The sequence below is a fragment of the Pongo abelii genome, chromosome 9 (assembly GCF_028885655.2).
Source record: "Pongo abelii isolate AG06213 chromosome 9, NHGRI_mPonAbe1-v2.0_pri, whole genome shotgun sequence".
Taxonomy (NCBI): Eukaryota; Metazoa; Chordata; class Mammalia; order Primates; family Hominidae; genus Pongo; species Pongo abelii.
Genome location: NC_071994.2, coordinates 11,217,235 through 11,289,323, shown reverse-complemented (window position 1 = coordinate 11,289,323; position 72,089 = coordinate 11,217,235). Strand labels below are relative to the sequence as shown.

The following is a 72,089-nucleotide window of genomic DNA, read 5'->3' as shown; positions in this document are numbered from 1 at the left end:
AGAAATACCATTTGATCCAGCAATCCCATTACTGGGTATATACCCAAAGGACTGTAAATCATGCTGCTATAAAGACACATGCACACATATGTTTATTGTGGCACTATTCACAATAGCAAAGACTTGGGACCAACCTAAATGTCCAACAATGATAGACTGGATTAAGAAAATGTGGCACATATACACCATGGAATACTATGCAGCCATAAAAAATGATGAGTTCATGTCCTTTGTAGGGACATGGATGAAACTGGAAATCATCATTCTCAGCAAACTATTGCAAGGACAAAAAACCAAACACCACATGTTCTCACTCATAGGTGGGAACTGAACAACGAGAACACATGGACATAGGGAGGGGAACATCACACTCCAGGGACTGTTGTGGGGTGGGGGGAGGTGGGAGGGATAGCATTAGGAGATATACGTAATGCTAAATGATGAGTTAATGGGTGCAGTACACCAACATGGCACATGTATACATATGTAACAAACCTGCACATTGTGCACATGTACCCTAAAACTTAAAGTATAATAATAACAAAATTAAAAAATTTAAAAAAAAGAAAAATAATGTCTCCAAACAAACAAAACAACATACCAGTAATTGGCACTAAACGGATGGAGACATAAAATCCACCTGACAGGAAAATCAAGAGAACTGTTTTAGGGCCACTAATCAACCAACCAAAAAAATCATAGAGAAGACTCAAACAAACAAAATCAAAATTGAAAAAGGAGACAACAACTGAGACCACAGACATACAAAGAATCATTGGTGACTATTATGAACAACTATATGACAACAATTTGGAAACCTAAAAGTAATGGATAAATTACCAGACATATAAACCTACCAAGATTGAACCAAGAAAAAAACATAAAACCTCAACCAATTAATAACGAGTAACAAGAGTAAGGTCATAATAAAATTCTCCCTTCAAAGAAAATCCCAGGACCAGATAGATTCACTGATGAATTCTACCAAACATCAAAAGAACAACAAATATGAATTGAGTCTACTAAAATCCTTCAAAAAAATTAAACAGCAAGGAATACTTCCAAACTCATTCTAACATGCCAGCATTACCCTAACACCAAAACCAGGCAAGGACACATGAAAAAAGAAAATTAAAGGCCAGTATTATTAACATATGTGCAAAATCCTCAACAAAATACTAGCAAACCAAATTCATCAACACCTTAAAAGATCATTCACCATGATCAAGTGGGATTCCTCCCAGGAATACAAGGATAGTTCAACACATGCAAATCAATAAACATGATACATCACATTAACAGAACCAAGAATTAAATAGATTTAAATAAATGATAAAAAATATTTGATAAAATTCAACATCCTCTTATGATAAATATCCTCAACAAACTAAGTATAGAAGGAACATACCTCAAAATAATAAAGGCCATATGTCACAAACCCACAGCTAACATTATACTGAACAGGGAAAAATAGAAAGTGTTTCTTCTAAGATCTTGAACAAAACAAAACAAGGATGCCCACTTTTACCACTTTTATTTAACCTAATATCAAAAGTCCCAGCCAGAGCAATTAGGCAAGACAAACAAATAAAGGGCATCCAAATTGGAAAGGAAGAAGTCAAATTCTCTTGCTAGCATAAGATAACTTTTTCTGTGGGAGTTTAATCTTTTCACTGACAAGTAAGCTTTATTATATGTCAAATCAACATTTTAGAGTTTTTTTATTGACACATTATATTTTACATGTTTATTGGGTATATGTGAGTGTTTGTTACATGCATGGAATGAGTAATAATCAAGCCAGGGTAATTTGGGATATTCATCACCATGCATGTATGCATGTTTATCATTTTTAGGTGTTTTATCATTTCTAGTCTTCTAGTTACTTTGCAATATACATAATAGTATTGCTACATATGGTCACCCTAGTCTGCTATCAAACATTAGGATGATTTCTTCAATCTAACTGCATGTTTGTATCCATAAACAACCTCTCTCCACCTCCCTTTCCCAGTTCCTGATATCTATCCTATTCTTGATGTCCATGAGATCAAGATTTTAGCTCCCACATATGAGTGAGAACATGTGGTATTTATCTTTTTGTGCCTCCCTTATGTCACTTATCATAATAACACCCAGTTCCATCCATGTTGCTGGAAAAAGATTCCACTCTTTTTAATGGCTGAATAGTGTATGTGTATATATGTGTATGGGTATGTGTGCAGGTATGGGTACATATGGGTGTGGGTGTAGATGTGTATCCAGAAAACAAATAGTGCATATAAACACATACATGTGCATGCGTGCGTGTGCACACACACACACTCACACACACACACCATTTTTCTTGTCCAATCAGCCATTGATGAACACTTAGGTTGATTCCATATCTGTTCTATTGGGAATAGCATTGTGATAAAACTGTGAGTCAAATGTGTCCCTTTGAAACAATAATTTCTTTTCTTTTGGATAGATACCCTGTAGTGAGATTGCTGCATCATGTGGTAGTTCTAGATTTAGTTTTTCTGAGAAATATCTATACTGCTTTCCATAATGGTTGCACTAATTTACATTCCCACCATGTCTAAGAGTACCCTTTTCTCTGCACCCTCACCAGCATCTGGGTGTGCATGTGTCTGTGTGAGTGTGTGTGTCTGTCTTTTTAATAATAAACATTCTGTGGTGAGATAATATCTCATTGTGGTTTTGATTTACAATCTCTGATAATTAGTGTTGAGTATTTTTCATATACTATTTGTCATTTGTATGTCTTCTTTTGAAAAATATTGTTCATTTTTAGTGGGATTGTTTGGTTTTCTATAGTTGAATTGTTATTCTTGTATAGAATACATATTAGTCCCCTTTGGATGAGCACTTTGCAAATATTTTCTCCCATTCGAGTGATTTGCACTTCCCTTGTAATAGGTGATGTTGAGCAGATTTTCATATACCTATTAGCCATTTGTACATCTTTTTTAAGGTAAGATTTTATTTATTATGATGGGTGTGCTTGCCTGTTCATAAGTTCATTCTGGTCTGGAACATAGGAAGATAATGCTACCTGCATAGCTGCTGCACCATTCAGCCCATTTCTTTCCTTTGTTTTTAACTGGGTTAAGATAGAAAACCCTAGTTCACACAAACTAGTTGTTGTGAATGGTAGTAATAGCAGGACATTCTTTCTATTTAACAATGGAAAGTCTTCCTTTGCCTTAATCCAAAATGCTGATAAACTTAAGGTCTTATAATCATTCTTTAATGTATATGAAGAACTAAGCTGCAATAATTCATTCTCTTCTTCAGGCACCAAGTTTAGCTCAATTATTTATTCAGGGTTTTGAAAAGCAAATGGATATTTTACCCAACTGTTTTCCCTTAATGTTTCAAATTTTTCTTCTGGAAAGAAATGGTTAAAAGTTTGAGATAGGTCACTTCCAAGATGGCCTAATAGGAACAGCTCCAGTCTGCAGCTCCCAGGGAGATCGATGTAGAAGACAGGTGATTTCTGCATTTCCAACTGAGGTACCTGGTTCATCTCATTGGGACTGGTTGGACAGTGGGTGCAGCCCATGGAGGGTGAGCCAAAGCAGGGCAAGGTATCACCTCACCCAGGAAGTGCAAGGGGTTGGGGGATTTCCCTTTCCTAGCCAAGGGAAGCTGGGAGTGACTGTACCTGGAGGAATGGTACACTCCTGCCCAAATACTGCACTTTTCCCAGGGTCATCACAACCAGCAGACCAGGAGATTTTCTCCTGAGCCTGACTAGGCAGGTCCCACACCCATGGAGCCTTGCTCACTGCTAGCGCAGCAGTCTGAGATCAACCTGGGATGTTGGAGCTTGGCAGAGGGAGAGGCATCCACCACTGCTGAGGCTTGAGTAGGCAGTTCTATGCTCACAGTGTAAACAAAGCAACACGGAAGTTCAAACTGGGCAGAGCCCACCACAGCTCAGCAAGGCCTACTGCCTCTCTAGATTCCACCTCTGGGTGCAGGGCATATCTGAACAAAAGGCAGGAGACAGCTTCTGCAGACTTAAACCTCCCTGCCTAACAGCTCTGAAAACAGCAGTGGTTCTCACAGCATGGAGTTCAAGCTCTGATAATGGGCAGACTGCCTTCTCAAATGGATCCCTGACCCCAGAATTCCTGATGGGGAGACACCTCCCAGTAGGGGCCAACAGACACCTCATATAGGCAGCTGCCCCTCTGGGACAAAGCTTCCAGAGAAAGGATCAGGCAGCAATATTTGCTGTTCTGCAACCTCCACTGGAAATACCCAGGCAAACCTGGTAATACTCCAGGGTCTGGAGTGGACCTCTAGCAAACTCCAACAGACCTGCAGCTGAGGGTTCTGACTGTTAGAAGGAAAACTAACAAACAGAAAGGACATCCACACCAAAACCCCATCTGTATGTCACCATCATCAAAGACCAAAGGTAGATAAAACCACAAAGATGGGGAAAAGACAGAGCAGAAAAACTGGAAACTCTAAAAAGCAGAGCACCTCTCCCCCTACAAAGGAACGCAGCTCCTTGCTAGCAACAGAACAAAGCTGGATGGAGAGTGACTTTGACGAGTTGAGAGAAGAAAGCTTCAGATGATCAGACTTCTCCGAGCTAAAGGAGGAAGTTCAATCCCATTGCAAAAAAGCTAAAAACCTTGAAAAAAGATTAGGTGAATGGCTAACTGAATAACCAGCATAGAGAAGTCCCTAAATGACCAGATGGAGCTGAAAACCATGGCACAAGAACTATGTGATGAATGCGCAAGCTTCAGTAACTGATTTGATCAACTGGAAGAAAGGGTATCAGTGACTGAAGATCAAATGAAAGAAATGAAGTGAGAAGAGGAGTTTAGAGAAAAAAGAGTAAAAGAAAGGAACAAAGCCTCCAAGAAATATGGTACTATGTGAAAAGACCAAATCTACATCTGATTGGTGTACCTGAAAGTAACAAGCAGAATGGAACCAAGTTGGAAGACACTTTGCAGGATATTATCCAGGGGAACTTGCCCAACCTAGCAAGGCAGGCCAACATTCAAATTCAGGAAATACAGAGAATGCCACAAAGATACTCCTTGAGAACAGCAACTCCAAGACACATAATTGTCAGATTCACCAAAGTTGAAATGAAGGAAAAAATGTTGAGGGCAGCCAGAGAGAAAGGTTGGGTAACCCACAAAGGGAAGCCCATCAGACTAACAGCAGATCTCTTGGCAGAAACTCTAAAAGCCAGAAGAGAGTGGGGGCCAATATTCAACATTCTTAAAGAAAAGAATTTTCAACCCAAAATTTCACATACAGCCAAACTAAGCTTCATAAGTGAAGGAGAAATAAAATCCTTTACAGACAAGCAAATGCTGAGAGATTTTGTCACCACCAGGCCTGCCCTACAAGAACTCCTGAAGGAAGCACTAAACATGGAAAGGAACAACCAGTATCAGCCACTGCAAAAACATGCCAAAATGTAAAGACTGTCAATGCCAGGAAGAAGCTGCATCAACTAATGAGCAAAATAACCAGCTAACATCATAATGACAGGATCAAATTCACACATAGCAATATTAACTTTAAATGTAAGTGGGCTAAATGCTCCAATTAAAAGACACAGAATGGAAAACTGGATAAAAATTCAAGACCCATCAGTGTGCTGTACTCAGGAGACCCATCTCACATGCAGAGACACACATAGGCTCAAAATAAAGGGATGGAGGAAGATCTAACAAGCAAATGGAAAACAAAAAAAGGCAGGGGTTGCAATCCTAGTCTCTGATAAAACAGACTTTAAACCAACAAAGATCAAAAGAGACAAAGAAGGCCATTACATAATGGTAAAGGGATCAATTCAACAAGAAGAGCTAACTATCCTAAATATATATGCACCCAATACAGGAGCACCCAGATTCATAAAGCAAGTCCTTAAAGACTTACAAAGAGACTTAGACTCCCACACAATAATAATGGGAGACTTTAACACCCCACTGTCAACATTAGACAGATCAATGAGACAGAAACTTAACAACGATATCCAGGAATTGAACTCAGCTCTGCACCAAGTGGACCTAATAGACATCTACCGAACTTTCCACCCCAAATCAACAGAATATACATTCTTCTCAGCACTACATCATGCTTATTCCAAAACTGACCACATAGTTGGAACTAAAACACTCCTCAGCAAATGTAAAAGAACAGAAATTATAACAAACTGTTTCTCAGACCACAGTTCAATCAAACTAGAACTCAGGATTAAGAAATTCACTCAAAACCACTCAACTACATGGAAACTGAACAACCTGCTCCCGAATGACTACTGGGTACATAATGAAACGAAGGCAGAAATAAAGATGTTCTTTGAAACCAATGAGAACAAAGACACAACATACCAGAATCTCTGGGACACATTTAAAGCAGTGTAGAGGGAAATTTATAGCACTAAATGCCCACAAGAAACAGAAGGAAAGATCTAAAATTGACACCCTAATATCACAATTAAAAGAACTAGAAAAGCAAGAGCAAACACATTCAAAAGCTAGCAGAAGGCAATAAATAACTATGATCAGAGCAGAACTGAAGGAGATAGAGACACAAAAAACCCTTCAAAAAATCAATGAATCCAGGAGCTGGTTTTTTGAGAGGATCAACAAAATTGATAGACTGCTAGCAAGAATAATAAAGAAGAAAAGAGAGAAGAATCAAATAGATGCAATAAAAAATGATAAAGGGGATATCACCACCGATCCCACAGAAATACAAACTACCATCAGAAAATACTATAAATGCCTCTACACAAATAAACTAGAAAATCTAGAAGAAATGGTTAAATTCCTGGACACATACACCCTCCCCAGACTAAACCAGGAAGAAGTTGAATCCCTGAATAGACCAATAACAGTCTCTGAAATTGAGGCAATAATTAATAGCCTACCAACCAAAAAAGTCCAGGACCAGATGGATTCACAGCTGAATTCTACCAGAGGTACAAGGAGGAGCTGGTACCACTCCTTCTGAAACTATTCCAATCAAAAGAAAAAGAGGGAATCCTCCCTAATTCATTTTATGAGGCCAACATCATCCTGATACCAAAGCCTGGCAGAGACATACACACACAAAAATTTCAGGCCAATATTCTTGATGAACATCCATGTGAATATCCTCAATAAAATACTGGCAAACAGAATCCAGCAGCACATTAAAAAATTTATCCACCATGATCAAGTTGGCTTCATACCTGGGGTGCAAGGCTGCTTCAACATACACAAATCAATAAATGTAATCCATCATATAAACAAAACCAATGACAAAAACCACATGATTATCTCAATAGATGCAGAAAAGGCCTTCATAAAATTCAACACCCCTTCATGCTAAAAACACTCAATAAATTTGGTATTGATTAAACACATTTCAAAATAACAAGAGCTATTTATGACAAACCCACAGCCAATATCATACTGAATGGGCAAAAGCTGGAAGCATTCCCTTTGAAAACCGACACAAGACAAGGATGCTCTCTGTCACTACTCCTATTATTCAAAATAGTATTGGAAGCTCTGGCAGAGGCCATCAGGCAACAGATATAAATAAATGGTATTCAAATAGGAAAAGAGGAAGTCAGATTGTCTCTGTTTGCAGATGACATGATTGCATATTTAGAAAATCCCATTGTCTCAGCTCGAAAAACTCCTTAAGCTGAAAAACAACTTCAGCAAAGTCTCAGGATATGAAATCAATGTGCAAAAATCACAAGCATTCCTGTACACAAATAATAGACAAGCAGAGAGCCAAATCATGAGTGAACTCCCATTCACAATTGCTACAAAGTAAATAAAATACCTAGGAATACAACTTACAAGGGATATGAAGGACCTCTTCAAGGAGAACTACAAACCACTGCTCAAGGAAATAAGAGAGGACACAAACAAATGAAAAAACATTCCATGCTCATGGATGGGAAGAATCAGTATTGTGAAAATGGTCATACTACCCAAATAATTTATAAATTCAGTGCTATCCTCATCAAGCTACCATTGACTTTTTTCACAGAATTAGAAAAAACTACTTTAAAGTTCATATGGTACCAAAAAAGAGCCCGTATAACCAAGACAATCCTAAACAAAAAGAATGAAGCTGGAGGCATCACCCTACCTGACTTCAAACTATACTACAAGGCTAAAGTAACCAAAACAACATGGTACTGGTACTGAAACAGATATGTAGACCAATGGAACAGAACAGAGGCCTCAGAAATACCACCACACATCTACAACCATCTGATCTTTGACAAACCTGACAGAAAGAAGCAATGGGGAAAGATTCCCTATTCAATAAATGGTGCTGGGAAAACTGGCTAGCCATATGCAGAAAACAGAAACTGGACCCCTTTACACCTTATACAAAAATGAGCTCAAGATGGATTAAAGATTTAAATGTAAGAACTAAAACCATAAAAAACCCTAGAAGAAAACCTAGGCAATACCCTTCAGGACATAGGCATGGGCAAAGACTTCATGACTAAAACACCAAAAGCAATGGCAACAAAAGCCAAAATTGACAAATGGGATCTAATTAAACCAAAGAGCTTCTGCACAGCAAAAGAAATGATCATCAAAGTGAACAGGCAACCTACAGAATGGGAGAAAAATTTGCAATCTATCCATCTGACAAAGGGCTAATATCCTGAATCTACAAGGAACTTAAACAAATTTACAAGAAAAAAAAAAACCTCATCAAAAAGTGGGCGAAGGATATGAACAGGCACTTCACAAAAGAAAACACTTATGTGGCCAACAAACATATGAAAAAAATCCCATCATCACTGGTCATTAGAGAAATATGAATCAAAACCACAATGACATACCATCTCATGCCAGTTAGAATGGTGATCATTAAAATGTCAGGAAACAACAGATGCCAGAGAGGACTTGGAGAAATAGGAACACTCTTACACTGTTGGTGGGAGTGTAAATTAGTTCAACCATTGTGGAAGACAACGTGGCAATTCCTCAAGGATCTAGAACCAGAAATACCATTTGACCCAGCTATCCCATTACTGGGTATATACCCAAAGGATTATAAATCATTCTACTATAAAGACACATGTACATGTATGTTTATTGCAGCACTATTCACAATAACAAAGACTTGGAACCAACTCAAATGCCCATAAATGTTAGACTGGATAAAGAAAATGTGGCATATATACACCATGGAATACTATGCAGTCATAAAAAAGAATGAGTTCATGTCCTTTGCAGGGACATGGATGAAGCTGGAAACCATCATTCTCAGCAAACTAACACAGGAACACAAAACCAAACACGGCATGTTTTCACTCATAAGTGGGAGTTGAACAATGACAACATATGGGCATAGGGAGGGGAAAATCACACACCAGGGCCTGTCAAGGGGTGGGATACAAAGGGAGGCATAGCATTAGAAGAAATACCTAATGTAGATGATGGGTTGATGGGTGCAGCAAACCACCATAGCACATGTATGCCTATGAAACAAAACTGCACATTATGTACCTGTATCCCAGAACGTAAAGTATAATAAAAAATAAATATGTAAATAAATAACAAATAAATAAATAAGAGTAAAGTATCAATTTGGTGGTGAAGTATAATGATCATAAGTAGAAAAATTCGATTGTGGGAAGGAAGGTGGCCCGTTTTTCTTTCAGTTGCTTGTGGGCAGTAGAGGCGTTCTTCAAGCACCTAATTAATACTTTCATTCTTGTTATCATTCTGCATTAGGATGGCCAGTGACTTTTTTTTCATTTACTGGTGCATTATAATATTTTTTCAAATTAAATTTTATAAAAGAAAAAGAAACCAGTCTAAGAACTGATGATTATACTTTATGTCAGAAGGGAAATATTTGAAATTATGGAAAATCATATCGCCCAATTGTATTAGAGCTCCTTCAGGACAGGCATACTCATACCCCTTGAAAGGAAGCTCTTTCTATAATCCTCCTCTAAGCAACATAGCTATCAATAATTTTGGACAGTCATCTTATATAAAACAAGACCTAATTAATTTATTGAATTAAGTTCCCTGGACCAGGTTCCTAGACCAAGGTGATGCCTGAAACAAGGACAGATTATTCATATGTCATCAGGTGATTTACAGGACAAATTGGCACAAAAATCACTATGGAAAGAGGTATCCAACTGTACTCTTTCAGCTGCTCTTGTGAAAATCCAGGCTCATTCCCAAGCAGCATGCCTCTAAACATGTGAACTAGTCTATCTCCTATAACTTCCTGTTATATACATTCTGCCTAGTGTTACACTTTCATCTATCACTTCCATTTATGAATCTTGTAATCTGAGCTGGGAACTAAAACATATGAAAGAGGTTCTAGATTCCTACTTTTACCACTACCAACTCAAGCATCTAATATAATATAAGTCACGTGTTTGACAGCAGCAGTTGTGGAAACTAGTCACCAACCTAAATTATGTCATTCAAAGGTACCAGGGACCTTCAATAGGCACATTCAGAGAGCCCCTGAATGGACTTGTACTTTCCATGTTATAATCTGTGAAGGGAAATCAGTGGATGCCTTTTCAGCAAGAGATTCACATTTCTTTTGTTTGTTCCTCTCCAGTTTTTACAATCCTCCAATTACTGACACTATTCCTCTCAAATTTGCTATCTGACATTTGTCCTTGGATGTGGCACTGGTATTTCATTAACAGATACTAGGTCCAGGTGAAGATGAGACTGCTCACATGCACTTCCTTAAACATGGCTCTCAAGTACAGTTTCTCTCCATCTGTAAACCTGTGAACTAAACAGATAAGCTTTCTGTCCCCTACACATTACTCAGACAGTGGAGTGATGAGCATAGTATAACCAACACAGACATTTCTATTCAAAGAGATGTAATGCAAAGTACAGAGAAGTCATTGATCCAGAACAGTTCTGAAACCCAGATGGGCAAATGTTGTAGATTCCATGACTAAGACCCATCCATATCTTCCCCAAGAGTTGTTCTATATGACTCCTGGCTACATCCTCCCAGCTCTTTGTTCTGCCTTCTAAGTCATCCTTTCATTTTCATTAAAATTGACATATAGCTGAAGACATATAGTTTTCTCAGCCTGATTCTTATCAGTAATGTTTGAGGGTCCAATGGTCTATTTTCATTGCCTGCTCTCTCTGTCCATTTCTGTCCAAACTGGTGGTGTTTCTCCTGATATGATTCTATTAAAAATTTCCTGGGTCTCCTTTGAATCTTATTGGAGAGTCTGCTCATTAAATAAAAGACATCTAAAAATCTCCCCAAGTAAGCCCATCTCTTCATTATGCTTCTATCAAGAAACAATGCCCTTAAGCTTCTTAAAAGTGATGTTTTTATTGAAAGAATCTGTGAGTCATGACATCAAAATATTTAGAGAACCTTTTGAACTGAGTAATAATCTGGGGCATCATGTAAGATAGCTTTGATGTTTTAACAAAGGTTTTTTTAAATTTGTGTGGATACATAGTAGGTGTATATATTTATGGAGTACATAAGATGTTTTGATACAGGCATGAAATGTGTTATAATTACATCATGGAGAATGAGGTATTCATCCCCTCAAGCATTTATCCTTTGTGTTACAAGCAATTCAGTTGTACTCTTAGTTATTTTATGATGTACAATTAACTTATTATTGACTATAGTCACCCTGTTTGGCTATCAAATACTAGGTCTTATTCATTCATTCCATTTTTTGTACTCACTAACTATCCCTACCTCTCCCCAACCCCAGTCCTCCCACTACATTCCCCAGCCTCTGGTGACCTTCCTTCTGCTCTCTATCTCCATGAGTTCAATTGTTTTGATTTTTAGATCTCACAGATAAGTGGGAACATGTGATGCTTACCTTGCTGAGGCTTACTTCACTTAGCATAATGAACTCCAGTTCTGTTTAACAGTGGATTTTTTTAACATTCAACTCCCAACTTATTCATGTTTGACATTTCCTTCTTTTCTCTCTTTGCTTGATTTTACTCTAAACAGCAATATGAAATCAGGCTGTATTTTTAGCACTTTACCCAGAAATTTCTCAACAACACCCAGTTCATTAGGCATGTTTTCTGCTTTCCACATACCATATGGAAGAATATTGCTAAACATCTGCCATTCATAACAAGAAGTCCTTTCCTCCAGTTTCCATGTTTTTAACATTGCTTTAAATCTCACTCACAACTGCCTAAAAATCACATAATGCTTCCAAAAATATTTTCAAGGCTGTTCAAGCTTTATATAACTTTCTCAGCAAAATCTTTCTAGTTGCAGACCACTGCCCGCTTCCAAACCACTTTCACATGTACAGATGTTATTAGGATAGCACTCTGCTCCTAGTATCAAAAGATGTATGAATTACTTATCACTGCAAAACAAATCATCCCAATACCTAGCCACTTATACCACAAACATTTACCTCACACAGTTTCTGAGAGTCTAGCATCCTAAAGCAACTTAGCCAGATACCTCTGGTTCAAGATCTTTTATGATGTTGCAGTCAAGGTGTCAGCAGGGGTTGAATTTGTCTAAAGGACTGACTGGTGCTGGAGGATCTGCCTCAAGATGGCTCACTCTCTAGCTGCTGTTGGAAGAAGACTTCAATTCCTTGCCACAAAGGCCTGTCATCAGGGAATGTCCTCATGGTATGGCATCTTGCTTTCCAGGAATAAATAACCCAAGAGGCAGAGCCACCCTGCCTTCTTATGACTGTCTGCAAAGCCACATACCATCACTTCTGTTTTCTTCAGTTGCTCAGAAGTGAGTCACCACATCCAGCCCACACTCAAGTAGAAGAGAATTAAGCTCTAACTTTTAAAGACAGGATTATTAAACTGTAAGTGCATATATTTCTTTTCAAAACCACAAACTGTGTCACTGTTCAACTTCTACTTTTGCCCAATCCTGTGTTCCTTATATGCTTACAAATGTTGGTTCTAACAGCACCTGAAAAAAACCTTCCTGCATGTACATTTCTGCTTCAGACTCTCTTTCTCAGGGAGCCAACCCAAAGAAACCTATGGCAATGGCTAACAAAACACAGCAATGCTTTGGGCAAAATAGATGGGTTACCAACAAGAGTATTACTATTATATACAAAAAAAGAAGTCAGGAAGGATAATCAACAATTTAAGTGCAGATTGCCCGATAAAAAATTATGGTTTCTTTTTTAATTTCCACGTCAGAGCCGGGTCTCAGAACCCAAAACCACTGGATGAAGGAGAAGTTGTATCCCTAGAAGGAAGACTTCTGAAACACCAGAGTAATTGCATATTTAAATGATTCCTCCAGACCTTCCCAAAGAAATCTATGCCATTTACCTGCATGAGCGTGCACTGGAAACATTTTGAGGACTGCTGGGCACAGAGTTCATGGTGGCATAAATATTCAGGGACTCAAAGAGTCATCATGCTGCCATTTTAAAGCAGGATTTTTGGGAGTGACATAATAGAGTATCACAACCAAGGCCTCAAAGGAGTTATTCCCCCATTCCTTCCTGAATAGTGGGATTCATCATACTTGATGTCTTGCAGAACACCCACAGGTCCTTGACCTGTGGATAAGAACTACCAAGGTGGAAAAAGTCAAGTGGACACAAGAAAACTGTATCTCACTCCCTCCCAAAATAGTAAATCAAAAATAACAGTGTGTTCCTAGTGAATAACACCTTTTCTACCCTTAAAAGCTTAAAGTACACAGGGGTTGTAGTCTCCAGTATGTCTCCATCTAATTGTTTGCAGGGCCAGACTTAAGTCCATTTGAGTCTGGCCCTGAAAATAATTGACTGGTTGTCTTAGTCTGTTTAGTGTTGCTATAATAGAATATGTGAGGCTAAGTAATTTATAAAGAGAAGAGGTTTATTTAGCACCCAGTTATGTGGGTTAGGAAGTTAAGGGTCTTACCATGGCTTCTGGCAAGGGCTTTCATGCTGCGTCCTAATATGACAGAGAAGGACAAAGAGGAAATTCACATGTCTGAAGAAACAAAACCCAAGGGGCACCCTGACTTTGTAACAACCATCTCAGCTCCAGAGCTCCCCATAGCTTGGCCTTTGCTGTAACTGCATCACGGTTCAGCTTCACCTTCTGCCCAATCCTGTTCCTCCACCTTCCCCAGTAAATTTCATGCCCACAAACCTCAGACTCAGAGTCTGTTTCACAGGGAGCCTGGCCAGTAGATTCTGTATAATGTTGGACTGAAATGAAACTATAAAAACTGAAAACCCCAAAATATATATTTCCTATAGAGAAGGGGAAGATCTGTTAACAGGTTCTACCCATGTGTCTCACTACGAAACTTCTTTAAGGAATTCCAGCCATGAATCTAGACAGAAGGCCCAGCTGTTGTGCATTAGAGCATATTATGGGTCCTGTTGGAAGAAAAAGAGCAAGGAACTAAGATTTTGAGGTGTACCACCATCCTGTGCTGTCTCCATCCACCTGATGCCTTTACTTCCTTCACCACAATGATCACATGGCTCTGGAGAACTGGCCAATTACGTTATTTTGAAGCTTATGTCATGAGCCCTAAATCCAGCTGTACTGTTTTCTACTCCAGGATTTGATAGTCACTTAAACCAGGAAGTTCCTCACTTTGCTTAAGGTATTTTGTTGCTGTCCCTTGCAACTAAGAGAGTCCTAACACAGGTCTACTTGGTAGCCCTGGGAATACCTAGAGAGATTAGACTAATGAAGCCTCTAACAGGTTCATTTCTCATATTTGGAAATGGACCGATCACTAAAGCCACACACACCCTTTTCTTTCTATACTTTTCTTAATATCATACATCTGCCAGGCTCCTTGTGTTAAGAGTCTGGGTGTATGTTCTTGATGGACAAGCCCTGATGAGCCTTGCCCACACCCCTTCCCAAGCCCAGCCTTGTAGAGCAGTAGTCCTAAGTGTGAGCCCCCAAAACCCTGTTTAATCAATGATCTGTAGGCAGTTATCAGAGTGCTGTTCTCCTGTTGCCCTGTGAAGTGACAGGGCTTTGGGGAAGGTGCTCAGGGCTGCAGTGGACTCCACTCCACAGGGTACAGAGGTATGGAAGAACAGAGTCCTCGGCATCTGCATTTGAGCAAGACACAGAAATTTCTTGTTATATTTCCCTCAGCTGAGATGGTGGTAAAGTTTGCTGCCACTACAGTTGTATCAGACTGGGCTCCCTGAGACATTAAAGCTGCCCTCTTGATAGGTTTCACTATCCAGGCAAGTTCTGCCACAGCCACAAAGTTGGCAGTCTCTGTACTACATCAATACCAAAAGACTGATTAGCACTAAGGAGTTTCTGAGGTTCCACAGCTTTCTACTTCCTCCCTGGACTGAATTCTCACCCCAGCCCTCATAAAGAAGACATGCCTTCTTGCCTCCACTCTTGTAAGCAGACATTGAATGTGGGTAATCAAAACTCAGTGTCTATACCCTGCAGAGAACTACCATCCCAAGGGTGCCAACAATCAGTTTTGTAAGTTTATCCTACTCAGTGATATATGATACTACTCATCTGATAGTGGGATTATATGCAATTGACTCTGCCCCTGCTAGAGAGCCCTGTGGATGGCACAGCCCTTTGCCATGGCCCAAATTGTCTCTATTGTGATGCATCATTGCTCATGCATCACATTGTCCATTGTAAATCAGCACTTTATTTCAATTTCCTTGTTCTATAAATGTTCACTCAGTTAAAGCACTGCCAAAGCTGGTTGAAGGGGGAGTCTGTTGAAGAGGGCCACAAAGTCTGCAATAGTAGAAATAATGGAGATGAACACATAGCCACGGAGTGAGTGAATATCCTCATCGAGTTGTTTCTAAAATGTGCAAAACAGTGCCTGGCACAGTGGGAACACTTGAATGTCACCACGGTTGTCATTATTTTATTCCTACTGACTCTGTTGGCAAAGCATGTCAATGAAGGCTTCCAATCTAACAGGTGCCTCTCCAGCTTTCAATCAGAGCTGCTGCATTTATTTTATCCCTTTTTCACATTGGACAGCTCAGTGGTACACTCCAGAAGACGGGGTTCTGCTGCAAAAGAAAAATGTAGCTCTGGAAAATCAGTGGAGGCTACAATTCCTCATCTTTCCAACACAGAACCTACAGCCAACCCTGACCACAGCTCAGAGGTTCAGGCAAAGCTGGGGGCAGCCACGTTTCATCAGGACAAAAAGACAAGAAACCTGTGGCATCCATTTATTTGTTTTCAAAAGCCCTTCTTTTTGAAGCAAAGCTTCTTTTTGAAGTACCAAAAATTAATCATTTACAAAGCATCCCCCATATTTTTATAAACTCAGAAATTTTTTAACTTTGAAGTTGAAATTTAATATTTTTTAAACAAATGTAAAAATTGATCTTTTTATATTTCACCTAGAAAACTGAATAATCTGAATTACCACGAATGTTTTTTTCACTTTTATTTTTATTTTAAGTAAAAACTTTGCAATGGAAAACAAAATAGTACATAGAAATATTTTGTAAACTATAAGATAATTTGAAAACACTAATTACATGTTTTTGTTTTTTACTTCAAGTTCTGGGATACATGTGCTGAACGTGCAGGTTTGTTACATAGCTATACATGTGCCATGGTGGTTTGCTGCACCTATCAACCCGTCATCTAGGTTTTAAGCCCTGCATGAATTAGGTATTTGTCCTAATGTTCCCCCTCCCCTTTCTGCCCACCCCCAACAGGCCATGGTGTGTGAGGTTCTCCTCCCTGTGTCCATGTGTTCTCATTGTTCATCTCCCACTTATGAGAACATGCCATGTTTGGTTTTCTCTTCCTGTGTTAGCTTGCTGAGAATGATGGTTTCCAGCCTCATCCATGTCCCTGCAAAGGACATTAACTCATTCTTTTTTATGGCTGCATAGGATTCCATGGTGTATATTTACTACATTTTCTTTATCCAGTCTAACATTCATGGGCATTTGGGTTGGTTTCAAGTCTTTGCTGTTGTGAATAATGCTGCAATAAACATACATGTGCATGTGTCTTTATAGTAGACTGATTTATAAGTTTTTGGGTATATACTCAGTAATGGGATAGCTGGGTCAAATGGTATTTCTGGTTCTAGATCCTTGAGGAATTGCCACACTGTCCCCCAGTGGTCAAACTAATTTACACTCCCACAGTGTAAAAGCTTTCCTATTTCTCCACATCCTCGCCAGCATCTGTTGTTCCCAGACTTTTTAATGACCACCATTCTAACTGGCGTGAGATGGTATCTCACTGTGGTTTTGATTTTCATTTCTCTAATGACCAGTGATGATGAGCTTTATTTCATATGTTTGTTGGCCACATAAATGTCTTCTTTTGTGAAGTGTCTGTTCATATCCTTCGCCCACTTTTTGATGGAGTTGTTTGTTTTTTTCTTGTAGATGTGTTTAAGTTCCTTGTAGATTCAGGATATTAGCCCTTTGTCAGATGGATAGATTGCAAAAATTTTCTCCCATTCTGTAGGTTGCCTGTTCACTCTGATGATAGTTTCCTTTGCTGTGCAGAAGCTCTTTAGTTTAATTAGATCCCATTTGTCAATTTTAGAATTTTAGTTTTTGTTGCAATTGCTTTTTGTGTTGTAGTCATTAAGTCTTTCTCCATGCTTATGTCCTGAATGGTATTGCCTAGGTTTTCTTCTAGGGTTTTTATGGTTTTAGGTTTTAGGTTTAAATCTTTAATCCATCTTGAGTTAATTTTTGTATAAGGTGTAAGGAAGGAATCCAAGTTCAGTTTTTTGCATATGGTTAGCCAGCTTTCCCAGCACCAATTATTAAATAAGAAATCCTTTCCCCATTGCTTGTTTTTGTCAGGTTTGCTGAAGATCAGATAGTTTAGATGTGTGATGTTATTTCTGAGGCCTATGTTCTGTTCCATTGGCTTATATATCTGTTTTGATACCAGTACCATGCTATTTTGGTTACTGTAGCCTTGTATTATAGCTTGAAGTCAGGTAGTGTGATGCCTTCCACTTTGTTCTTTTTGCTTAGGATTGTCTTGGCTATGCAGCCTTTCTTTTTTTTTGGTTCCATATAAAATTTAAAGTAGTTCTTTCTAATTCTGTGAAGAAAGAGAATGGTAGCATGATGGGAATAGCATTGAATCTATAAATTACTTTAGGCAATATGGCTATTTTCATGATATTGATTCTTCCTATCCATGAGCAGGGAATGTTTTTCCATTGGTTTGTGTCCTCTCTTATTGAGGAGTGGTTTGTAGTTCTCCTTGAAAAGGTCCTTCACATCCCTTATAAGTTGTATTCCTAGGTATTTTATTTTCTCTGTAGCAATTGAGAATGGGAGTTCACTCATGATTTGCCTCTCTGTTCATCTATTATTGGTGTATAAGAATGCTTGTGATTTTTGCACATTGATTTTATATCCTGAGAGTTTGCTGAAGTTGTTTATCAGCTTAAGTTTTGGGACAGAGACAATGGGGTTTTCTAAATATACAATCATGTCATCTGCAAACAGAGAAAATTTGACTTCCTCTCTTCCTGTTTCAATACACTTTATTTCTTTCTCTTGCCTCATTTCCCTGGCCAGAAATTCCAATACTATGTTAAATAGGAGTGGTGAGAAGGGGTGTGTTTGCCTTGTGCCAGTTTTCAAAGGGAATGCTTCCAGCTTTTGCCCATTCAGTACAATATTGGCTGTGGGTTTGTCATAAATAGCTCTTATTATTTTGAGATATGTTCTATCAACACCTAGTTTATTGAGAGTTTTTAGCATGAACTGGTGTTGAATTTTATCGAAGGCCTTTTCTGCATCTACTGAGATAATCAGGTGGTGTTTGTCATTGGTTCTGTTTATGTGATGGATTACATTTATTGATTTGTGTATTTGAACCAGCCTTGCATCCCAGGGATGAAGCCAACTTGATCATGGTGAATAAGCTTTTTGATGTGCTGCTGGATTTGATTTGCCAGTCTTTTATTGAGGATTTTCACGTCAATGTTCATCAGGGATATTGGCTGTTCTGCAACCACCACTGCTGTTACCCCAGCAAACAGGGTCTGGAGTGGACCTCTAGCAAACTCCAACAGACCTGCAGCTGAGGGTCCTGTCTGTTAGAAGGAAAACTAACAAACAGAAAGGACATGCACACCAAAAACCCATCTGTACATCACCATCATCAAAGACCAAAAGTAGATAAAACCACAAAGATGGGGAAAAAACAGAGCAGAAAAACTAGAAACTCTAAAAAGCAGAATGCCTCTCCTCCTCCAAAGGAACGCAGTTCCTCACCAGCAATGGAACAAAGCTGGATGGAGAATGACTTTGATGAGTTGAGAGAAGAAGGCTTCAGATGATCAAACTACTCTGAGCTACAGGAGGAAATTCAAACCAAAGACAAAGAAGTTAAAAACTTTGAAAAAAATTTAGATGAATGTATAACTAGAATAACCAATGCAGAGAAGTGCTTAAAAGAGCTGATGGAGCTGAAAGCCAAGGCTCAATAACTACGTGAAGAATGTAGAAGCCTCAGGAGCCGATGCAATCAACTGGAAGAAAGGGTATCAGTGATGGAAGATGAAATAATGAAATAAAGTGAGAAGGGAAGTTTAGAGAAAAAAGAATAAAAAGAAATGAACAAAGCCTCCAAGAAATATCGGACTATGAGAAAAGACCAAATGTATGTCTGATTGGTGTACCTGAAAGTGACGGGGAGAATGGAACCAAGTTGGAAAACACTCTGCAGGATATTATCCAGGAGAACTTCCCCAATCTAGCAAGGCAGGCCAACATTCAGATTCAGGAAATACAGAGAACACCACAAAGATACTCCTCGAGAAGAGCAACTCCAAGACACATAATTGTCAGATTCACCAAAGTTGAAATGAAGGAAAAAATGTTAAGGGCAGCCAGAGGGAAAGGTCGGGTTACCCACAAAGGGAAGCCCATCAGACTAACAGCAGATCTCTTGGCAGAAACTCTAAAAGCCAGAAGAGAGTGGGGGCCAATATTCAACATTCTTAAAGAAAAGAATTTTCAACCCAGAATTGCATATCCAGCCAAACTAAGCTTCATAAGTGAAGGAGAAATAAAATCCTTTACAGACAAGCAAATGCTGAGAGATTTTGTCACCACCAGGCCTTCCCTAAAAGAGCTCCTGAAGGAAGCACTAAACATGGAAAGGAACAACCAGTATCAGCCACTGCAAAATCATGCCAAATTGTAAGGACCAATGAGGCTAGGAAGAAACTGCATCAACTAACGAGCAAAATAACCAGCTAACATCATAATGACAGGATCAAATTCACACATAACGATATTAACTTTAAATGTAAATGGACTAAATGCTCCAATTAAAAGACACAGACTGGCAAATTGGATAAAGACTCAAGACCCATCAGTGTGCTGTATTCAGGAAACCCATGTCACATGCAGAGACACACATAGGCTCAAAATAAAAGGATGGAGGAAGATCTACCAAGCAAATGGAAAACAAAAAAAGGCAGGGGTTGCAATCCTAGTCTCTGATAAAACAGACTTTAAACCAACAAAGATCAAAAGAGACAAAGAAGGCCATTACATAATGTTAAAGGGATCAATTCAACAAGAAGAGCTAACTATCTTAAATATATATGCACCCAATACAAGAGCAAACAGATTCATAAAGCAAGTCCTGAGTGACCTACAAAGAGACTTAGATTCCCATACTATAATAATGGGAGACTTTAACACCCCACTGTCAACATTAGACAGATCAATGAGACAGAAAGTAAACAAGGATACCCAGGAATTGAACTCAGCTCTGCACCAAGGGGACCTAATAGACATCTACAGGACTCTCCACCCCAAGTCAACAGAATATACATTTTTTTCAGCACCACACCACACCTATTCCAAAATTGACCACATAGGTGGAAATAAAACACTCCTAGCAAATGTAAAAGAACAGAAATTATAACAAATTGTCTCTCAGACCACAGTGCAATCAAACTAGAATTCAGGATTAAGAATCTCCCTCAAAACCGCTCAACTACATGGAAACTGAACAAGCTGCTCCTGAATGACTACTGGGTACATAAGGAAATGAAGGCAGAAATAAAGATGTTCTTTGAAACCAATGAGAACAAAGACACAACATACCAGAATCTCTGGGACACATTCAAAGCAGTGTGTAGAGGGAAATTTATAGCACTAAATGCCCACAAGAGAAAGCAGGAAACATCCAAAATTGACATCCTAACATCACAATTAAAAGAACTAGAAAAGCAAGAGTAAACACATTCAAAAGCTAGCAGAAGGCAAGAAATAACTAAAATCAGAGCAGAACTGAAGGAAATAGAGACACAAAAAACACTTCAAAAAATTAATGAATCCAGGACCTGGTTTTTTGAAAGGATCAACAAAATTGAAAGACCACTAGCAAGACTAATAAAGAAGAAAGGAGAGAATAATCAAATAGATGCAATAAAAAATGATAAAGGGGATATCACCACTGATCCCACAGAAATACAAACTACCATCAGAGAATACTACAAACACCTCTACACAAATAAACTAGAAAATCTAGAAGAAATGGATAAATTCCTCGACACATACACCCTCCCAAGACTAAACCAGGAAGAAGTTCAATCTCTGAATAGACCAATAACAGGCTCTGAAATTGTGGCAAAAATCAATAGCTTACCAACAAAAAAAGAGTCCAGGACCAGATGGATTCACAGCCTAATTCTACCAGAGGTACAAGGAGGAACTGGCACCATTCCTTCTGAAACTATTCCAATCAATAGAAAAAGAGGGAATCCTCCCTAACTCATTTTATGAGGTCAGCATCATCCTGATACCAAAGCTGGGCAGAGACACAACCAAAAAAGAGAATTTTAGATCAATATCCTTGCTGAACATTGATGCAACAATCCTCAATAAAATACTGGCAAGCCAAATCCAGCAGCACATCAAAAAGCTTATCCATCATGATCAAGAGGGCTTCATCCCTGGGATGCAAGGCTGGTTCAATATACACAAATCAATAAGTATAATCCGGCATATAACAGAACCAAAGACAAAAACCACATGATTATCTCAATAGAAGCAGAAAAGGCCTTTGACAAAATTCAACAACACTTCATGCTAAAAACTCTCAATAAATTAGGTATTGATGGGACGTATCTCAAAATAATAAGAGCTATCTATGACAAATCCACAGTCAATATCATACTGAATGGGCAAAAACTGGAAGCATTCCATTTGAAAACTGGCAGAAGACAGGGATGCCCTCTCTCACTACTCCCATTCAACATAATGTTGGAAGTTCTGGCCACGACAATTAGGCAGTAGAAGGAAATAAAGGGTATTCAATTAGGAAAAGAGGAATTCAAATTGTCTCTGTTTGCAGATGACATGATTGTATATCTAGAAAATCCCATCGTCTCAGCCCAAAATCTCCTTAAGCTGATAAGCAACTTCAGCAAAGTCTCAGGATACAAAATCAATGTACAAAAATCACAAGCATCGTTATACACCAATAACAGACAAACAGAGAGCCAAATCATGAGTGAACTCCCATTCACAATTGTTTCAAAGAGAATAAAATACATAGGAATCCAACTTACAAGGGATGTGAAGGACCTCTTCAAGGAGAACTACAAACCACTGCTCAAGGAAATCAAAGAGGATACAAACAAATGGAAGAACATTCCATGTTCACGAGTAGGAAGAATCAATGTCATGAAAATGGCCATACTGAGCATGGTAATTTACAGATTCAATGCCATCCCCATCAAGCTACCAATGACTTTCTTCACACAATTGGAAAAAACTACTTTAAAGTTCATATGGAACCAAAAAAGAGCCTGCATCACCAAGTCAATCCTAAGCCAAAAGAACGAAGCTGGAGGCATCACGCTACCTGACTTCAAACTATACTACAAGGCTACAGTCACCAAAACAGCATGGTACTGGTACCAAAACAGAGATATAGATCAATGGAACAGAACAGAGCCCTCAGAAATAATGCCACATGTCTACAACTATCTGATCTTTGACAAACCTGACAAAAACAAGAAATGGGGAAATGATTCCTTATTTAATAAATGGTGCTGGGAAAACTGGCTAGCTATATGTAGAAAGCTGAAACTGGATCCCCTCCTTACACCTTATACAAAAATTAATTCAAGATGGACTAAAGACTTAAACATTAGACCTAAAACCATAAAAACCCTAGAAGAAAACCTAGGCATTACCATTCAGGACATAGGCATGGGCAAGGACTTCATGTCTAAAACACCAAAAGCAATGGCAACAAAAGCCAAAATTGACAAATGGGATCTAATGAAACTAAAGAGCTTCTGCACAACAAAAGAAAATACCGTCAGAGGGAACAGGCAACCTACAAAATGGGAGAAAATTTTCACAACCTACTCATCTGACAAAGGGCTAATATCCACAATCTACAATGAACTCAAACAAATTTACAAGAAAAAAACAACCTCATCAAACAGTGGGTGAAGGATATGAACAGACAGTTCTCAAAAGAAGACATGTATGCAGCCAAAAAACACATGAAAAAATGCTCACCATCACGGGCCATCAGAGAAATGCAAATCAAAACCACAATGAGATACCATCTCACACCACTTAGAATGTCATTCATTAAAAAGTCAGGAAACAACAGGTGCTGGAGAGGATGTGGAGAAATAGGAACACTTTCACTGTTGGTGGGAATGCAAACTAGTTCAACCCTTGTGGAAGTCAGTGTGGAGATTCCTCAGGGATCTAGAACTAGAAATTCCATTTGACCTAGCCATCCCATTACTGGGTATATACCCAAAGGACTATAAATCATGCTGCTATAAAGACACATGCACACGTATGTTTATTGCAGCATTATTCACAATAGCGAAGACTTGGAACCAACCCAAATGTCCAACAATGATAGACTGGATTAAGAAAATGTGGCACTTATACACCATGGAATACTATGCAGCCATAAAAAAGGATGAGTTCATGTCCTTTGTAGGGACATGGATGAAATTGGAAATCATCATTCTCAGTAAACTATCGCAAGAACAAAAAACCAAACACCGCATATTCTCACTCATAGGTGGGAATTGAACAATGAGAACACATGGACACCGGAAGGGGAACATCACACTCTGGGGACTGTTGTGGGGTGGGGGGAGGTGGGAGGGATAGCATTAGGAGATATACCTAATGCTAGATGACGAGTTAGTGGGTGCAGTGCACCAGCATGGCACGTGTATACATATGTAACTAACCTGCACATTGTGCACATGTACCCTAAAACTTAAAGTATAATAATAATAAAAAAATAAATAAACAAAACAAACAAACAAAAACTGTCAGGCCTCTGAGCCCAAGCTAAGCCATCATATCCCCTGTGACCTGCAAGCACATATCCAGATGGCTGGTTCCTGCCTTAACTGATGACATTCCACCACAAAAGAAGTTAAAATGGCCTGTTCCTGCCTTAACTGATGACATTACCTTGTGAAATTCCTTCTCCTGGCTCATCCTGGCTCAAAAGCTCCCCTGCTGTGCACTTTGTGACCCTCCCCCACCCCTTCCAGCCAGAGAACAACCCCCCTACTTTGACTGTAATTTTCCTTTACCTACCCAAATCTTATAAAATGGCCCCACCCCTATCTCCCTTTGCTGACTCTCTTTTCAGACTCAGCCCACATGCACCCAGGTGAAATAAACAGCCTTGTTGCTCACACAAAGCCTGTTTGGTGGTCTCTTCACATGGATGCAAGTGAAAAAAACCCTCTTCAACTCACACATGACCTAAAACCTAAACGCCTTATTTTCTTCTGCAACACCCCTTGACCCCAATACAAACTCGACAGTGGTTCCAAATAGCCAGAAAATGGCACTTTCAATTTTTCCATCCTACAAAATCTAGATAATTCTTGTCATAAAATGGGCAAATGGTCTGAGGTGCCTGATGTCCAGGCATTCTTTTACACATCGGTCCCTCCCTAGTCTCTGTTCCCAATACAACTCATCCCAAATCTTGCTTCTTTCCCTCCCACCTGTCCCCTCAGTCCCAACCCAAAGTGTCACTGAGTCTTTCCAATCTTCCTTTTCTACAGACCCATCTGACCTCTCCCCTCCTCCCCAGGCTGCTCCTCACCAGTCTGAGCTAGGCCCCAATTCTTCCTCAGCCTCTGCTGCCCTACCCTATAATCCTTTTATCACCTCCCCTCCTCACACCTGGTCCAGCTTACAGTTTCATTCTGCAACTAGCCCTCCCCCACCTACCCAGCAATTTCCTCTTAAAAAGGTGGCTGGAGCTAAAGGCATAGTCAAGGTTAATGCTCCTTTTTCTTTATCCCAAATCAGACAGCATTTAGGCTGTTTTTCATCAAATATAAAAACCCAGCCCAGTTCATGGCTCATTTGGCAGCAACCCTGAGATGCTTTACAGCCCTAGACCCTAAAAGATCAAAAGGTCGTCTTATTCTCAATATATATTTTATTACCCAATCTGCTCCCAACATTAAATAAAAGTACAAAAACTAAATTCCGGCCCTCAAACCCCACAACAGGACTTAATTAACCTTACCTTCAAGGTGTATAATAATAAAGTAGAGGCAGCTAAGTAGCAATGTATTTCTAAGTTCCAATTCCTTGCCTCCACTGTGAGACAAACCCCAGCCATATCTCCAGTACACAAGAACTCCAAATGCCTGAACCGCAGCTGCCAGGGGTTCCTCCAGACCCTCCTCCCACAGGAGCTTGCTGCAAGTGCTGGAAATCTGCCCACTGGGTCAAGGAATGCCCACAGCCTGAGATTCCTCCAAAGCCATGTTCCATCTGTGAAGGACCCCACTGAAAATCAGACTGTTCAACTCACCTGGCAGCCACTTCCAGAGCCCCTGGAACTCTGGCCCAAGGTTCTCTGACTGACTCCTTCCCAGATCTTCTCAGCTTAGCAGCTGAAGACTGACACTGCCCAATCACCTCAGAAGCCTACAGGACCATCACAGATGTTCTAGGTTACTCTCAGAGTGGAGGGTAAGTCCGTCCCCTTCCTAATCGATACGGAGGCTACCCACTCCACATTACCTTCTTTTCAAGGGCCTGTTTCCCTTACCTCCATAACTTTTGTAGATATTGATGGCCAGGCTTCTAAGCCACTTAAAACTCCCCAACTCTTGTGCCAACTTAGAAAATACTCTTTTAAGCACTCCTTTTTAGTTATCCCCACCTGCCCAGTTCCCTTATTAGGCTGAGATATTTTAACTAAATTATCTGTTTCCCTGACTATTCCTGGGCTACAGCCACACCTCATTGCCACCTTTTCCCCCAGTTCAAAGCCTCCTTCGCATCCTCCCCTTGTATCTCCCCACCTTAATCCACAAGCATAGGATGTCTCTACTCCCTCCTTGGTGACCGATCATGCACCCCTTACCATCTCATTAAAACCTAATCACCCTTACCCTGCTCAATGCCAGCATCCCATCCCACAGCATGCTTTAAAAGGATTAAAGCCTGTTGTCACTCTCCTGCTACAGCATGGCATTTTAAGGCCTATGAACTCTCCTTACAATTCCCCCATTTTACCTGTCCTAAAACCAGACAAGCCTTACAAGTTAGTTCAGGATCTGCGCCTTATCAACCAAATTGTTTTGCCTATCCACCCCATGGTGCCAAACCCATATACTCTGCTATCCTCAATACCTCCCTCTACAACCCATTATTCTGTTCTGGATCTCAAACATACTTTCTTTACTATTCCTTTGCACCCTTCATCCCAGCCTCTCTTCGCTTTCACTTGGACTGACCCTGACACCCATCAGGCTCAGCAAATTACTGGGCTGTACTGCCACAAGGCTTCACAGACAGCCCCCATTACTTCAGTCAAGCCCAAATTTCTTCCTCATCTGTTACCTATCTCGGCATAATTATCATGAAAACACACATGCTCTCCCTGCTGATCATGTCTGACTAATCTCCCAAACCCCAATCCCTTCTACAAAACAACAACTCCTTTCCTTCCTAGGCATGGTTAGTGCAGTCAGAATTCTCACACAAGAGCCAGGACCATGCCCTGTAGCCTTTCTGTCCAAACAACTTGACCTTACTGTTTTAGCCTAGCCCTCATGTCTGTGTGCAGCAGCTGCCACTGCCTTAATATTTTTAGAGGCCCTAAAAATCACAAACTATGCTCAACTTACTCTCTATAGTTCTAATAACTTCTGAAATCTATTTTCTTCCTCATACCTGATGCATATGCTTTCTGCTCCCCAGCTCCTTCAGCTGTACTCACTCTTTGTTGAGTCTCCTACAATTACCATTGTTCCTGGCTGGGACTTCAATCTGGCCTCCCACATTATTCCGGATACCACACCTGACCCTCATGACTGTATCTCTCTGATCCACCTGACATTCACCCCATTTCCCCATATTTCCTTCTTCCCTATTCCTTACCCTGATCACATTTGGTTTATTGATGGTAGTTCCACCAGGCCTAATCGCCACACACCAGCAAAGGCAGGCTATGCTGTAGTAAAAGTCACCAGCCCGTCTCTTAGAACCTCTCATTTCCTTTCCATCATGGAAATCTATCCTCAAGGAAATAACTTCTCAGTGTTCCATCTGCTATTCTACTGCTCCTCAGGGATTATTCAGGCCCCCTCCCATCCCTACACATCAAGCTCAGGGATTTGCCCCCGCCCAGGACTGGCAACTCTTAACTCCCTCTTAGAGTGGATAGATGATCTTTGCTGGCAGGGGACCCTCCAATACTTTCACCCTGATGAAGTTATATTCTTTACTTTTATACTCACTCTTATTCCCATTCTTATGCCACCCTCTACCTCTCTCCAGCTGTCTCCACCACACTATCAACCTTACTCATTCTCTCCTAGCTGTTTCTAATCCCTCCTTAGTGAACAACTGCTGGCTTTGCATTTCCCTTTCTTCCAGTGCCTACACAACTGTCCTCACCTTACATGCAGACTGGGCAACATCTCCTGTCTCCCTACACTCTGAACTTCCTTTAACAGCCCTCACCTTTACCCTCCTGAAGAACTCATTTACTTTCTAGACAGGTCCAGCAAGACCTCCCCAGACATTTCACATCAGCAGGCTGCCGCCCTCCTCCACACTTACTTAAAAACATTTCTCCTTATATCAACTCTACTCCCCCCCATATTTAGACCTCTCACAACACAAATGATTCCTATGGCTGCTCCTTTATGTATCTCTCAGCAAAGACCCACTGGAATTCCCCTAGGTAACCTTTCACCTTCTCGATGTTCCTTTACTCTTCATCTCCAAAGCCCAACTACACACACCACTGAAACAATTGGAGCCTTCCAGCTCCATATTACAGACAAGCCCTCTATCAATACTGGCAAACTTAAAAACATTAGCAGTTATTATTGCTTAGGAAGACATTTACCCTGTATTTCACTCCATCCTTGGCTACCTTCCCCTTGCTTGTCAGACTCTCCTCCCAGGCCCTCTTCTTGTTTGCTTATACCCAGCCCCATAAATAATAGTGAAAGCTTGCTCATAGACACTCAACGCTTTCTCATACACCATGAAAACCGAACCTTCCCCTCTATGCAGTTACCCCATCAGTCCCCATTACAACCTCTGATGGCTACCACCCTAGCTCGATCCCTAGGAATCTAGGTAAAAGACACCCCTTTCAGCCCTCCTTCTCATGTTTTTACTTTGCGTCTCCAGTTTTGCCTCGCACAAGGTCTCTTCTTCCTCTGTGGATCCTCTACCTACATGTGTCTACCTGCTAATCAGACAGGCACATACACACTAGTTTTCCTTACTCCCAAAATTCAATTTGCAAATAGAACCAAAGAGTTCCCTGTTCCCCTCATGACACTGACACAACAAAAAAGAGTTATTCCATTAATTCCCTTGCTTGTTGGTTTAGGACTTTCTGCCTCCACTATTGCTCTTGGTACTGGAATAGCAGGCATTTCAACCTCTGTCACCACCTTCCTTCCATAGTCTGTCTAATGACTTCTCTGCTAGCATCACAGACATATCACAAACTTTATCAGTCCTCCAGGCCTAAGTTGACTCTTTAGCTGCAGTTGTCCCCCAAAACCACTGAGACCTTGACTTACTCACTACTGAAAAAGGAAGACTGTATATTCTTAAATGAAGAGTGTTGCTTTTACCTAAATCAATCTGGCCTGGTGTATGACAACATAAAAAAACTCAAGGATAGAGCCCAAAAACTTGCCAACCAAGCAAGTAATTATGCTGAACCCCCTTAGGCACTCTCTAATTAGATGTCCTAGGCCCTCCCAATTCTTAGTCCTTTAATACCTGTTTTTCTCCTTCTCTTATTCTATTTAATTTTTCAATTCATACAAAACCATATCCAGGCCATCACCAATAATTCTACACGACAAATGTTTCTTCTAACAACCCCACAATATCACCCCTTACTACAAAATCTTCCTTCAGCTTAATCTCTCACACTCTAGGTTCCCACGCCGCCCCTAATCCCGCTCGAAGCAGCCCTGAGAAACATCGCCCATTACCTCTCCATACCACCCCCAAAAATTTTCACCGCCCCAACACTTCAACACTATTATGTTTTATTTTTCTTATTAATATAAGAAGACAGGAATGTCAGGCCTCTGAGCCCAAGCTAAGCCATCATATCCCCTATGACCTGCACGTATACATCCAGATGGCCTAAAGTAACTGAAGAATCACAAAAGAAGTGATATTTAAATGGCCTGTTCCTGCCTTAAATGATGACATTCCACCACAAAAGAAGTTAAAATGGCCGGTCCTTGCCTTAACTGATGACATTACCTTGTGAAATTCCTTGTCCTGGCTCATCCTGGCTCAAAAAGCTCCCCCACTGAGCACCCTGTGACCCCCACTCCTGGCCGCCAAAGAACAACCCCCTTTGACTGTAATTTTCCTTTACCTACCCAAATCTTGTAAAACGGCCCCACCCCTATCTCCCTTCGCTGACTCTTTTCGGACTCAGCCCATCTGCACCCAGATGAAATAGCCTTGTTGCTCACACAAAGCCTGTTTGGTGGTCTCTTCACACGGATGCAGGTGAAACTCTATATCATTTTTTATTGTGTTTGATTATTCTCTCTTTTCTTCTTTATTAGTCTAGCTAGCAGTCTATTTCATTAATTTTTTCACAAAAAAAAAAAAAAAAGCCCCTGGATTCACTGATTATTTGAAAAGTTTTTTGTGTCTCTGTCTCCTTCAGTTCCAATCTGCTGTTACTTTTTTCTTGTCTTCTGCTAGCTCGATCATCCCAGGTCAACATCCCAGGTCAATTCCTGCTGTGCTGGCAGCAGGAATTTCAAGCCAGTGATTCATAGCTTGCTGGGCTCCATGGGAGTGGGACCTGCTGAGCGAGACTACTTGGCTCCCTGGCTTCAGCCTCCTTTCCAGGTAAGTGAACAGTTCTGACTCGCTGGGGTTCCAGGCGCCACCAGGGGATGAAAAAAAAAATTCCTGAAGCTGGCTCGGTGTCTGCCCGAACAGCCGCCCAGTTTTGTGCTTGAAACCCAGGGCCCTGGTGGTGTAGGCTCACCATGGAATCTCCTGGTCTGCAGATTGTGAAAGCTATGGGAAAATTGTAGTATCTGGGTGGGAGAGCACAGTCCCTCATGGCTTCCCTGGGCTGGGAAAGGGAGGCCCCCTGCTCCTTGCACTTCCCGGATAAGGTGATGTCCCACCTTGCTTATGCTCGCCCTCCATGGGCTGCACCCACTGCCTAACCAGTCACAATGAGATGAACAGGATATCTCAGTTGGAAATGCAGAAATCACCTGCCTTCTGCGTAGGTCTCACTGGGAGCTGCAGACTGGAGCTGTTCCTATTCGACCATCTTGCCAGAACCCCCAACAAGAATATTTTTAAAACAAAGTAAATACCACCATACTCCTGGGAAAAAAAAATACACATTTGCTCTCTGCCAAGAAGCAGCAGCATGAGGTTCACAAATAGTTGGATTCCTAGTAAAGACTCTGCCCAGCTGAAAGTTGGCTTTGAAAATAATGCGACCAGAAACTTTGGGAGAACAGAACTTTAAGTGGCTCAGATAGCCTTTTTAGAGTTTGGATTACCATTGGTTGTTCTCCTAAAGTGATAAGAAGTTTCTAGAGGAACAGTGTGGAGATCAAAATGGCCTATGATCACCAGAATGCTATGTATGAGCCCCTATGCCCTTTGTGCTGTGCTTGCCTATGTGGGTTATAAGGACCCACATCCTACGGAGTCAGGAATCACCCTTCCCTTTAAAATCTTCCTTCTTTGACAAAGCCCCCATCCTGCATGACTGCAGGAAATCCAGTTCTTTATGAAAGTATTCCAGAGGATACCAAAGGTAGCTTACATTTTCAACCAACATGGTGCCTCTCTGGTCTGTTTGTTTCCTATGGACCACCTCTGGTCCTGAGCCTCTTCTCTCCATAGCTACAAACTTTTTGGGTACCACAAACCATACTCCTCCTTTTATTCCCCAAGAACAGCTAATAACAAAGCTTGAAGATAACAAAAGGGGAGTATAAGACAATAACTTAAAACTGGGAACTAGAGAACAGCTTCTTTCTACTCCCGGTGTCACCCAAGACTCTCTTCTGGCTTTTCCCCTGCCACCTCTGCCCTGCTGCCCCTATGGTGGGGTCCATTCCCTTTTTTTCTGTTGGCATCTCTGGCTGACATGTTCTCCACCCCTAGGCAGAAAACCAGATTCCTTTATGGGTCTAAAATCTCTGCAGAGGTGTTTGTTTCCTGAAGTCATCTTTTCTATCATTAAGCAAAACAACTGGATTGGGCACAGCCCCTGCTGGCTCATGTGTCACTAGTACTGGGCCTCCCTACCATTAAGGAACGCAGCACTTTCAAGTTCTCTGATTCTCCATGTGACATGCCCAAGTGAACCAATACCACCACTGCCCCAATCACCCACCCATTCCCAAAAAGTGAAAAATAAGCACACAAACAAGTGACTAGTGTTTAACTAATCTCAGAAACATTTGCATTCAGAGTACTTTCCCTTAGAATTTTCTCCTCTCCACTCCATCAGGAGTGGGCATGTGCTTTATTATATCAACAAGACTAAGAAGGTGCACCGGAGTGGTCCCACTCAAAGAAGAGATTTCAGTTTCTACCTCAAAATGCAGAAACCACTACAGATTAAAAGAGAAACACACACACTTTAAGAAACTCTCCCCTCCTCATCTTCAAAGTGTGGGGTATGCATTCCAGATCTCTCAGCCTGATGGACAGCTTGGAAGTGGAAGGGACCAATGTCCAGCAAGTGGCCTTTGCCCCATGTCCATTGTGCCTTGTGTCTTCCCAGCCTACTCAGAACTCCTCACACCCAGCCCCCAGACTACTGCTCATGGGCTCAGGCAAAGGTGGGAGTAGCCAGGGTTTGGCACTTGGGAGACACTCAAAAATATTTTTTGGACAAACAAGTGAATATGAGCCCTGAAACTTTCTAGAGAGTATCTGTCCCATTGGGTTCAAGCCAGTAAAAAGCCAGAGAAGTGTCTTTCTGTCCCAAACATAAGCGAGAGATGGATGAGTCCTTTGTGCAGAAGTTTCTAAACACTCTTTGAGTGGAGGAGTTTTTTGTTAATGAAACAACATCCAGTTTGTTTGATGAAAGATTAATATGGTCAATGAGTTCAAAGTCATCTTCAGATTAAAGCATTCACTAAAACATGGCTGGGTTAGTCTGCAGCTAAAAGGAATAAATATACTTTATAAAATATGAGTTCCTGGTACTCAGGTTCTACTTCAAAGAAGTCTCAACCTAGACCATATAATGAATAGAGACTGAAGGAAGAGGTATTGGGAACTCAACTGATTCTCAGGCAGGGGAGTGTGAGAGGAAATAGGGAAGAGGAACTAGGGATATCAGTTTCATCCTGGTCATGATTCACAGAAATGAGTGCAGAGGGAAGACAAAGTCAGATGCCCAGACTGCAGTGTTGGGAAACAGGAGGCCATTGAGTTTAGATTGCTAAGAAAAGGACAGAGGGTACAAAAATTGAAGAGTTTCAATGAAAATCTATTTTCTCCAAATAGGAGAAAAGCTTATGGAGATCCCAACAGACATCTGAAACACTTTGAGGGTTCCATCTTGCTCTTTTCCACATTCTTCATATTTTCTAGGTATTTCTGGAGGCATAAGAGAATACTTCTCTAGCTTTATTGGGTAGCTTCAGCTCCCAGCTGTCACTACAATCCCCAGCCATAATTTCAGATCCTCCATCCTGTCAACTTTCTTCAAAACACAAAAATAACTCCTTTCTCTCCCTCACTCACACAGTAGAGTTCAATTGATTAAACTTATCAAATTATTTTAAATATTCATCTGAAATCAGTGAGACTAGAAACTTCACATTTTAGGGTAATTATGAGGTAGAAAAGCAAGATAAATTGTCTTATCGATGATACTTTTGATAGAAGATTTTTAAACAATAAGGCATAAAGTTGATGTATAATTTTAAAAAGAAAATATTTCTTGGGATATGTGTTTCTAGATTAAGGTACAGTGGGCCCTGAATAACGGATCTCAGTTTTTCTTAAGGTCCTCCTCCTCTGAGCTACACTGTGGGTCGAAAAGGGCAGGATTATCATAAACAGAAAGAAGCTAGAGGCATTTTAGTTAAATAAAAAGAACATCTGGAAAAAGACATCTTCGTTACTGGAAATATTCAAGCAGAGGTTTCTGGGATGTTTCCGATGGCACTCAAGCATCAGAGACCAAGGTAAGCCTAAGAAACAAGCAAGGTCCCATCCTACAAAGAGAGGGAAATTAGATCCGTATATGAAATGCCTAGCACAGTGCCTGGCGCATCAGAGATACACACTAGATACCAGATCCTTCCCATCCTGAGAGTCTGTGGGTCTATGCTCGTATATATTGGATGTATTTCTGGAAGGGTAATTGGATACATTGTAGATTCTTCCAGAAGTTCACAATTTTCTTAATCGGAGCCATTGAGAGAACGCAAGGGAAGGAAGCATGTTCTTTTTGCTTGTGTCAGTAGCTCTTCCTCTAGCTGGAGTTTTCATCACCTTCAGGCAGTTATTGGTTTGGGCTTTATGCTATCCACTACAGCTGAAATAACTGCTCCAGCAGCCTTCGCTCCTTCCATCAGGGCGTGCTCTACCTGCAAAGCACATCAGTTCACAGGACAATCAGTATCAATCCTAGGCTTGCACCCTCCCCTACCTCCACCCCACCATACCCATTCAGCAACCAGCCTGTCTGGAGTCTATTCCCAAGAGAAGAAGCAGTCTGTGCTATCTTATATTTTCAAAACTCCTAGAGTGACAAGAGACCAAGAAAAGCCAGGATTGTTGGAGACAGACAACCCCTTCCTCCCTCTGTGCCATTTGGCCCAGGGTCTGCTTCCAGTGTGGGGGGCTCAGAGGCAAAGGATCTCACAGCACCACAGCCACTGAGGCCCTCATTCTACAAACAGGGGATCCAAGAGCCAGGGAGTGGAACTCACTTGGACAGAGCCATACAGTGAATTCGTGTCTAAACTTAGCTCTTGGGTTCTTGGGCCTCATGACTCCTGGGCCCAGGCTTCTTCAGAGGACTTCTTGTAATGCCCTCTGTCCTTGGGGTCTTCATGTGCAAATTCTCACGGGATGGGAGGTTTCTCACACCAGGGCCCACCAAGCCCCTGACACTAGAGCAAAGCCTCACAAGAATGGACTGCAGGCTGGAGAGGATGCAGAGCAGAGAGGAGGAAGGTGCAGAAAGTAAAAGGCACAGCAGGGAGGCTGTCAATGGTCACTGAGGATGGGCTGGCAAAAGCAGAGACCGACATTGGAATGTGAGCCCAATCTGCTTAGACAACAGAAGAAACATAGAAAAAAAATAGAATAATTATGTTCTTCTTTTAATCCTTAATTTTTTTCATCTCTTTAAAGGGGGATAATAGGCCGGGTGTGGTGGCTCACGCCTGTAATCCCAGCACTTTGGGAGGCTGAGGTGTGTGGATCACGAGGTCAAGAGATTGAGACCATCCTGGCCAACATGGTGAAACTCCATCTCTACTAAAAATACAAAAATTAGCTGGGCATGGTGGCGTGCGCCTGTAGTCCCAGCTACTCGGGAGGCTGAGGCAGGAGAACCGCTTGAACCTGGGAGGCAGAGGTTGCAGTGAGCTGAGATCACGCCATCACACTCCAGTCTGGGTGACAGAGCGAGACTCTGTCTCAAAAAAAAAAACGGGTAGTAGTGATAATAAATACTTTCTCTGCTCATCTCATGGAGTTTTAGTAAGGATCACCTATTAACATGAATAGCCCAAGTTTTCACATACATTTAGGATTCAAAGTTCTTTCACATGCACTGAACTACATGAATTTATTACTTCTCTATATGGGAGGAAGTGACAGAGCCAAATGCAGTACAGGCCAGGGAGGTAATGTGAGTGAGGCAGGTGGGTAACATACCTACCCCTTATCCCCTGCAAAGCCACGGCATGTCCCTACAGAGTGTCAGCAAGTAGGAATGCCAGCCCAGTGGCCTTATCAGTTGTCTGTTAAAAAAATGCTGAGGGCCAGGCGCGGTGGCTTATGCCTGTAATCTAGCACTTTGGGAGGCCGAGGTGGGTGGATCACCTGAGGTCAGGCATTCGAGACCAGCCTGGCCAACATGGCGAAACCCGTTTCTACTAAAAATACAAAAATTAACCAGACGTGGTGGCGCACACCTAGTAATCCCAGCTACCTGGGAGACTGAGGCAAGAGAATTGCTTGAACCCAGGAGGCAGAGGTTGCAGTGAGCCAAGATTGCGCTACTGCACTCCAGCTTGGGTGACAGAGCAAAACTCTGTCTCAAAAAGAGAGAGAGAGAGAGAGAGAGAGGAAGCTGAGAACCTACATCTTTTTATATAAAATTTTATATAAAATTTCTATATTTTTAAATATTGGCAAGTAATTCAAACAAAAATTATGTGTGTGTATGTGTGTGTGTGTGTGTATCCAAGATGTGGCCCACAAGGTACTAGTTTGCAATTTTAGCAATAGAGTATGTGCTTCTGCTTATCCCTGCTTTGTTAAGGAAGAAATGGTCTTTGGCCAGGCACAGTGGCTCACACCTGTAATCCCAGCACTTTGGGAGGCCGAAGTGGAGGATCACTTGAGCCCAGGAGTTCAAGACCAGCCTGGGCAACATAGCAAAACCACCTCTCTATAAAAAAAATTAAAATTAGCTGGGTGTGGTGATGCACACCTGAAGTCCCAGCTATTCAGCAGGCTAAGGCAGGAGGACTGCCTGAGCCCAGGAGGTTGTGGCTGCAATGAGCCATGATTATGCCATTACACTCCAGCCTAGGTGACAGAGTGAGATCCTGTCTCCAAAGAAAGAGGGGAAAAAAATGAAAGAAAAGCTTTCAGAAATATAGTAATTTGACCAAGGATACCCCTTTAGTTGATAGTTGAGCTGGGGCTCCAACCGCTGGTCTTACTGTTAGCCCAGTGCCTTTTCTACTCCTCCCTGGGTTGATAAAGGTGAAAATACCTCCTGAACCATAAAGTCCTGCAGAAATAGAAGGCCCTACTAGTATAACGAATAACATAATGAAAGCACTGATTACCATTCTGATCACTAATGAAATGACAAACCCCAAGAAAGCTCTGGAAGAAGCCATCATCAGAGCAAATGGGGTCACACCTGCTGGCTCCGGGATACGCCGTATCTGAGGCCATTGACAAAGTGCTCACAGTTCCCTTCAATCAGGCTGTACTGCACCACCTTGTTGACCATATTCTTTGTACGCTGGACGATCGTGTCCACTGGCAGGGGCAGGTACGTTCCATCTAGCTTGTTATTGACCTTCCAGGAGCAGCCATGCAGCACATCCTCCAGACGACTGTATTTCACCACGGCCCGATTGCTAAAGATGGAAGTGATGCTGCCCACCTCAAACTCCTCACCTGGAGACCAAAGACAAACAAAGGATGGGAAATGCAAGGAGTAGCAGAGCAGAGCACAGTCTAAGGCTCTGAGTAAGCTGCTTCCCCCGGAGTCTCATTGGCACCATCAGTAGAAGGGTGGCAGAAGAGGGGGAGTTGGAGTCAAAGAACCGCAGAGAATCAACTTTCCTGAGAAGCCCTTTGCCCTGCACCTCACTCCCTGCTCTCAACCCACACAGGAGTCTCTTTCTCATTAAACTCTTGGAGCACCTTCCCATGTGGTCCCAGACTGTGTTGCACTGACCTGCCCAAGTCCTAGGATTTGAGTCTCATTTCCTGAGAAGACGTCAGTAATCTTCACAAACATGTAAAGAGCACTCTCTATGTAAGTGTCAGCTCCTGGGTAAAGGGCTATCACGTACATGATTATGGTGGTTCCATGTCATGCCTGCCTCTGGGGCTGCCACAGGGGCACAGGGGAAGCCAGCCAAGCAGGGCTCTGAATGGCACCTACAGCCACTTGACTGTTTGCACCTACAGCCACTTGCACCTGCCAGCTTGCACCTACAGCCACTTGACTGTTACCTCTACTCAAATACAGGGATTCTCGTTAAGGGTATGTTTGAAAACAGGGTTCCACAGCTTTCAAAAAAGAAATGTTTGAAAGCTGCTACATTATCATATTCAGCCCTGAGATGAGACAGAGACTCAAAGAGGGTCAGGAACCTGCCCAAAGCCGGGTGGGTAGTCATTTAAAGTAGCACTGCTGCAACCATGTTGATATGCAAATGTGTATATCCTTCCCTTTATAAGTTGTCCAAGGGCAAGAAATGCTCCATGATCTTTTCTTATAAATTTGAAGAAAATCTGCTGATTTTATAAAAGCTGGCAATAGATAATTCAGCATTCAGGAGCAGAAATGGCAGAATTCATTTTCAGAGAGCAAGATAGGGGTGAGGGAAGACATAACTGATAAGTATCTCTGTGGTTGTACAAGAGGGAAACTCCTGGACTTAGTCTGGAAAGAAGAGATGAATTTCTACATTCTTTGAGTAGGTTCTGAGACAAGAAGTGGGAAGGGTATGAGTGGATGGGGCAGAGAAGAGAGGCAATGAGAAAGGGGCTCTGCTCCATAGGCACATCCCATCATGGTGAGAGACTGGGCCAGAGGAAGAGGACAGGACACAGGGATGACAGCTGAGAACAAGTTAGGACCAAAGGCATTTGGTATAGTGCCCTTCTGTAATTCAACTTTGAACTAGCAATACCTGCACAGGAGACAGCATTCAAAGTGCATTCAAGGGTATTCAACAGGGTCCGCCTACCCTTTCCTCTCCTAAACCCCAACCCTTATCAGGCCTCATCTCCTGAGATAACCATTGTGACCACCAGTTCTAGATACCCAATTTTAAGTTGTTTCCCATTTTGCTGTGATCTTCTTCTACTATCATCACCTCCTCCCCCATCAAATCTCCACTAAGATTTAATTAACACAAATTGAATCTCAGCCATATGTTAAGCAGCTGTGAGAAATGAAAGGAGGGCTGTATCTACATTTAGGGTGAAACAGCAAGGAGCATGTTGGAACAGCAGGGAGACAAGGTGAGGACGAAGGTGCCAAAGGTGATCAAGAAGCCAGATGCGGTGTTTGGGGACTATAGAAAACAAATGATGATCAGAACATGTGAGCATCTGCACCCTCCTTGGGGAATCCTCAGAAAGATGAGGATAGATGCTCAACTGTTGTCAATACAACATGGAGCTCAAGTTCTAAAATGTGTGTATTTAAACAAAGGGCCCCCTAGGAAGTCAGGGAACTTGGGCCACGCTCTTTACACCTGTATCACTCTTAGGCCTGGACACTCAGTGGTTTTTGGTGAACAGAGACCAAGCTCTGTCACACAGTAAACAAAGGTCCAGTCATGCTTCAAGGGGTCCCATTGCTAAAGAATGGCAGTAACTGAGGAACACAGTAATTAACTGTGCTTCTATTTACTTTGCTAACTTCAATATCAGTATTTCAATAGACTATTCACTCTTACTCGGGGGAGCCAGATGGACCACGCAATCATCTTCTACATAGATGGCCCAGTGCTCATAGCCAATTCGAAAAATCTCAATCAGGTCTCCAGGTCTGGGTCTTGGTTTTCCCTGTAATAGAAAAATAAAAGATAAATGGCACATGCCCAAGGAACTCCAGAGACCCTGTTTTAGGATCAGCTACAGCTCAGCCTAAAGATCCCCTCAGTGTGGTTCATCACTTCACAGAAACCCAAGCTAAAGAAATTTCTCTTCACACTGAGGACCAAAGAAGTCCCCTCCTCTCCTACCACCACTCACATTGCTAAAGCCATCAAGGATACCTGTGCCAGTTATCAATGTATTGCCTCTCAGCTGTGAATGTACCCTCCAATATATACCCTGTGATAGATGACTAAACTTCTTTAAGCATTTCTTCCTTAAAGCAAGTAAGATGTTAAACCTTCTCAGTAGAGGGTGCTGGTGGGACACTGCAAGAGAAAGGGGCTCTCCTGCAGTTTCTGGCTGGGGTGGGCAGGATGATGGTCAGTAGTGTGGGTGTGTGGACATCTAGTAGAGTCATACCTCAGACCCAGGATCCTCAAGGCCTCCTGCCCCTGCTGGCACCCTGATTCCCTCTGCAGAGCCCCCACATGACCCACTGAAGCCCAGAGGGTGCCCCCATCCTCTGCACACCCACACCACCAGTTGCTAATAGCCACTTCAGTCCTGCTTGCCCAGCAAATGCAAACTTCTCTATTATCATGTGTGTGTGTGTGTGTGTGTGTGTGTGTGAGAGAGAGAGACAGACAGGTAGAGAGAGAATGAGAATATACATGAATAGGTAGGCATAGAGTTGTACATATGATGAGCATCCGTCTTTTTAAAAAATATTTGACCAGAGGTCCAGGTCTCACCTTCACTGCTGTGTTCTCATCTCCTAGAGGCCCAGCTTCTGTGGCCCTATGACCTGCAGGTCTTTGGAAATCCATAGCTAAGATGTTACAACTCCCCTGGAAGCCTAGAAATGGTATTGCTGTCTCTAAGCCAGACCTGATCAACTACCTGGAGCAAAGAAAAGAGCCCTGGAATATGGAAAGACACAAGATGGTAGTGAAACACCCAGTTACATGTTCTCATTTCACCCAAGACCTTTGGCCAAAACAGGGTATAAAAGATTCATTCCCAAAAGTGATACTAAAAAGATATGGAAAATTTCTTTTCCATGAGAATTTACAATTAAGGAAAGGCTGTAAAAGTGTGGGTGAGTGCAAAGTGCACAAAGGAGGTCATAATGGACCTAATTAATGTCATTAATGTCGTTAATTTGTCAACTACTCAGAGCAAAATATTTTAATGTAACACATATGTGAAAGTCTCTAGCAAATTTTCGAATTCAAATAGACATAAGACATGACATACTGGAGAGAAACCTTTCAAATGTAAAGAATATGGCAAATTGGCCAGATGCAGTGGTTCACACCTTTAATACTAGCACTTTGGGAGGCCAAGGTGGGTGGATCACCTGAGGTCAGGAGTTCAAGACCAGCCTGACCAGCATGGTGAAACCCCATCTCCACTAAAAATACAAAAAAATTAGCCAGGCTTGGTGGCACGCACCTACAGTTCCAGCTATTCAGGAGGCTGAGGCAGGAGAATAGCTTGAACCCGGGAGGTGGAAGTTGCAGTGAGCTAAGATCGCGCCATTGCACTTCAGCCTGGGTGATAGAGCAAGACTCCCAGCTCAAAAAAAAAAAAGAATGTGCCAAATTATTTCACATGCTTTCACACCTAACTCAACGTCAGAGAAGTCATACTAGACAGAATTCTTACAGATGTGAATAATGTGGCAAAGCCTTTAACTGGTCTTCAAAACTTAATGAACATAAGAGAATTCATACTAGAGAGAAACCCTATAAATCTAAAGGATGTGACAAAGCCTTTTAAGTGCATCTCAAGCCTTACTAAACATAAGATAATTTGTACTGGAGAAAAACCCTACAAATGCAAAGAATGTGGTAAAGCTTTTAACCAGTCTTCAACTCTTATTATACATAAGAGCTTCATCCTGGAGAGAAACCCTATGATTGAATACGGAAAAGCATTTTAAAGGTCCTTAAACATAAGATAATTCACACTGGAGATAAACTCTACAAATCTGAAAAATGTGGAAAGCTTTTAACCGCACCCCATACTTTTCTAAACATAAAATAAATTATACTGGTGAGAAATCCTAGAAATGTGAAGAACGTGGCAAAGCTTTTAAATGGTTGTCACACCTTACTGTATGTAAGATAATTCATACTAAAGAAAACCCCTACAAATATAAATAATGTGGCAAAACTTTTAATTAATGTTCATGCCTTATTGCACAGGAAAGCATTTATACTTTAGAAAAACTGTACAAATATAAAGAATGTGGAAAAGCCATTGCTATCTGTTCACATCTTACTCAAAATCAGAGAATTCATACTTAATTAAACCATTATAAATGTAATTACTGTAAAAAAAAACTTTCAGAAAATATAAGCCTTTAAAGTGAATGAGTATTTATTCTGAAGAAAAACATTACATATATAAAGAGGATTGTAGTACCTTTACTTGTATTACAAACCTTATTGTACACATTTTATACTAGAGGAAAACACCAAAGCAGTTGTTCAAACCTTGTTGAACATCAGAGAATTTATGTTGCAAAGAAACCTTACAGATGAAATGAATGCAGAAACACATTTGTTTAAACACTCCAGCGTGGAGAACACCAGAGAGTTCATACTAAAAGATACTTTTGCAGATGCAATAAATGTGAAAAAAATATTTAATCAAACATTAAGTCTATATAAACATCAGAGGATTCACAGTAGAAAGAACTAAGGTACCGACACTTCATACATTACACTAAATCAGCGTGTTGAGTACAGAAAATAATTTCAAAGCTAAAACTGTCAGAATTTTTTGTATATAACTTTAAAAGAAACAGAAGACTTTTTTGAAGAGTTATAATTACAAAGTGTTTGTTTTCCCTTGAAAAAATTATCGTTTATTGCAAGCAAATGTAACAATTCTCAAATTACTTCATGCTGTTCCTTCATTCCTATTGTTTATATGAAAGCATGTTACATCAGATCTATGAGAGATTCTTTTTCATTAGGTGGGCATTATTTACGACCTTTTCCATGGAAGAGTAAGGACATTGAAATGTAAGGTGCGCGATGAAAATCTAAGTAGTGAGGCTCTTTGTGGTTGACTTATAACATTGTTTGAGTGAAGCAAGAGGTAGGTGTCCAGAGTAATATTCTTCTACATGATAGTGAGATGAAAACATTTTGAATTTTAGTAGTAAATCATTTTACCAATTGTACCTTTATGTAATAAAATGCAGTACATTTTGAAATTCTGATTTAAGATTACAGGTGAACTTAATTTTTTAAACAAAACTGTTTTTAAAAAATATTAATAGGCTGGATAAAGAAAAGGTGGAATACTATGCAGCCATAAAAAGGATGAGATCATGTCCTTTGCAGGGACATGGTTGGAGCTGGAAGCCATTATCCTAAGCAAACTAACATAGGAACAGAAAACCAAACACTGCACGTTCTCACTTATAAATGGGAGCTGAATGATGAGAACACATGGACACACAGGAGGGGGAACAACACACACTGGGGCCTGTCGGGGTGGGGGTTGGAGGAGGGAGAGCATCAGGAACAATAGTGAATGGATGCTGGACTTAATACTAAGGTGATGAGTTGATCTGTGCACAAACCACCATAGCACAATTTTACCTATGTAACAAACCTGCACATCCTGCACACATACCCCAGAACTTAAAAGTTGAGGGGAAAAAAAAGGAAAGAAAAAAACAGCCCAAACAGCCATCAATAAGGACCAGTTAAGTAAATAATCCTACATCCACACACACAGAGGCATTAGAGAGAGCAAGTTGAATTTACATGAGCAGCGTAATGCTGCTGAGATTCATGCTTGCTGCAGCATGTGTCGGTTACTCCATTATATGGAGGCACCACATTTTGCTTAACCAACATTGTTCTTTTTCAGTATCACTTTGGCTATCCCAGGTCCTTTGTCTTTCCATGTAAATTTTAGATCACTTCATCAATGGTTATCAAAAAAAATATTTTGACAGGGATTGTGTTTAATCTGTAGATCAATTTGGTGAAGACTGCCACCTTAAGATTGCAGATATTTTGTAATCCACAAACGTGGAATTTTTTGTGTGTACTTAAATCTTCAATTTCCCTTACCAATGTTTTGTAGCCTAACATTTTTGTTAAAGTTATTCCTAAGTATTTTTATGCTATGATGAATAGAATTATTTTCTTAATTTCATTTTCAGGTAGTTCACTTGTAATATATAGAAATTCCATTGATTTTTGCACATTAGCCTCATATTCTGCAACTTTGCTAAACATATTTATTAATTCTAATGGTTTTGTGGCCCAGGTGTGGTGGCTCATGCCTGTAATCACAGCACTTTGGGAGGCCAAGGTGGGTGGATCACTTGAGGCAAGGAATTCAAGACCAGCCTGGGCAACACGGTAAAACCCCATCTCTACTAAAAATACAAAAAAAAAAAAATGAGCCAGGAGTGGTGGCGCACACCTGTAGTCCCAGTTACTTGGGAGGCTGAGGCACGAGAATCGCTTGAATCTGGGAGGCAGAGGTGGAAGTGAGCTGAGATCGTGCCACTGCACCACCGCACTCCAGCATAGGTGACAGAGCAAGACTCTATCTCAAAAAAAAAAAAAAGTTCTAATAGTTTTGTAAGTACAGGCATGTCTCATTTTATTGTGCTTTGCTTTATTGTGCTTCACAGATATTTCGTTTTTTACAGATTAAAGGTTTGTGACAACCGTGCATCAGATAAGTCAATTGGCGCCTTTTTTCAAACAGCGTGTGCTTGCTTTGTTAGCATATTTTAGCAATAAAGCATTTTTAAAGCATGTACTTTTTTACATGCAATGCTATTGCAAACTTAATAGGCTACAGAATAATGTAAACATAACTTTTATATGCACTGGGAAACCAAAAAATGTGTGCGATTCACTTTCTTGCAATATTCGTTTTATTGTGATGGTCTAGAACCAAACCCACAAAATGTCTGAAGTATACCTGTATGTGATTGATTCCTTAGGATTTTCTACATACATTGACTTTTTCATAGGTGCCCTTTTTCCACTTGAGGAAACTCCCTTTAATTGAGTTCAAGAGAATTTTTTTTTATCATGAATGGCAGATTTTGTCAAATGCTTTTTCCAGAGGTATTGAGATGATCATATGATTTTTGTCCTTTACTCTATTAACATGATTGTTTTTTGTTTTTTTGGTTTTTTGAGAGGAAGTCTCACTCTGTTGCCCAGGCTGGAGTGCAGTGGCACGATCTTGGCTCACTGCAACCTCCACCTCCTGGGTTCAAGTGATTCTCGTGCCTCAGCCTCCCGAGTAGCTGGATTACAGGCGTGCGTCACCACTCCTGGGTAATTTGTTTGGTTTGTTTCACCTTGTTAACCAGACTGGTCTCAAACTCCTGACCTCAAGTGATCCACCTGCCTCCACCTCCCAAAGGGCTGGGATTACAGGCATGCCCCACAGAGCCCAGCCCTGGTATATTACATTAATTGACTTGGGGATGTTACACCAAACTTGCATTTCTAGGATAAATCTTAGTCATTGTGTATAATCATTTTTATATACGTGCTGGATTCCATTTGCTAGCATTTTTCTGAGGGTTTTTACATGTATATTCATAAGAGATATTAGTCTTGTAGTTTTCTTTTTTTGAGATATCTTGGCTTTGGTATCAAGGTAATACTGGCCTCACAGAATGAGTTGGGAAGCATTTCCTCCTCTATTTTCAGAAAGAGTTTATGAAAGATTGGTAATTTTTCTTATTTAAATGCATGGTAAAATTCTTGAGCAAAGCCATCTGGGCATGAGATTTTCTTTGTGAAAAGATTTTTATTTACTAATTCAGTTTAGATTTTCTAGTTTTTCTTGAGCCAGTTTTATAATTTGTGTCTTTCTAGGAACTTACCCAATTTATCTCAGTTGTCTAATTTGTTTGCTTAAAGTTTTTCACAGTATTCCCTTTTATGTCTATAAGATTGATAGTGAGCCCCCTCTTACATTCCGAGTTTTGGCAATTTGAGTGCTCTCTCTTTTTTCCTTTGTTAGTGTAGCTAAAAGTTTGTCTATTTTACCTTTCCAAAATGCTATCTTTTGGCTTCATTCATTTTCTTTATTGATTTCTGTTTTCTATTTCATTGATTTCTACTCCAGTTGTTATCATTTTCTTACTTCTGCTTGTTTTGGTTTTAGTTTGCTTTGTTTCCCTAGTTTCTTAAGGTAGGAGCTTAGATTATTGATTTGAGATATTTTTTCCTTTCTAATACAGACATTTGCAGCTATAAATTTCCCTCTAAGCACTTCAGCTGCATCTCATAAAATTGATATGTTCTGTTTTCATTTTCACTCAACTAAAATATTTTCTAACTTCCTTGTTCCTTTTTTGACCATGGGTTATTTAGATGTATGTTGCTTAATTTGCAAATACTTGTGAATTTCCCAAAATATCACTTGGTTACTAATTTCTAATTTAATTTCATGTGATCAAATAAAATATTTTGCAGGATTTCAATCCCTTCAAATTTACTGAGACTTGCTTTATGGCCTAGAAGAGGGTCTATCCTGGAAAACATTCATGTGTGCTAGAGAAGAATATGTATTCTGTTGTTGAGTAAAATGTTTTATAAATGTCAGTTAGAACATGTCAGTTAGTTGCTTACATCTTCTATCTGCTCACTGATTTTCTGTCTAGTTGTTCTATCCACTATTGAGAGTGGGGTATTGAAGTCTCCCAACTATTATTTCTGAATTCCCAATTTATCCCTTTATTTCTATCAGTTTTTGCTTCATACTTTTTGGGATTATTTTGTTGGATATGTATATGTTTATAATTGTTATACTTCCTGATGAATTAACCTTTTGTCATTATAGAATGACCCTTTTTTTCTAATAATATCTCTTCTCTTAAAGTCTATTTTGTCTGATATTAATTAGTATAAGCACTCCTACTATGGCTACTGTTTATATCAACCTCTTTGTGACTTTAGATCTAAAGTGTGTCTCTTGTGGATGGTATATAACTGGATCTTGTACTATCGAGTCATATGATCTCTGCCTTTTTTTGGTGTGTTTAATTCATTCACATTTAATGTTACTATTAATAAAGTTGGATTTATGACTATAATTTTGCTGTCAATCTTCTGTACATCACATCTTTTTTGTTCCTCTGTTCCTCTTTTGCCTTCTTTTTTGTATCGAATATGTATTTTCTAATGATCATTTTAATTCCTCTGTTAACTTTTTAATAACATTTTGAATTGTTTTCTTTGTGGTTGCTCTAGGGATTACAATATGCATCTTGACTTATTGCTATCTACTTCAGATTAATACTAACTTAATTCCTGTAAAATATGGAAACTTAAAATTAGCTCCATTCCTTCTTCCCTCCTTTATGTTATTATTGTCAGATATATTACATCCATATATGTTATAAACCAAAGACAGTGTTACAAATATTGCTTTATACAAACTTTTGTCTTTTAAATTAGTTAAGAGAAAAAGGAAAAAATATACTTATGGTCATTTATATTAACTACACTTTACCATTTCTGGTACTCTCCATTTCTTCCTGTTGATTAAGATAGTGTCTGGTGTCATTAATCTAATACAGCTTCATTTCAGTCCCTCTCCTTTGTGCTATTACTATTATATTTATTATATATTTGCATGTTATAAGACCAAGAATAGGATTTATAACTAGTTTTATTCAATTACCTTTCAAATTGGTCATCATAAATGATAAAATATATATTTATATTCTTCCATATAATTACCTTTACTGGTGCTTTGTATTTCATGTGGCTTAGAATGCTATCTGGTGTGACTTTCTTTCCACCTGAAGAATTTTATTTGCTATTTCTTTTAAGGCAAGTGTGCTAGCCACAAATTCTCTCATTCTCCATTCATCTGGGACTATATTTCACCTTCATTTTTGCAAGATATATTACTGGATATAAAATTATTGGTTAACAGGTTTTTTTCTTTCAGCACTTTTACTATGCATCCCACTGCCTTCTGGTCTCCATTGTTTCTGATGAAAAGTTGACTATTGTTCTTTATTGTGCGTCTCTTGTATACAATAAGTCTTTTTTTCTCTTGCTGTTTTCAAGATTCTCTCTTTGTGTTTGGCTTTCATCTGTTTGAATGATATGTCTAGGTATTCACAGAGCTTCTTGGGTGTATAGATTAATGTTTTACATCAAATTTGGAAAGTATTCAGTTATCTTTTATACAGGTATTTTTTTCTGCCTTTTTATCGTCTCTCTTTCTGGGACCCCAATTATACATTTGTTGGTTTGCTCAGTGGTGTCTCCTTGGCCTCTGAGGCTCTGTTCATTTTTCTTTTTCTTTTTCCTCCTACTCTTCATACTAGATAGTTGCTGTTGATCCATCTTTGAGTTTGCTGATTCTTTTTTCTTTTTGGTAACTCAAATTTGCTGTTAAATCACTCTAGTGAATGTTTTATTTTGGCCATTGTATTTTTCAACCCCAGGATTTTCATTTGGTGCTTCTTTATCATTTCTACCTCCTTATTAATATTCTATATTTGATCAGTCATTGTCATTCCACTTTCCTTTAATTCTTTAAACTTGATTTTATTTACTTCTTTAAACATACTCATAATGGCAGTTTAGAAGTATTTGCTACATGCAACATGTAGGCCCACTAGGAAAGAGTCTCTACTGTTTTTGTGTGTATGGGTCACTCTTTCCTGTTTCTTTGCAGGTCTCATAATTTGTTGTTGAAAAACTGGACATTCTAGGTAACATACCGTAGCAACTGTGAGTTCTGATCTCCTTCCCCACCCAACCAGGGCTGACGGTTGTTGCTGTTTGCTTGTTTGTTTGTTGTTTGTTTAGTGACCCACCTGGACTGATTCTGTGATGTCTGTCTCATAGCATGTAACCACTGAGATATCTGCTTAGAGTTTTTTTCTTGTTTTTATTTTTATTTATTTATTTTTTTTTTCTTTTGAGACAGAGTCTCACCCTGTTGCCCAGGCTGGAGTGCAATGGTGTGATCTCAGCCCACTGCAACCTCCGCCTTCCAGGTTAAAACGATTCTCCTGCCTCAGTCTCCTGAGTAGCTGAGATTACAGGTGCCCACCACCATGCACAGCTAATTTTTGTATTTTAGTAGAGATGGTTTCACCATGTTGGCCAGGCTGGTCTCGAACTCCTGACCTCGTGATCTGCCCACCTCAGCCTCCCAAAGTGCTGGGATTACAGGCGTGAGCCACAGCGCCTGGCTTCTTGTTTTTAAGCCTGTTTTCCTAGATCAGCATAGCTTAATAGCCAGAAGTTGAGCCACACCTTGTGCCGGGAAGGCTTTACCTTTTGTCAGTGGATCTCTGTGTGGCTTGGAGAATTCATTCAAAGTTCCAGATTTTTAAGAGTCTCCAGTCTCTCCTGAATGTGAATGTGTATGCAGCCTTGTGCATACCTTCTAGACCACCAGATACATGTGGCAGCTTTTCAAGACCCTCTTTAGTTGTATCATTACCTGGATTTCCATGTTAAATTTTTGGCTGGCCTGTTGGCCTACTGCTTGTCCTAACCAGTACTGCAACCTCAAGCTAGCTGCAATTTTGGTCTTCCATGATTGTCACTGAGATAACTATTGTTTTCAACATCCCTGGGCATGGAAGTAAAGTCAGTCACCCTCTGCTGCCACTGCCATTCCCTCCCACAGGCCCCACTCACCTGGATAGAACTTCCTTACCACAACCACGGAGCTGGAGGTGAAGGGGCAATGCTAAAACACTACAGACTTCCACTGTTCTTTCTGAAATTCTGAAAACCAGTAGACTTTCTTTTTTTTTTTTTTTTTTTAGACGGAGTCTTGCTCTGTTACCCAGGCTGGAGTGCAGTGGCACGATCTCAGCTCACTGCAACTTCCGCCTCCCTGGTTTCAAGGGATTCTCCTGCCTCAGCCACCCGAGTAGCTGGGACTACAGGCTCGCGCCACCATGCCCTGCTAATTTTTTGTATTTTTAGTAGAGACGGGGTTTTACTGTGTTAGCCAGGATGGTCTCAATCTCCTGACCTGCCCGCTTGGCCTCTCAAAGTGCTGGGATTACAGGCGTGAGCCCACGCCCGACCACAGATGGACTTTCTTAAATTAACCCTTGTCAATTTGTTGTATGGCTTTGGTCAAATTTCCAGTCTTTAAATGACTGTCTTTGGCAATTTTGTCTAGCTTTATAATTGTTTTGGGAAAAGAGGATTTGCTGAGATCTGCACTCAGCCATTCCACAAGTCCTGCCCACTTGCAGGAATGAGTTTTTGTAGGCACAAAGCAAACAGTAGACACTACAATATTTCATGGAAGGAACTGAGGCCAAGAGACAGGAAGTGTTTTGTCTAAAGTCCCACAGCAAGTCCATGGTCGAGCTAGGACCAGAACCACCCCCTTGCCCCTGCCAACAAACCAACTCTTTCTTCCGCCTTAAAGGGAAAATGTAATGGCAGACACACATCCACTAGAGGGCTCCCCACACCAGGCTTCTCACCTAGGAAGCAGAATGATACTGCAGGAGACTTCAAACTGGACTTTATTTGCTTTTGCCATTTAAGCCCAGGGAAAGCAATAGGGATATCCCCCACCATAAAACCTGGAAGCTGGTAGTATACAGAAGAGGTTGAGAGCTAAGAGTTGGGAAAACAGCATCTGAGTGATGTAGATGGATACAGAGAACAGAAGGACGAGGGCTAGGAGCAGCCAAGAGAGTAAGTGAAGAAAGAGAAAGTGGAGGAGAGCTCTTTCTCATCCTTTGAAGAAGATTAAAAATGAACAATAGCAAATAGTATTTTCTTTGTGATTCAGATAGTAATAAGAATATATTGCTTTAAGCAGATGGCTCTGTCTTGATAAATGGCAAAGGGATCAGAGAACAATGTTTTAAAATGTTCATAAAGTCTGAAGTTTAAATATTTTGAAGCTCATTTTAAAAAATCAAGTCAGGTTCAACATTCGCATGTGCAGATGCAGGTAAAGAGTTAAATTGCCTTTAATTTATAATTCAGGTATATACAGATTTTTTATTCATAGATTGTCTAATTATTTTTTCCTTTCAGACATAGGTAAATGAGAGAGGAAGAGAAGTTATTTAGCCTAATTTCTTTATATGAACATATGTGCTAAGCTGAGGCCATTTCTGCTATTATACACACATGACACAGGAAAGCCCATAGGCCCATCCTCACTGTTACAGTAATCTAAGGACCATTACTATCTAAGTCCTGACACTGGTCAGGAAGAGAAACAGAAATGCCCATGGACGAAAGATGAACAAGAATTGAAGAACAGGTGCCAGAGCTCAAATCAATCCAACTCAGGCTATTATTTCTGGCATTGATCAGGGTGAAAGGAATGGCAGTAACAGTAAGATTATGGGACAGGTTTTTCTGAGTCAGTCCAGAGGGAAAGCCAGTTGACACGTTACGTTACTCTTGAACCAACCCCTGATTCCATCTCACTCTACCTGAGCACAGACCCCTAGAGTCTGTGCCTTACAGTCCTAACCAATGCTTTTCACCCACCATCCACAGTATCTAGTGGAGGGCAGGGCTCTCAGAGTCGGCCAAGCCTGCTGGACGGTCATGTCTGTTCTTCGTAGGAACATGCAGTCTGTTCTTCACCATCCCTCCACCTTGGACACACTTCCCCATCAACCAAAGAGCCAGTTACTTCCCACCCAACATGGCTAGGTCATTCCCAATGACAACAAACAAGCAATCAAATCCTTGTTGTTGTTTCCTGGAAAACTGACAGCAAGAAGACAGCCCAATTCATTGTGAGGCCAGTCTAAGCCAGAAGAAAGCTCAAAAAACCCAAGTTCTGTTCATCAAGGATGTCGAACAAGCTTTGTGGTACAGAAAACAGAAAGCTCAGGGATTGGAGAAGGAAAGAGGAGGGAATTTTGGAATTTTAGGTTATTTTCTTTTGCATTTTAATACTCTCACCAATACTGCCACTGGATGAGGTAGTAAGGTATAAAACTAAATGGGATTCACAGACTTAACAGTTATCCACTCTCTTGTTAAATTTCCTCCCACTGTAAATCGATTATATTGAGTATTGATTCTCAGCCTTGGTTACAAATTGAAATTGCCTGTGGAGCTTTAAAAAGTTCAGATTGGTCTGGAGTATAGCCTAGGTGCCAGAGTTTTAAAAGCTTCTCAGGTGAGTTTAAGGTGCAGCCAAGGTTGCGGTTATACTGGGGGCTTTTCTACAGTCCTATCCTTCCCTTTTTCTTTTCTTTAACATCTCTCCAGCATTTCATGAAGTTCTGCTAACTTCATGAGCCATAGAGTAGCTGTCTGTATGCTCCAGAGCTTCCTCCAATCCCAGCTGATGCTGCCACCTTCAATTCCAGGTGAAGATTTTGCTGCCCTGTTTGTCTTTGTGTGATTGGATTAATTCGAAAGCCTTGTCTTCAAGCTCTTTCTTTTATTAATACTTGTTCAGTTCTATTTCCCATGCATTTTGTATATCTCTAAGTGTGTCTTTCATTTCCATAAGTTGTGCTTATTTTTTATTTATAATATCTATTTTTCTGGAGCATTTTTCATCCATATCCTGTATTGTCTCAAAAATTTTCTTTAAGTTGGTTTTCACCTTTCTCTGATACCTCCTTGAATAGCTTAATAATCAACCTTCTGGGCTGGGTGCGGTGGCTCACGCCTATAATCCCAGCACTGTGGGAGGCCGAGGCAGGTGGATCCCCTGAGGTCAGGTGTTCAAGACCAGCCTGGCCAATATGGCAAAACCCCTCCTCTACTAAAAATACAAAAATTAGCGAGACATGGTGGCACATGCCTGTAATCCCAGCAATTGGGGAGGCTGAGGCAGGAGAATCACTTGAACCTGGGAGATGGAGGTTGCAGCGAGCCGAAATTGTGGCATTGCACTCCAGCCTGGGTGACAGAGTAAGACTCCATCTCAAAAATAATAATAATAATAATCAACCTTCTGAATTCTGTTTGTCCCTTTGGAATAAATGGTCATTTCAAAGCTCCCTGTACATCTGCAAAGGCTGGCAACCCAGCTCTGGCCCTTCTCCCAGAAACAGGCACCCACTTAGAGAAACTCCTCTTTTCTAAGGCCTCCTATCTGACAAAGAAAAAAATAATCAAAAGTATGAACAAAGCCTCCTAGAACTTTGAGATTATCTTAAATGACCAAAACTGAAAATAATTAGTGTTCCTGAGGAAGAAGAGGAATCTAAAAGTTTGGAAAACACATTTGAGGGAATAATTGAGAAAAATTTCCCTGGCCTTACCACAGATCTAGACATCCAAATACAGGAAACTCAACACCTGGGAAATTCATCACAAAAAGATCATCATCCAGGCACATAGTCATCATGTTATCTAAAATCAAGACAAAGGAAAGAATCTTATGAGCTGTGAGGCAAAAGCATCAGGTAACCTAGAAAGGAAACCCTAACAGATTAACAGCAGATTTCTCAGCAGAAACCCTACAAAGCAGAAGGGATTGGGGTCCTATCTTTAGCCATCTCAAACAAAATAATGGTCAGCCAAGAATTTTGTATCCAGCAAAATTAAGCTTCATAAGTGAAGGAGAAATAAAGTCTTTTTCAGACAAAGAAATGCTGACAGAATTCACCACGACTAAACCAGCACTACAAGAAATGATAAAAGGAGTTCTAAATCTTGAAAGAAAACTTCAAAATACACCAAAATAGAACCTCCTTAAATCTCACACAGCCTATAAAATAATAACAGAATTTTTTTAAAAAGGTATTCAGGCAACAACTAGCACAATGATTAAAACAGCACCTCACATCTCAATACTAACATTGACTGTAAATGGCCTAAATGCTCCACTTAAAGGATACAGAATGGCAGAATGGATTAAAGTCCACCAACCAAGTATCTGCTGTCTCTAAGAGACTCACCTAAAGCATAAGGACTCACATAAAAGGGGAGGAAAAAGATATTCCAAGCAAATGGAAGCCAAAAGTGAGCTAGAGCAGCTATTCTTATATAAGACAAAACAGACCTTAAAACAACAACAGTTTAAAAAGACCAAGAGAGACATTATGTAATAATAAAAAGATCAGTCCAACAGGAAAATATCACAATCCTAAATATATATGCACCTAACACAAGAGCTCCTAAGTTTATAAACCAATTATTACCACACCTAAGAAATGAGATAGATGGCAACACAGTAATAGTGGGGGACTTCAGTACTCCACTGACAGCACTAGACAGGTCATCAAGACGGAATGTCAACAAGGAAACAATGGACTTAAACAATACCCTAGAACAAATAAACTTAACAGATATTCACAGAACATTCCACCCAACAACTGCAAAATATACATTCTTTTCATCAGCACATGGAACATTCTCCAAGACAGATCATTTGACAGGCCACAAAACAAGTTTCAATAAATTTAAGAAAATTGAAAATATATCAAGTACCCTCTCAGACCACAGTGAAATAAAATTAGAAATTAACTCCGAAAGGAACCCACAAAACTATGCAAATACAAGGAAATTGAGTCATCTAATCCTCAATGATATTTGGTCAACAATGAAATCAAGACAGAAACTTAAAAATTCTTTGAACTGAACAATAATAGTGACACAACTTATCAAAAGCTCAGTGACACAGCAAAAGTGGTGCTAAGAGGAAAGTTCATAGCATTAAATGCCTACACACACACACAAAAAAAAAATCTAAGCTTACACCTCAAGGAACTAGAGAAACAAGAATAAACCAAACCTAAATCAGCAGAGGAAAAGAAATAACCAAGATCAGAGCAGAAGTAAATGAAATTGAAGCCAAAAAAAAAAAAAAAACCCCACACACAAAAAATAAATGAGACAAAAAGCTGGTTCTTTGAAAAGATAAACAAAATTGATAGACCATTAACGAGATTAACCAAGAAAAGAGAAGAGATCCAAATAAATTCAATTAGAAAAGACATGGGAGATATTAAAACTGATACCACAGAAATACAAAAGATCATTCACACACACAAACTAGAAAAACTAGAGGATATGGATAAATTCCTGTAAATATGCAACCCTCCTAGATTAAATCAGGAAGAAATAGAAACTCTGAACAGACGATAACAAGTAGCAAGATTGAAACAGTAATTTTTTAAAATGCCAACAACAGAAAAAAAAAAAGTCCAGGACCAGACAGATTCACAGCTGAATTCTATCAGGCATTCAAAGCATTGATATCAATCTTACTGAAACTATTCCAAAAGACAGAGAAAGGGGGAATGCTCCCTAAATCCTTATATGAAGCCAGCATCACCTTAATACCAAAACCAGGAAAGGACATAACAAAAAAAGAAAACTACAGACCAATATCCCTGATGAACATGGATGCAAAAATCCTCAACAAAATACTAGTTAACTGAATCAAACAGCATATCAAAAAGATAATCCACCATGATCAAGTGGGTTTTATAGCAGGGATGCAGGGATGGTTTAATATATGCAAGTCAATAAATGTGATATATCACATAAACAGAATCACATAAACACATGATCATCTCAATAGACACAGAAATAGCATTTGGCAAGATCCAGCATCCCTTTATGATTAAAAACCTCAACAAAATCAGCACAAAAGGGACATACCTCAAGGCAATAAAAGCCATCTACGACAAACCCACAGCCAACATTATACTGATTGGGGAAAAGTTGAAAGCATTCCACCTGATAACTGGAACAAGACAAGGATGCCCACTTTCACCACATTTATTCGATATAGTGCTAGAAGTCCTAGCCAGAGCAATCAGACAAGAGAAAGAAATAAAGGTCATCCAAATCAGTAAAAAGGAAGTCAAATTGTTGCTGTTTGCTGATATGATCATATACCTAGAAAACCCTAAAGCCTAATCCAAAAAAGTCCTAGAACTGGTAAATCAATTTAGCAAAGTTTCAGTATACAAAATTATTGTACACAAATCAGTAGCCCTGCTGTACACCAACAATGACCAAGCTGAGAATCAAATCAAGAACTCAACCCCTTCTACAACAGCTGTAAAAAAAAAAAAAAAAAATACTTAGGAATATACCTAACCAAAGACATGAAAGATCTCTACAAAGAAAACAAAACACTGCTGAAAAAAAATCACAGATGACACAAACAAATGGAAACACATCTCATGCTCATGGATGGGTAGAATCAATATTGTGGAAATGACCATACTGCCAAAAGCAATCTACAAATTTAGTGTAATTCTCATCAAAATAGCTATTCACAGAACTAGAATAAAACAATCCTAAAATTAGTATGGAACCAAAAAAGAGCCCACATAGCCAAAGCAAGACTAAGCAAAAAGAACAAATCTTGAGGCATCACATTACCTGACTTTGAACTATACTGCAAGCCTACAGTTACCAAAACAGCATGGTACTGGTATAAAAACAGGCGTGTAGACCAATGTAACAGAATAGGGAACCCAGAAATAAAGCAAAATACAGCCAACTGTCTTCAACAAAACAAACAAAAACAAAGTAGAAAAGGACATCCTATTCAATAAAAAATGCTGGGATAATTGGCAAGCCACATGTAGAAGAATAAAGCTGGATCCTCAACTCTCATCTTCTACAAAAATCAACTCAAGATGGATCAAAGATTTAAATCTAAGATATGAAACCATAAAAATTCTAGAAGATAACATCAGAAAAACCCTTCTAGACATTGGCTTAGGAAAAGAGTTCATGATCAAGAACCCAAAAGCAAATGCAATGTAAACAAAGATAAACAGATGGGACCTAATTAAACCAAAAAGCTTCTGCACAGCAAAAGAAACAATAAGCAGAGTAAACAGACAACCCACAGAGTGGGAGAGAATATGCACAAACTATGCATCCAACAAAGGACTAATATCCAGAATCTGCAAGGAACTCAAGCAAATAAATCAGCAAGGAAAAAAACAAACAATCCCATCAAAAAGTGGGCAAAGGACATGAACAGGCAATTCTCAAAAGAAGATATACAAATGGCCAACAAACATATTAAAAAAACTTCTCGACATCACTAATTGTCAGAGAAATGCAAATCAAAACCACAATGCAATAATACCACCTTACTCCTGCAAGAATGGCCATAACTTAAAAATCAAAAAAATAATATGTGTTGGCATAGATGTGGTGAAAAGGGAACACTTTTACACTGCTGGTGGGGATGTAAACTGGTACAATCACTATGGAAAACACTATGGAGACTCCTTAAAGAACTAGAAGTAGAACAGCAATTTGATCCAGCAATCCCTCTACTGGGTATCTAACCAGAGGAAAAGAAGTCATTGTATGAAAAAGACACTTGTACATGCATGTTTATAGCAGCATAATTCACAATTGCAAAAATATGGAACCAGCCTAAATGACCATCAACCAATGAGTGGACAAAGAAAATGTGGTATATATGTGTATATATATATATATATGCACACACACACACATACACACACACCACGGAATACTACTCAGCCATAAAAAGGAATGAAACAATGACATTCACAGCAACCTGGATAGAGCTGGAGACCACTATTCTAAGTGAAGTAACTCAGGAATGGAAAACCAAAAAACCATATGTTCTCACTCATAAGTGGGGGATAGCTATGAGGGCACAAAGGCATAAGAATGATGTAACCAACTTTAGGGACTCAGAAGGGAAGGGTGGGAGTGGGGTGAGGGATAAAAGACTACACATTGAGTATAGTGTACACTGCTCAGGTGATGGATGCACTAAAATCTCAGAAATCACCACGAAGGAACTTTTACATGCAACCAAACACCACCTGTTCCCCCAAAACTACTGAAATAAAAGTACAAATAAAGATGTATCAAATATGTAAATGTAAAAAATAAAACTATAATATATATAGAAGAAAACAGGAGAAAATCTTTGTGACATTGGATTAGGCAAAGGTCTCTTAGATACAACACCAAAGGCACTAGTCATAAATAGAGATTTATATGAAATCATTTTGTATGTCCACTTCTTTGTCAGTCTCCTTCATATAACTATTTTGAGTGACATCCATGTTGTTGCTTTTTATCAATAGTTCATTCCTTTTTATTACTGAGAAGTATTTCATTACATTTCCTTTTTATAAAAGGAAAAGCTGATACATTGGACTTCATCAAAATTTAAGAACCTGTTCTGAAAAGACAAGCCACAGATGGAGAGAAAATATTATAAAGTATACATCTAATGACGTACTTGTATACAGAACTTCTGAAGAACTCTCAAAACATACAAACCAATAGGAAGAAATGGGCAAAAGATTTGAACACTTCACCAAAGATTATATATATGGATGGCAAATATACACATGAAAAGACGTTCAACATTATTAGTCATTAGGAAAATGCAAATGAAAACCACAATGAGATACCTACACATCTATTAAAATGGTTAAAATTTAGAAGATTTTGACCATACCAAATGCTGATGAACTGGAACTCTTATAGACTGCTGGTAGGAATGTAAATGATATAACCACTGTGGAAAACAGTAAGTTAAGGTTAGGGCTCTTCTAGAATTTGTCTAGCGGGCTTGGAAGGCCCCAAAAAAGAAAAAAAAAAAATGTTAAGGAAAACAGTAAGTTAAATATACATCTACCACATGACCTAGCCGTTTCATTCCTACATATTCACCCAAGAGGAAAAAATATACAGTCTGCACAAAGACTTGTACATAAATGTTCAAGCAGATTTGTGATAGTCAAAAACTAGTAACAACTCAAATGCTCAATCAACAGGCAAACAGATAAACAAGAGTGGTATATCCATGCAATGAAATACTGCTCAGTAATAAAAACAAATGAACTGTTGATAAAAAGCAACAACATGGATGTCACTCAAAATAGTTATATGGGCCGGGCGCAGTGGCTCACGCCTGTAATCCCAACACTTTGGGAGGCCGAGGCGGGAAGATCATGAGGTCAGGAGATCGAGACCATCCTGGCTAACACAGTGAAACACCGTCTCTACCAAAAATACAAAAAATGAGCCGGGCATGGTGGCGGGTGCCTGTAGTCCCAGCTACTCGGGAGGCTGAGGCAGGAGAATGGCGTGAACCCAGAAGGCAGAGCTTGCAGTGAGCTGAGATCGCACCACTGCACTCCAGTCTAGGCGACAGAGCGAGACTCCGTCTCAAAAAATAAAAATAAAAATAATAGTTATATGAAGGGGACAGACAAAGAAGAGCACATACAATATGATTTCATATAAATCTCCAAAAATGTAAACAAATCTATGGTGACAAAAAGCATATCAGTCGTTGCCTGGGGATGGGAGTGGTATGGGAAGAGAGAGGGATTACAAAAGGCACAAAGAAACTTTTGTAAATGATAGAGATTATTCATTATCTTGATTGTGGTGAAGATTTCACAGGATATATATATAGATGTCAAAATGTATCAAACTATACACTTCACTGGCATATACATATGCCAAATGTATCAAATTGTGTATTTTAGATATGTGGAGTTTACTATATGTCAATTACACTTCAACAAAACTGCTTTAAAACAAAGCATAACCAACATCCCAAATCAGGATATTTATTAGACCCTCTAAACCAAGTTTGTCCAACCTGCAGCCCACAGGCCACATACAGCCCAGGACAGCTTTGAATGTGGCCCAACACAACTTTGTAAACTTTATTAAAACATTATGAGATTTTTTTGTGGGTTTTTTTTTTTTTTAAGCTCAACAGCTATCGTCAGTGTTAGTGTATTTTATGTGTGGCCCAAGACGATCTTCTTCCAATGTGGCCCAGGGAAGCCAAAAGATTGGACACCCCTAGAAACAAAGTAAAATACAATACGTAGAGAAGTTGCCAGGAGGTTAAAGATAGTCACTTTGAGAATTCTTGTTGTACCTACCTCAGCTGCTTGCTTTATTAACTTGCCTTCATTCTCAGGCTTTGGAATTGAACTCCAGTCTGCTTTCTGGCTGGGTGTGGTCTCCAAGCTAACTACAGGCTTCTCCCTAAATGATTTTGCAATCACAAAGTTAACAAATATCACTATTTCATAATTATTGGAAAAGCTATATTAAGATTTGTGATTTTTAAGATACCTTTCGGTTTGGAGACTGTAGGGAACATTTCCCCCCAAGTTTGTTTCTGTGAACCCATTAGCTTTCATAGAAAAGAATTGCTGTTTGCTGGTTTTCTGACAATTGTTCAAATACTAATGACAGCAAGAAGCAGTTTTGGGGGTTTTTATTTTTTAATTTGCTAATAATCTTTTTAATGTTTATCAACGTGATACTTGCACATGGTTGTTGTTGTTGTGTGTGTGTGTGTGTTTTGTTTTTTTTTTTTAAGGAACCAGTACATAAGAATTTATAATGAAATGCAAAGAGCCTTCCTCCTTTCCCTTCTCATCCCAGCCCTACTGCCCAGAGGCAAACCCCTTGAACTCTTTCTTCCAATAATTAGCTCCAGATTTCTAAGAAAGCTTGATAAGCCACAACGCTGTAACTGCAAGTAATATGAATGAAATCAGTATATTTCTCCCTTGAAACAAAATGTTACAGGAAAGGACAGAAATGAAAGGCAAGAATATGCTTTTAAGCATATTAAAAATTAAGGTAGTATAGTAGAGTAAAATACTTCGAAGCCAAAAGATCTAGGTTTGAATCCTAGCTTTCATGATTGCTGTCCCACCTTGAGCTAGTAAATTAATGTCTGACCGTCAGCTTGATTATCTTTAAAAATAGAGATGAAAATGTGTCTCACAGTGGTCAAGAAGGTGAAAAGAGACAGCACATGTAAACATCTGGTATACCACTAACTCAGAAATGACTTTTTCTTTACCTTTTCCCATGCTTTAAACTCTTCTCCAGAAAAAAAATAGTGTATGAGGCAGATGGGACACCCCTCATTTTCAGTATAGCTCCTCTCCAAAATTTCAGCCCCTCGGAATTTTTTAAAGCAGCAACCATCTTGTTGTTAATGAAAGTGAATTCAGGAAATCTGCCAAAGGCCGACTCATTGTTCATTGATTAGTGAGACCAAGGACAATATTGTAAGCCTCCTGCTAAAGCCATTCATTTCTCTGGGGTCTAGAGAATGGCCTTGTGGCTAGAAACAGCTGCAACGCATGCCTGTGGCCAACACGTCCCAAGCCCAGTACCATCTGTTATCACCCAGTATCACACCAGCCTTCCCCTTGCTGGGTACCGGCTGGCTGGTTCACACAAAAACCACCTCTGGGTTTGTTTTACAGAACTGCATTCCAAGTCAATTCTCCAAAAGACTTCTTCCACCCAAAGACCCCATCCTTACAATCTTCTTACCCTTGCTGGATGCTTCTGCCCTGTTCTAATGTGCCCTGCGGAGGCTGCTCGGCTGGGAGCTGGACCAACGCTGCGGATCCCACGGATTCTTCTAATTCAAGGGGGGAAATGCTACTTAGACCTGTGAAAGGAGAGTTCGAGCAAGCACCTTGACCGCTACGGAGAGTGGGCTCAGAGCTCTAGTCTAGCATCGTGCCTGGCCCCTGGTTAGGCCTCAAAAAATCTTGGGATGAGTGGAGAGGGTTGTGGAACTAGGTGCTGGAGCGGGTTCAGTTCCTCTGCCAAAGAGAGACTTTGGAATTCCTGGATACGGAATCGGGGAGAGGATGAAGAAGGGCGCCTCGCCTCTATCCTAAGCCCGATGGGAGGAACCTCTGCCGAGCTACAGCCGGTCTTAACGCCACCCTCCGGAGCTGCCACCACTGCCTCACTTCGATATGAGATATAGCAGGAAGGAGGGAGTGGCTGCCTGGCTCGCTTTGATGAACTTTATAACAAGCGGTCGTTCTGAAATATTCGCTCACGATGGCTAACAGACAACACAATCACCAAATGTCTAAGAAAAGGAGCTTTTAGGGTAACGGCCCGCTGGGACCTGAAGGACAATTGCGGAAAGGGCCCGCATTCTTGGGGCTGACCTGCGTGGGGCACAGTTGAACGTCTGAGCGCAGGCTGCTGGTCCTCGGGCCCGGTACCGGCGCTTCGCGAGGCGGGTTTGGGGCGGGGTGGGGGAATCCTAGGGAGGCGGAGCGCGTACTCCCCCTCGGCGCCCGGGCTCAGGCCCATCCCGCCTCTGCGGCCTCGCCGGCCCCTAGGCCTTGCAAGGGACTACGCGCCTGGCGAGTTCCCAGTCGGCGCGGTCCCTGGTCGGCCGAGCCGCGGAATCGTGGGCACTGGGGGCGGCTCGGGGAGGAACCGCGGAGGGGAAAGCGCCGCGGGCTGCAAACGGCAGAGGCGCGCGGGGTGGCGACAGTGGCGCAGGCGCAGTGAGCGCGTCCGAGAACAGAATGGCACGAAACGGGGCGCTTAGAGGCCCGGGAATCTGTGGGTCTTTTAGAGGGAGAGGGACGAAGGAGGTTATTCGCTTTGGGGAAGGTCATGGAAACAGCAAAGGCTCAGAGGTGGTGCCTAAAGTGGCTGGAGAAGCTGAACGGCTTGGAACAGAGGCGTGACATGGAGGAGTAAGTGGAGACCAAGCAGGAGCCTTGGGAGGCACAATCAGGAGTTAAAATCTTGAACAATTCAGAGTTGTTTTATTTTTAAAAATATATAGAAAATGAAATCTACGCTTACGTAATAGATAACTTACGAAAAAGTACATGGAATACACATGTTGCAGTCTTGCCAATGTACCTTAATGTAGCAGTTTCTCCTTGTCTGGACCAATACCGGGATTCTTTGTCCTACTCCAAGAAAATTAAGGAACGGGACACAGGGTGAGGTGGGAGCGAAAGTTTAATAAGCGAAAGAAGAAAGCTCTCCACGGTGAGCTGAGTATGCAAGTAGATTGCCCTGTTACAGCTGAATTCAAAAGCTTTTGCAAGAGTAAACTATCGCAAGAACAAAAAACCAAACACCGCATATTCTCACTCATAGGTGGGAGTTGAACAATGAGAACACATGGACGCAGGAAGGGGAACATCACACTCTGGGGACTGTTGTGGGGTGGGGGGGAGGGGGGAGGGATAGCATTGGGAGATATACCTAATGCTAGATGACGAGTTGGTGGGTGCAGCGCACCAGCATGGCACATGTATACATATGTAACTAACCTGCACATTGTGCACATGTACCCTAAAACTTAAAGTATAATAATAGTAATAAAATAAAATAAAGAAAACAAGAAAACCTCTTATCTCTTGAGTAGTTTGAGTAACTTCTCTTATCAGTAAAGCTGTCTTATCTTATGCAGCTGTGGGTATGTATCTATGCAAGCACAAAGCACTGCCTTTTTTGTTTGCATAACGGTGAGTTTGTTTTAGGTGAGCCCCCCTCCTCCCTGTGAAAGTTCCCACCATGTATATGCCTGAAAAGGGGAGGAAACTTTTCTGGGAGCTCCCTAATTATACAAAGAACAAAAGGCTTCTGTGCTGGACCCTGTCTGCTTATCTGTGTGCAGGTGCAGCCTGAGTTTTTATCAGGTTGTTTTATTTTTGCCTGTTGCTGTGACTTTTCAGGCAGGCCGCTTCTGCATTGAGTCTTCCCCAACTGATTTTCTCTTTCCTTCTCCCTCACACATAGTTAAGAAACATAATATAATTACTACCCATGACAAAACCATCGTACTTAAGAAATGGAACATTCCTAGTACAGATGCTCCCACCTGTGGGTTCCTTCCTTATCCCTTCTCCCTCTGCACGCCCAGCTTCTATCCTGACGTTTGTGTCTGTCATACCCTCACTTTTTAAAATAGTTTTTTAAATCGCTTCTTTGTATCCCTAATACATCACTTCGTTTTGCTTCTCTGAAACTTTATAAAAATGATGCTATGGTCTGGGTGTTTGTGACTCCATAAAATTCATGTGCTAGAATCCTAACCCCCAAAGTGATGGTATCAGGAGATGGGCCCTTTGGTCATGAGTAGGATTCATAAGAGCCCTTATAAAGGAGGTCCTGCAGAGCTACCTAGCCACTTCCACCATGTGAGAACACAGCAGTTGCTGAGACCAGTCCCTCACAAGACAGGATCTGCTGGTGCCTTGATCTTGGACTTCCCAGCCTCCAGAACTGTGAGAAATAAATTGTTCTTATTTATAAGCCACCCAGCCTATGGTATTTTGTTATAGCAGCCCAAATGGACTAAGACAAATGGTATGCTGTTAAGTTCTCTTCTGCAATTTTCTTCTTTCAAAGTTGTTTTTATAATACATACACAGTGCTGTATAGTCCTGTAATTCATTTTCACTGCAGTAAAATATTCCACTATGTGGCTATACCACAATTTATTGACCTAGTGATAAAGCCACTTGGTGGTTTGTTGGTTCTTTTTTTTTTTTTTTTTTTTCAATTTGGGGTTGGAAACAATTGAAAAGAACCCAATTCATATCCTGGTGTATGCATGCAGACATCCCACAAGATGTAATACCTAGGAGTATATGCAAATATCCAACTTTACAATAAAACACTAGAACTATATCCCCAATTGGTGGTCCCAATTTCACTTCTACCAGCAATGGGTAAGAATTATTCATTTACATCCTCACCAACACTTAGTATTGTCACACTTCTTGATTTTTCCAGGTGAGTGAATGTAAAATAGTATTTCACCAGAGTTTTAATTTGCATTTCCCTGATCACTAATAAAGTTGAGACCTTTACATATATTTATCATATTCCCTCTTTTTAAAAGTGTCTGTTCATGTCCTTTGCCCATTTTTCTTTGGAGTTGTGTTCTTTTTGATTTGAAGAGCTCTTTGTATATTCTTGATACTCATCTTTAGTCAGTTATACTCGTTTACACACATTTTCTTGCAGTTCTTGGCTTGTCTTTTCACTTTCTTCATGATGTCTTCTGACAAGTAGAATTCATGTCTTTTCTTTTGTGGTCAGCTCCCTATCTTTTCATGAAGTCTTTCTTGCGTGGAATTCAGAAAACATTCTCATATATATATATATATATATAATTTTATTTTTTTTTGAGATGGAGTCTTGCTCTGTTACCTAGGCTGGAGTGCAGTGGCGCTATCTCAGCTCACTGCAAGCTCCGCCTCCCGAGTTCACGCCATTCTCCTGCCTCAGCCTCCTGAGTAGCTGGGACCACAGACGCCCGCCACCATGGCCGGCTAATTTTTTTTTTTTTTTTTTTTTTGTATTTTTAGTAGAGACAGGGTTTCACCATGTTAGCCAGGATGGTCTCGATCTCCTGACCTCATGATCCACCCGCCTTGGCCTCCCAAGTACTGGGATTACAGGCGTGAGCCACTGTGCCTGGCCAGATATTTTCCTATATTTTCTTGAAAATGTTTTTAAATTTTGCCTTTTTCACTAATCCATTTGGAATTGATTTTTGCATATGTGGGAGGCAGGGATCCAACTTCATTTTTCCTCATGTGAATGACTGTTTACCTCAGCATCACTTGTTGATAGTTTCCAATTCCTCATAGATGAACAAGGCCACCTCTGTCCTGCATAATGCTTTGAATGAGCAGGAATACTGTTGACTCTATTCAGTTTCACTGATAAATGTATCTGTCTTTGTGCTACTGTCATGTGGTTTTAATTGCTACATCTTTATGATAAATCTTGATGTACAAATATCTCAAGATCCCTCCTTACTTATTCTTCCTCAGGAACTTCTCAACCATTTTTGAGTTTTTGCCTTTCATTATAAATTGCAAAACTAGTTTGTCAAGTTGCTCAAAATACCCTATTGGCATTTTGCTTGGAATTACAGTAAATCAATAAATCAGCTTGGCAATTTTGGCATCTTTACAAAATTGTTTCTTTCAGTTAATAATGTATTCTATCTCTCTATTTGTTAGGTTTTAAAACCTTTCAATGAATTCTCCTAATATTCTTCATAAATATCTAATCTTAGTATATTGCATTTTTCCCTCTACTTATTTGGAAGTTTACACTGTATTCTTTTATTTATTGCCCTTGAAATTTTAACATGTATGCTTAAGTCTAAAATTAATATCCTAAACAATCCTCTGAAACAATGTAAGGACCTTGGAACACTTTCACTCTAATCTTTCCTACCCATGCTATTTTAGTCTGCCCCTTTTTAATCCCCAATTCACATTATTATTACCATTATTATATTAAGCAGACATTCATTTAGATTTGCCTATATGTTTGCCACCACCTTTGCTCATCATTCCTTCTTGCATCACAAACCACCTGTCTGAGGTCACCTTTCTTCCCAAAATACAGATGGGCCTTGAAGGTCCTATAGTGAAGTTCTATTGGTGATTAACTCCTGGTTCTCATGGTGCTGAGATGAGGACCTCAGTGCTTCCTGTGACACCATGTGGAGGAGCTGAGATGGAGAAGCAGAAGGACTTCCAATTCTGGAAGGGCCTGTTAAATTAAGCTTAGCCTAAACCTGCCTCCTTACGTATTTTAAGTTTAGCCTAAAAGTTTCTCTGTACATAGTGAAATGTAACTTAACTGGATGTATAAACAGACTATAACCTACTCTTGTGCCAACCACCGAGTTTTAGCCAACTGTTCAAATCAGGTTCAAATAAGGCAAATGCCAAGCTGTAACCCATCCAGCTGTTGCTGTACCTCACTTGTTTCTGTATATCACTTTCCTTTTTCTGTCCATAAATCATCTTCGACCACGCAGTATCACTGGAATCTCTCTGAATCTCCTGTGATTCGACAGGTTGCCTGATTCATAAATTATTTGCTCATTTAAACTATGTTCAATTTAATTTGTCTTTCTTTTGACACTCCCAAAGGGAGACCCAGGTGCCTCTCTGGCGGTGGGGGGTGAGAATCCTCAGTGGCAGAGAGTGTTGGAATGAAAGAACTTTGCCTGCACACTGTCTCTGTGGAAACCACATACACAAAGGCCCCCAGCACAAGAGAACTACGCAGAGCTGGAGGGAGTCCGTGGACTGTCCCACGGCACACTAGAATCTATCACCTCTGTCCCTTCTCCATGCTCTCAACTGCAGAGGGAGGAAGAGGTGGTGTCTTTGAGGCAGACATAGTAGCTCCTGTCATCCTTCTATTCCAGGGTACTGCAATGGGAGGGAGGGTGCCCAAAGGAGCAAACCGTGCTCCCCACATCCAGGCCCTCAGCCATGCATCTCACCTGCCATTAGTAGGATATGGAATCAAAAGCTTAACATTAATTAACTATGGCTTTTTTTTGAATTTCTACTTTTTACTATGGACATTTTCACATACATATGAAAGTAAGAAAGAAAAGAAGTATTTTGTTTGAGAAATGCAAGTCTCCTTTAAAGTATCAGACCCGAAGAGACACTGGAATGAGAAGCAGTCATGTCCTACTGCCCCCTTAAGCTTAGTAATGATTTCGAAGCTGCTTGCTATGCAGGCTCCAGACTGAGAACCCACATAGCCTGCCACCCTCTGGATTATACCCATGGTGTCTTTTTTTGGGGGGAGGGGGGCCGGGGGGGGATATTCGTCCCTTCAAGGATTTATCCATTGTGTAACAAACAATCCAATTATATTCTTTTAGTTATTTTTAAATGTATAATTAAATTATTGACTACAGTCTCCCTGTTGTGATATCAATACTAGGTCTTATTCATTCTATTTTTTGTACCCATTAACAATGCCCCTTCCCTCCTACCTCCCCACTACCCTTCCCAGCATCTGGTAAACATCCTTCTACTCTCTATCTCCATGAGTTGAATTGTTTTGATTTTTAAATCCCACCAATAAACGAAAACATGTGATGTTTGTCTCTCTGTGCCCGGCTTATTTCACTTAGCATAGTGACCTCCAGTTCCATCCATGTTGTTACCAATGAGAGGATCTCATTCTTCCTTGTGGCTGAATATTACTTCCTTGTGTATATGTATCACATTTTCTTTATCCATTCTTCTGTTGAGACACTTTGCTTCCGAATCTTGGCTATTGTGAACAGTGCTGCAGTAAACACAGGCAGGCAGATATCTCTCTGATATACTGACTTCCTTTCTTTTGGGCATATACCTAGCAGTGGGATTGCTGGATCATCTGGTGGCTCTATTTTTAGTTTTTAGGAACCGCCAAACTATTCTCTATAGTGGTTGTACTAATTTACATCCTCACCAACATTGTACAGCAGTTCCCTTTTCTCCACATCCTCCAGCATTTGTTATTGCCTGTCTTTTGGATAAAAGCCATTTAATTGATGTATCATTGTAATTTTGATTTGCATTTCTCCGATGATCAGTGATGTTGAGCACTTTTTCATTTGCCTGTTTGCCATTTGTACGTCTTCTTTTGAGAAAATGTCTATTCAGATCATTTGCCTTTTTTAAAATCAGATTATTAGAATTTTTTCCTATAGAGTTATTTGGGCTTGTTATATATTCTGGTTATTCATCCCTTGTCAGATAGGTAGTTTGTATATGTTTTCTCCCATTCTATGGGTTGGCTTGACACTTTGTTGATTGTTTCCTTTGCTGTTCAGAAGTTTTTAACTTGTTGTGATCCCACTTGTCCATTTTTGCTTTGGTTTTCTGTGCTTATGAGGTATTCCTCAAGAAACTTTTGCCAAGACCAATGTGAGAGTTCCCCAATGTTTTCTTGAAGTAGTTTTGTAGTTTGCAGTCTTAGATTGAAGTCTTTAATCCATTTGATTTGATTTTTATATATGGCAAGTGATACGAATCAAGTTTCATTCTTCTGCATGTGGCTATCCAGTTCTCCCAACACCATTTATTGGAGATTGTCTTTTCCTCCAATGTTCTTGGCACCTTTGTCAAAAATGAGTTCACTGTGGGTGTATGGATTTGTTTCTGAGTTCTGTATTCTGTTCCATTGGTCTATGTGTCTTTTTATGGCAGTAGCATGCTGTTTTGGTTACTGTAACTCTGTAGTATAATTTGTAGTCAAATAATGTGATTTCTCCAGTTTTGTTCTTTTTGCTCAGGATAGCTTTGGCTACTTTTGTGATTTCACATAAATTTTAGGATTTTTTTTTCTATTTCTGTGAAGAATTACATTGGTATTCTGATAGAGATTGCACTGAATCTGTAGATTGCTGTGGGTAGTATGGACATTTCTACAATACTGATTCTTCCAATCCATGAACACGAAATATCTTTCCGTTTTTTGTGTGTCCTCTTCAACTTCTTTCATCATTGTTTCACAGTTTCATTGTAGAGATATTTCACTTATTTGGTTAATTCCTAGGTATTGGATTTTATTTGTGGATATTGTAAATGGGATTACTTTTTAAATTTCTTTTTCAGATTGTTCAATGTTGACACATAGAAATGCTACTGATCTTTGCATGTTGATTTTGTATCCTGCAACATTACTGAGTTGGTTTATCAGTTCTAATAGTTTTTCAGTGGACTCTTTAGGTTTTTCCAAATATAAGATCATATAATCTACAAACAAGGATAATTTTACTTCTTCCATTCCAGTCTGGATGCCCTTTATTTCCTTCTCTTGTCTAATTGTTCTAACGAGAACTTCCAGTACTATGTTGAATAACAGTGGTGACAGTAGGCATCCTTGTCATGTCCCAAAAAGGCTTTCAGATTTTCCCCACTCAGTATGATACTAGCCATGCCAGCTGGTATCTCCCTAAGTCTCGTGCCACCCTAATTGATTGGCTGTATACCCAGCCTGGCACTAAAAGTTGCCTAGGAATTGCAGTTCTTGTGTCCTAGGCTGCCTTTCAAGTTTACCTAGGACCCCAGAGCACTTCACCCCATGGTGGCTAGGCTTGCCAAGAAACTCAAGTTCTGACCACTGGCTAGGGCTGGTTCAAATGCTCCCTCCATGCCTGGGCACTGGCTGAGCCCAGCATGGCTTTATTCTCTGCTGTGACAGAGCAGCACTGAGTTCCATGTAAAGTCCCCCAGTCACCATGCTCTCCCTCCCCAGAGTGCACAGATTCTCTTCTCTATGGTGCATGGGCACTGCTAGCGGGTGGGGTAGGGGTGGTGTCAGCAATTCAAGACTGTCTCTCTTGCCTTCCTCAATGTCTGTTTCCACAATATGAAGTTAAAACCAGGTACCACAGTTGCTTACCTGATTTTCGGTCCTTGTGATGATGCTTTTCTGTGTGCAGATAGTTGATAAAATCTGGTGTTCCTGTGGTGGGGGGCGGGTGGTATAGGCTTCTATTCCACATCTCGCTCTGCCCCTTCTGTTTTTTATCCAGGACACTAGAATCTTCCCAGTCATCAGGTTCAAGATACTGGAGTCACTCATCCATCCCCTTTCCCTCGACTCACTTATTCAGCTGGCTGTCAGGTTCTGTCAATTCTTCTTGCCTAGTATTTCTCCTAAATATCCTACCCTCTGTTCCAGAATGATTTGAAACCGACCTCTAGAGAAAGAAGATCCGTGGAAGAGTTTTCTAGTGATCTAGAAGGCTATCAGATAGAAGAGGGAGGCAGAGCTATAGACCAAAGTAGGTGAAAGTACACATTAGTCCCTCCTCTAGGCCCCAAGAGTTACACCCATTCAGAAGCAGAGATTGTGAAAGAGGCTGCTGGAACAAAGAAGGGGACAGAGGGGGCCACCTCAAGATCCCTGACCACAAATTGTTTTTCCTAGGCTGTTAATTGATAATTGATTAATAATAGTTATAATTGGGGTATTATAATTAGTAAATTATAATTTTATATTATAATTTTAAATTTATATATAATTTTAAAATTATAATTTACTAATTGTAATGCCCCAATTATAATCTGTGGCCAGTTAGAAGAAGAGTATGGGACTAGTTTGTGCTTGAGCCACAATTCCAGGTCTACTGGGATAAATTGAGCAGAGGCTGGACAAGAGCCATAAATCATCAGTGGTTATGAAACCACCTTTGCAAATTTATGACGGTGAGAAAATTATGACAGGGAAAGAGATCTGATCCAACTAACATCCATCTTGCTCTTGACCTCCAAACTGTCCTTGATCATTCCTGAGCTTAGGCCAAGCTAACTTTGGGAGACATTTATGTAAAAAGTAAAGTAGAGGTTCCTCTTCAAAGAGTTTCCTCCCCATCTAATTAGGAATAAATAGTAACTTCTCTTAGAAGCAAAATTTATTCAAAGACCTGTGCTAACATTCCTAAATATCTGCTAGCCGTAATAGAGAAATCAATGTACTTTATGTTCTTAGCTCCCACAATTTAGCCTAAATATTTGCCCTGGCGTGCTTATACTGGTCCAAGCAAGCATTAGGTTATAGCCTGTTCCTCTTCCTTATTTGAAGGTATTTTTACCTTTCTCAGCATTCCACAAGTTACTTCCTCCTTCCTTTGTTCTCTTCTGCCTTTGCCTCTCTTAAAAAGTTCTAAGTTGCTAGCCAGTCAGGACAAATACAGAATGTGAGGTCCCGTTCCAGCCAGTGGAAACCGGACACAGCAGTAGGGTGAACACATCAGGTTATAAATGACCCTGTCTTCTTTGTTCAGTGTACTCTCATGGCAAAACTGCTGGCGAGTGTACCCTTTCTGCAGAAAGTATAAAAATGGCCTTTCTGAGAAAATTAAATTTATCTTCAAGTGCTATTTCATTACAGTACTGGGGAACAAGCATTTCAAACATTTAGTTTATAGTTTAAATGATAATAGCCCTTCCCTAAAACTAACCCACCTTTGTAAAGCTAATGAAAGGCTACCAGGTTAGGAGGATGCGAGGAGCCTAAATTCTGCTAAGGTGTAGAGGTAAACAGTTACCAGCCATTATTCCAGAGATCATAAGATTTGCAACTCCCCCAATTACTCCTACAGATAATATCATGATTGTAGAACCTAAGATTGACAATTTGAGATGTATTTTCAGGTTTTTGCATTTCTGACAATCAACCGATGGCTCCACCTGGACCTGCCAACCCCGCCAAGCAGTCGTGGACCCAGAGGCAGACTCCCTGGCCTGCCAAACTATCCTTACAAAACCCTAGCCTCCAACTTTTCAGGGAGATTGATTTGAGTAATAACTCCATTTCCCACATGGCATGGCTGGCCTCATGTTAATTAAACTCTATTGCAATGCTGTGGTCTCAGTGAATTGGTTTTGTCTGTGCAATGGGCAGGAAGAACCCATGGGGTGGTTACAGTTACATTCATTCATTCCATAAATATATTTGAACACTCACTCTGTGTCAGGCACTTTGCTCAGTACCGAGGGTGTAGGAGTAAGTCTGCCATCATGAAACATAGTCAGGGAGTAGAGCAAATGGGGAGAAAACATTAAACAGTTCTTCAAATATATAACAATGAGTGATGGTAGGTGCTGTAAGGGAAAAATGGAGTAGGGAGCTGAGCTGGGCATGGGGGATACCAGGTTTGGGGAGAAAGGTGTGAGGACTAAACTCTGATTTTTTTATCTTGCCCAAATTCCTATCTAAGGGGTCTGGGGAGTCATGCCCTACAAATCATAAATTCTCATCAGATGGGTTTTATTTAACCCTATATATTGTGACTGACTTTCCAACCTAGCTCTGGCATAACATTAGAAGACAAGGAAGAAAATCAAAATATTTTACCCCAAAACATGTTGCTTTGCCATATTTTGAAATGACCCTGCAAAGTTGTTCTTTGTGGGGGAAAATTTGCAACTGTAAAGAATCTCTGTTAACATAGCTAGGTTTTTTTCTTCCAGACCCTCCCAATCTCCTAAAGAGATTACCTGAGATCTGAATAGGAAACATTTGTCATCCATTGTCTCTAAGGGCAGCCACTCTCAGACTTCAAAAGAACTTTGGTCTCCACAATCTTTATCTTAATCTGAACTTTCCCTTTCTATGAATTCCAGGTCTTTAGACAAACTCAACCAATTGTCAACCAGAAAATGTTTAAATTCACCTATAGCCTGGAAGCCCTCTGCCCCCCTCCTTCCTGCTTTGAGTTGTCCCACCTTTCTGGACCAAACAACCTATGTATATCTTTTTTTCTTTTTTTGAGATGGATGGAGTTTTGCTCTGTCACCTAGGCTGAAGTGCAGTGGTGTGATCTCAGCTTACTGCAACTTCTGCCTCCTGGGTTCAAGTGATTCTTGTGCCTCAGCCTCCTGAGTGGCTGGGATCACAGGTGTGCACCACTATGCCTGGCTAATTTTTTTGTA

The 72,089-nt window shown here is 40.3% G+C and overlaps 1 protein-coding gene, 1 long non-coding RNA gene and 1 pseudogene across 6 annotated transcripts; 2 read left to right on the top strand and 1 right to left on the bottom strand.

Moving 5' to 3' along the window:
* Positions 1–32,007: 32,007 nt before the first annotated feature.
* On the bottom strand, positions 32,008–62,189 carry PLAAT5 (phospholipase A and acyltransferase 5). Of its 5 annotated transcripts, none has more exons than XM_002821619.4 (6): positions 61,014–62,189; positions 60,376–60,496; positions 58,956–59,061; positions 38,938–39,046; positions 36,654–36,916; positions 32,008–34,131 (listed from the first exon to the last, which is right to left on the bottom strand). In XM_002821619.4, the coding sequence occupies exons 1-6, from the start codon at positions 61,159–61,161 to the stop codon at positions 34,039–34,041; spliced, it is 840 nt and encodes a 279-aa protein (XP_002821665.1). In that variant the 5' UTR covers positions 61,162–62,189; the 3' UTR covers positions 32,008–34,038. The 5 variants fall into 5 exon arrangements, with proteins under 5 accessions (XP_002821665.1, XP_002821664.1, XP_054380179.1 ...); XM_002821618.4 differs by having other exon boundaries at positions 60,376–60,466; positions 61,014–61,358; XM_054524204.2 differs by having other exon boundaries at positions 38,932–39,046; positions 60,376–60,466; positions 61,014–61,339.
* On the top strand, positions 57,587–57,635 carry LOC112135606 (U7 small nuclear RNA; annotated as a pseudogene).
* A 3,726-nt stretch (positions 62,190–65,915) lies between the features above and the next one.
* Positions 65,916–71,018, top strand: LOC129048577 (uncharacterized). The gene is made up of 3 exons (XR_008511012.2): positions 65,916–66,065; positions 69,334–69,436; positions 70,809–71,018. It is a non-coding gene; the product is annotated as an uncharacterized LOC129048577 (long non-coding RNA).
* The last annotated feature ends 1,071 nt before the right edge of the window (positions 71,019–72,089 follow it).

Bases quoted from the DNA above. Each gene is read 5' to 3' on its own strand.
- PLAAT5 (XM_054524203.2), bottom strand. From the start codon at position 61,161: ATGGGCCTGAGCCCGGGCGCCGAGGGGGAGTACGCGCTCCGCCTCCCT. The intron at 60,497-61,013 runs GTCAGCCCCAAG...CTCCTTTCACAG, and splicing joins TTCAACTGTGCCCCACGCAG to GTCTAAGTAGCATTTCCCCC. The intron at 34,132-36,653 runs GTGTGACCCCAT...TGTGCTTTGCAG, and splicing joins GCGTATCCCGGAGCCAGCAG to GTAGAGCACGCCCTGATGGA.